This window comes from Cupressus sempervirens, chromosome 4 (assembly GCF_028749045.1).
Source record: "Cupressus sempervirens isolate cs-2001-9-10 chromosome 4, ASM2874904v1, whole genome shotgun sequence".
Lineage (NCBI taxonomy): Eukaryota > Viridiplantae > Streptophyta > Pinopsida > Cupressales > Cupressaceae > Cupressus > Cupressus sempervirens.
Window position 1 is genome coordinate 414,847,905 of NC_143121.1, and position 72,089 is coordinate 414,919,993.

Sequence of the window (72,089 nt, forward strand, 5' to 3'; positions counted from 1 at the left end):
TACATTGTAGCTGCAATGGCTTCTTAGGAAGCATTTTTTCTTAGAAAGTTACTTGTGGGATTAATTGATCAATCCATGAATCTCATTATTATTCACTGTGATAATCAGAGTTTTGTTAAGATTTCTATGAATCCAATTTTTCATGACAGATCCAAGCATATTGAAATTCCTTACCATTATGTAAGAGATATGGTAGATAGGAAAACTGACAAGTTAGAATAAATTTGCACTGCAGATCAAACAACATATATTCTTACCAAATCTCTCTCTCTCTCTCTCTCTCTCTCTCTCTCTCTCTCTCTCTCTCTCTCTCTCTCTCTCTCTCTCTTGTGAAGATAGATCACTTTAGAAAAAGACTTGGTATGGTTGAATTATAATACATTTGTATTCTTTAATTATTAATAAAATAATTTTGTGTTAAAAATTATTATTGTCAAGCTATTGACTATTCTGGTATTCACCATTTGCTTTATTATCTAAGATGTGACATCTCTGAGATAATGAACACTTGTATAAGAGACATTATGAGAGATGAAAATCGCTAAGATAATGTACTAAACAATAGAGAACTACTATTAGAACTAGACGAGTTCAAGATCACATTATGATGTAGAAATTTCTATTCCTATCAGTCACAACTTGGATAAAGGAAGAATTTAATCATTCTCTAGATTTTTATCCCATGTACTAGTAGATGTTAACTCAAGACCCTATTACAATGTAGGCTTGTTAGTACCTACGAGTCACAACTTGGATAAAGGAAGAATTTAATCACTGTCTAGATTTTATCTTGTGTATTGCATTCCATACAATTTTGTTATCACAAGACTAGGTGATAATTCATATTACAAGTTTAGTAATATGACAAAGTATCATGTATACAATGATACCACATGCTTAGAAGATTCAAATAGATATAGAGTATCAATCTATGCTTAGTCATCAATATTGATGGTGCTAGATATGTTATCTCTCATCATGATTATCAAGTTAAGAGGGAGTGTTAATTCTATGAGTAACTATGATAATATAATGATTTGTTTCTTTAGATCAAATAGATCTAGTAATGCATTTGTTGAATTGGCCTTTAGAAGACTTTAATTCATCATGCAGATCAAGATTTCATTTGGGAACATTTTCCTAATATTCCTAATTGCCTAAATGTAGTTAGTTTAACTAACTAATAGACATATATTTAGGGACATCGATCTTGGTAAATTAAGTATGTTTTATGGAGGGATGACCTAGAAAGGTTCATGTCCTTTGGGTTTATTATAAAGGAGAGGCAATGATGTGGATAGAAGACACACATTTAAAAAACAAGTCTACTCTTTCTAGCATTACTACCTTGAGCGATTTTATATTAGGAATAAAAAAAATGATTTCCAAAATTATACACCATTCTTCAAGAACAATTAATATTCTATCTAGAATATTTAAGGACTATTTCGAGTAAGGTTGAAGGTAATATATCAATATTATTACATCAGAATTGGTAGAAAACTTACATATTAGTTGTATGATCTTGGAGATTTATTTGCAAGAGGTACATATACTTGCAGTCTGGAATGTTCTTCTGGCATTTAGAATAGAACCATGTGTTGCCATCATTTTCAACACATTTTTTCTTGCATGCTTTTCCATTCACTTCTATTGCGCAAGATGGATAATAAAAATCATCTTGCCTCATGAATTTGACTATTGTGTTTATTGTAGTGTGCAAGAGCTCCTTCATTACATTGCATTGTTGAAAAGTAGTCACAATTATAAGGGAAGTATTTGTTGTATTGATATTTGTAGAAAATGACAAGAATGAAGGAATGCCAATTTATTTTCCTTCCGTCATGGATCGTAGTGCATTAGCTTTGGGTATGGATGGTTAAATTGTTAATATTGCTGCTACTAGAGTATTGATGACCTTTCCTTTGAATTATGAAACATGCTTATTTCTTATAGTAAGGACAAGATGTTGTTTAGTAGCCTTTAATGTTTTCATGGGATCATCATCTTTGACACAAATGCCCCCCACAGGTTCACATCAATGGATGCTAGTGACAAATTCATTAACTTAATTGTTCTATGGTCAACCTTACTTGCATCCTTTCATTGTACTGTGCATATATCTCCAACATAAACTACAATGCCAATAATATCAATTAGAGTATTGTTGCTAATGTTGGTGATGCCATTTATTGTCTTAAAATTGTATTCAATAGTTCTAGTAGCTAATTCATCATTGCAACATTTCAGTATTGATGAATAGTCAAGAGTTATTTCCATCTTTCTATTCAACTTAATGTATTTATTGTTTTCTTGTTTTACTAAACCTTTTGAAATAGTATACAAGCCACCAATGTGCACTCCATCATAGTGAAATTATGCAATGTCATTGAAGAAAATAATTCGAGTTTCTGTACCTTCATTCTCTAAAATGTCAAAACTGAAGACTTGGCCACTACCTCTTTGGTTGTTAAATTGTCTTTTTTTTTTGTGTGACCCTCCCTTTCATTGTCCATCTTGTTTGATATGGATTTAAATCCTTGATTGGGTAGATACTCTAAGGTAGTGGTAGTTCCTTGTGAGATGTGTGGATGCCAAATTTGATTCTCTTGTTTGGTGAAATAATTATTTTCTCTTCCACCATTTGCTACTCTTGAGACTTGTATAGGTACTTGGGTTTCTCGATGATTTTCCAGTCTCTTTGGATGATTTCAAGGCTGAAGATAATAATGGTCCTATGTGATCAAGTTTAAATGTCATATAATTAGCACTCATTTTTGGATATAAATTAATGTGAATGTGTATAACAGTGAAGTACAAAAATTGAAATGCCTACTTGGAATCTCCTATGGCTTGGGAAACATAATTTTTCATTGCCTCTATACATTGTATTTTGGGCATGTTTGAGAAGAAAAGGTCATCAAATTTCTCTGGTAAAATTTATAATTGCATATGATCACCATCTAATAAGAAAATCTTGTATCGATCCTTTCCTCTTCAAGAACAATGATCCTCTTGAATGATAATATTTGAAGGATTGGATTTGAAACTAGATCTCAAACATTGATGGATTAGATAGCATTGGCGGTCAATATTGCTTCCATTTTAATTTCCTAAAACAGTAATCTCTAGTCTTTTTTTCTAAAGTTTTGACTATTTATATAATTAGCATAATAGGTGTACAACTAAATTGATTGTTACATATGGATTGATATACTTATTTGCATGTATAGTCATATTGATATATATTGAAAAATCATGATAAGAGGGAATACATTTCAAATTGATGCTTAAATATAGGTACGTAGAAATAGGTATATGAGAACTTGAAGAAAATTTATTTAAGTTCTAAATGCAATTTTGAAAAAGTGTGAATGGGAACTCACTGGATTTTTTGTCCCACTTTCGTTTGTAGAAGCAGATCTCACCTCATTTGATACCTCATTTGTCATTGTATCTTGGAAAGTATTTGATATCAAAGACCAAAGACATAAAAACTTAGTGGCATAGACATGCATATAGAAAATAACCTTACATATAAGCATATTAACATTTAAAGGTAACGATTCAATGATATTACAATTGACATGAATATGAAGATTAAAATTTGAAAGGTTGAATGATAACTTATAGTAATTGTGGTTCCTTCATTGCTCAAGTTTATGGTCAGTGCATGGTTGGAATTTGTCGAGGTCGTTGTTGTGGACATAGTAACTTGAATGAATAGGAAAGTAGCATAAAAAAATGTCAATAAATATAATAAAAGCTATTGACTTAAAAATGTATGATTTTGAAATAGTTTCTTAAAATGTCCTACTAGACTTTTTCCATTTTTTTTTTGTCAATTAAGAGATGATTTTTCAATTTTTCTAAATCAAAAAAACTCCAACTCAAAAAATAGAGGGCTGAATCGATATAGAGTAAATTTCATACAAAGAGGAAGGTGCTGAAAATTTGTTTCATTTGTAATCAATTCTAAAAAACATGTGAATTTGAAATAATTTTTAAAAAAAATGTCAATAAATAGAATTAAAGCCAATCGACTTAAAAATGTGTGATTTTTAAATAGTTACTAAACATGTCCTAGCAAACTTTCCAATTTTTTTCTCAATTAAGAGATCATTTTTAGATGTTTTGAAATTAGACAAACTCCAACTTTGATGCTTACAAATGTGTGATTTTGATGATTTTGTATTTGACAACAATTATCTGATACAATGGGTTAAACAAGAGACAACAATTATATTTGACTGCAAATATAAGTTAATAGGAAATCAAATGATGAAATAGGGAGAAAAAGTTATTTTATGCCAAGATCATTTAATATGTATTAGATGCTAGCTGACATAATTCATTCTTGGATCTCATATACCAAATTTAATGTCTTCCAAATTATCATATCTTTTAGCATCGAACACCAAAAATGATGTAAACTATTGATATAAGTGCTCACATGTTTATAAATAAGAGAAAATATACAACACTTAAACACCATATTCGATAAACTTGTTTTAGAAAGAAAAAATCACAATAGAAAGGTATATATTAAGGATATAAAACTCAAAGAACTAATCTGCATTTTAAAAATTCATAATGCAATCTAAAAATAGACAAAACAATAAAACAAATTCCCTTCAAATAATGACTTTGAAGGGAAAATAATTACAAATCCATAGTAAAAATGTTTACATGGTATGCATGCATGTAGGGCATAAATCTTCTTCGTGATAATACAAACATGATTCCATGGTGCAAAGATGCCCATGTTTGATTTAGATGATCTCACTAACCAATCATAGATTGCCAAATCAACATATGAATGACTAATTAGTAACCAAATCTAGCAATAAATTATTAGAAAATGCATGACATGATAAAGGTCAATTAAATCTCTAGAGAAAATTTGGGTCTCTTTAGAAAAGCCTCATCTTGAGCTAAAGATTATGCTCAAGAATCTAACATAATTAGAAATAGGATCCAAATCCTTTGACATCTACTAATAAATCAAATATAGTCTTCTAAAACCTAAAAGTTATCATTGCAAAGGAAAAAAAAAGTTTCTAAAAGTCCTTACTAGGTATCAAAGTAAGGCATAAAATTTTAGTATTTAATTTATCAAACATTTTTTTCTAATGGCAATATGGAATCTTGAAATGACATTTATGTTTCTTATTTTGATGATGGATTAAGAGAATGACTCAAAATATCAACACAAAAAAGAAGCACACAATCATTTTTAGGTATCCAACAAGAGTGTAGGTTAGAGTAGCTAGAATGGTCATCCATGAGTTTTAGAAGAAGCTACTCATTTCATCATTAGAGATAATGTTTGATAGATAGCTTTCACTAGAAAAAAAATGTCTGTTATAAGTAATTGCCTACTTTCAAATTACACAGATAAACTATAGGGCATTTCTCTGAAAAAAATCAGAGGATTCAATATCCTACATTTCGGATACCAATAGCCTTACATGTGTTAATTCTAACATTCAAGTGTATCTTTCAATTCATTTGGCATTGCCAATCAATAATAATAATAGGAAAATTTCAAAGAATAAATAGGGATAACTCAAATCTAAATCAGATGCACATACTTTTCCAATTCGTAGAACATATAATTGTAGGGATAATGGTATTTAATTTATCCAATCTAAGAGTAGTCTAGTCATGCGTGATATTATTTTGTTGTAAACCAAAATGCCCATTTCTGGAATTGGTAAAACCCAATGAAAACCCACGAACAATGACAAAAACATTCATGATGGATGAACTTAATTATAACCTTCAGTCACAATCAAATTATTGCACAACAACGGTTATTTTTATGTACCTATCTCTTTTATAACTTCAATAAGAAGATCATCTAGTTATGGCATAGCCCTTGCAAAGAATCTAGGCCCTTGAACAATACAATCAATATTTAGATAAGCTACCAGTTTTGCGCCTAGGCATAGGCCAAAAACTAAAGGCGATCGGTCTATACAAATGGACGCCAAGATTAGACAGTGATTTGGCTTTAGCATGTAGATTGCAGTCGAGACATTGAAGACCAAATTTTAAGGCTATCGATAAATGTTTATAGAAATTCACAAAAGACATCAGGAATGAGTAAGTTGAAATAAAATTAGAAAGTGAAGAATCAACAACTTAATAGAAAAATAGAAAGTTTATATAAAAAAGGATACTGATTTTAAAGAAAATAATAAAAACTATTGTTTATAGAAAAATTCTAAAAAATTATGTTTATAAGAAAAACTACCATAAAATAGAAAAATGATTGGGCCGACAAATTTTCTATCAAAATTAAGTTTTTTGGGGAGCAAAGCTCCCACATAAAGCCTATTTGCTTAAATATTGGACTTAAATAGAAGTCAAATTAATACTTTAGAATTACAATTGATATTAATATTTGAATCTTATAATATACATTTATGTTATTAATTACTATGTCATTTATGATTTAAGATTATTCAAATTAATAACATTATACTATTGGAAGATATTTTATATGCACGAAGAAATTTTACATTTAAATACTTATTCATTTAAATAAGTATATTAGCTTAATTATTTATGTAAATAGGTATATTCTTATCTTATTTTTCCATACATCCTTATTGCTCAATCTAAATATAGAAAATCATGGAACTAAACTATATGGATGACAACTATGTGATTCTTTATATTTTATTTATGGTATTGTGATGTCTATTTGTGTGATGATTTTATGTGACTTGTATAGTGAGCCAAACTAGGATGTACATTAGAAGCTTTTAAGATTTCCTTTTATGATTATTTGACTGGATTTCATGATGAAATTTATGATTAAAAATTGAGACTTATGTTTATGAGATTTATTTAATGAGCATTTATGATGACTTGGATTTTGAGAACCAACATACATATATATACATATATATACATATATACATATATATACATATATACATATATATACATATATACATATATATACATATATACATATATACATATATATACATATATATACATATACATATATACATATATATACATATACATATATATACATATATACATACACACACACACACACACACACACACACACACACACATTTCTAGGTTGCCTATTATGGAACTAAATTTGATCATTATTATTTTGTGGTATGGGACACAAATGTGATTTGTGAGTTTTTGGAATGGTAGGTTAGTTGCATCCTATGGGAGTGGCTTGCAATGGGGGTCAAGGTCCAAAGTGGCTACCAAGGCAATTCATTGTGAATTGTGTTACAAGTGATAACATAGTAATTAAAATATTTAAAAAGTATAAAAAATGATAAGTTAGAGATTTTGCTTCACCCATGCCTTGAGTGCTTGTATAGGCTAAGGATGAGAATGGGATGATACCTAATGAGAGGTATAGTTAGTTTTCCTCATCTTCATGAGAGGGTATTTTTATTTTGCATGGGTCACATTGAGGGTTTGGGTTCCAGAGTGACTAGTATAGGGTAACTCAACACTTGAGGGTCCAGGGTCTAGTGAGGGATTGGTATAGGGTAACTCAAGTAGTTTGACTATGTGATGAAACTCCCTAGTATGTAGCCTAAGTCTCTTTCATGGTTTTTATATTTGCTTTTGGTGGTGTACTTGTGGATGTTTCTTTTGTTGGTGTAATTATTGTGAGTTGTTCTTATTGTTGGACTTATTATTGGTGATTTACTCTATTGGTTATGGTACTTTTGACATGTGGATTTTCACTTGGATTGAATTTATTTCATTGACTTTATCTCATGATTTTAATACTTGATTTATACTTGGTGTATGTATGTTGATTTGATATATGGTATTGGTATTGGAATGAGTGTCTTTCAATTTTGACTATCTTTTCTTCTTCAATAGTTGTGTACCCTTGAGGTAGTTTTGTCTATTATGATTCCTTTCCTAGGATTGATTTATGATTTATTATTTGTATGTGAATTTTTCATTATCTTCCCTACACAGTGGGAGTGGAAGCCTTACTAGATAACCACATGGTACAGAGGTAGTATCTTCTTACCAGTTGGGTTCCTCTTAGTCTGATAGATGTTGGATGTCTATGGATGCAATTATACTATTATAATTCTTATTATTATCCTAGAGACTTCTATTCACTTGATATATATATATATATATGTTATCATGTATGATCTTGTATTTTAATGTATTTGTATCTATTCTTGCATACCTTGCAACATGTGCAATGGATATTTTTAATTAGATGCATTTCATTGTATGGATTGTATTCATGCACTTTATTATGATATTATGTATCTATTGTTCAATCTTGATTATGGACTTCAAATTAAGATTTAAAATAATTAATATAACTTCTTAAATATGACTCAACATGAAGGAACCCTTAAGGAATGAAATCTGTATTGTATTTGCATATGTGTAAATGATGTGTGTGTGTATTGCTTTCACATTATTATTTGATATTGTTTAACCTTTAAAAGAACATAGTTCAATAAATATTGAAATATGTTAGGTTACTTATTTTGGGATCCTAAGTAGGGCATTATTTCTGGTATTAGTGTCTGAGTTTCAACACTAGAAACTCTGAGCATATTATGCGCCATCAATAAAATAATCAGTTAACCTTGAAACAAGATTAAACAACAAAATTTTATCAATAGAGAACTCAAGAAATATAGTTTGAAAAATGAAACTTAAAACATTATAACTTTTGAAAAAAAAAACTTGAACTCATAACATCTATGTTTTAGATTCTTTCTTTATGTCTATGCATATACCCTTATGTTTCTAATGAATTCTGAGATTTCATTCTTAATTTTTAGTGTTGTAGGAGAGATGGTTTCTAGGTCTAGATCTATTTCATTAATTTCTAAAGAGATGAATGTAGGACCAATATGTTTTTTGGTTTATTCTTAAACCAAAATCATATTACTCTTAGTGATTGGAAGTGTATACATAGTTAACTTATTTCTAATATCTTAGTACATTTTGACTTTTAGTTTCCCTAGTCATAGTAGAAGGGTTCTAGGAGTAAGCCTAATTCCAAGGGGGGTAGGTGTAATTCCCACATGTAGTTCACTTTTTTGTTATAATTGCCAAACTCTTTTATGCCTATTTTATGCATGTTTTTAGTTTTAGAGATATTTGATTTACAATTACATGACATTATTTCATGACTTGGATTACATATATATCATAGATGATTATTTAGTTGATTATATTTCATGTGTTGATTGATGATTATAATTACTTGTATGTTAATGATGCTTTGATGATTCTTAATAAATTTGATTGCTCTTACGATGATTTTATATGATAGGTCTCTAAATGATGATTATTTTATATTCATGATGATGAGTTGTTATATTCAAATATGTGATAATTTTTTCTCATGATTTATTATGGTACTTAACCCATACTTGCATGTGTTTTTTACTTTTTTGTCTATTAATGTGTTTGATATGGTTAAGGGAGAGAGTCGTAGTCACCTGCTAGTTGGGATCTACACAATGTACCACTCCCTTCCATTGTCTATTTAGCTTAGATACATATGCATATGTACATGCTTGCTTTTTAAGCAGGTTACAAGTATCAAGCATCGACTTCCCTAAATTTACAGGATGAGTGTGCCATATCACAATAACTCAATGGTAATAATGGGAAGATAATGATCAAGTCCAATCCTAGCCATAACCTAAATACTTGTCCTGCAAGGATGACTCATATATGATTGTCTACCCTTTTAAACTCGTGAGTCTTTCTTTGCATATATTGTTTGACTTTCACTTTGGTTAGTTTCTCCTTATGCATTTTATGTAGTTTGACTTTGTAATTTGCTTGGTAGAATTCTTATTTACGGTTTTTGGATTAATCATTGGTATTTGTATTATTACATTTTATTTCATTTGTTGGAATTATTAGAATATTTGGCTAAATTAAAAAGATTTAAAGTTTAAAGTCCTAATTTAGAAAATTAAATTAAAAGAATTTAAATATTAAATATTATTTTAGTGTAAATATTTAATTAACATTGATTCAAATCAGAGTTACATTTAAATAATAAACTTTAATTATCTTTATAGATTAAAATAATAGATAATTACTTTAATGTGCTTGAATTAAATAATAAAGTGGGAGAATAAAATGAACAAGTTTAATTAATTGAAAAGCGAGTTAATTTTGCATGAAAAGATTAATTAAATAGGGCTTTTACAAATAGAAACTCTAGAGGGATACAATGCTCTATATTAGAGGTTTTTGGGTTCATTATTTCACATAGGTTTTGGGGGAGCAATTTTTGGATTTTGAGCAAAAAGGAATTTCAAAGGCTTTTTTGTCATTTTAAAGTTAGATGGATTTTAGGAGAGCTACTGCGGAGAGAAAAAGAAATTCATAAAAGCTTAGGAGTATTTTGGATCACATGTTTTGGGTTGTGTTATCTTGAAAATTCTGGTGCCAAATTTGAGAACCTTGCAAATCTTTCCTTCAAAAGATTGTCTTCTTCATGTTTGTTAGGTTGTGTTGTAGTAAATGTTAAAATGTATGCATGGATTTTATTTGTGAATTTAAAAGAGAAATTACTTATGGGTTATATTATTTTTGAGAAATTAGAGAAAATCACTTACTATCTTATGTAGAGAACTTTGGTAAAACTCAAATCTAGAAACCCCTATTTTAAATTAGCAAGAACTATGCTGCATGAAACCTGTCAAAACCCTAGGTTCTCAAAAAACCTTACATGCAAAAAATTTATAAAATATGAATATTCATCCAATTTAGATTTTGATTAAATGCCTTTGCAAATCATTTAAAAAAATATATAATTATTTGAAAGTCAAAGATGAATTAGACATTATTATGCAAGTTAAAAGTCAAATCTAATAAAAAATATGTGAGGAAAAGGTTGAAAAGAAGAGAAAAAATATGTCATTCATTGCCAAGTATTTTTGGCACAAGGAAGTTACCCCTATATCCCTTTAGCTCCATAGGGAGAACTGTCTACACAGTGGGTTCCCAAGTTTAATTATGGCTCGACCAGGGCATCTATTCCTACAAGGAACTCATTTGATGCTTTGGAGAGGGTTTTTCCTACTTCAACATAGGGTCTGGAGGCTAAGATCATGACCAAACACAAAGAACATCCTAATTAGTTCCACTATCCTTCCCGGTGAAGAAGATTTGAGGAAAATGTTAATGGCTCCTATATTTTTGTTCCAACTAAAGATAGGATTCAAGATTTAGGGATTGCTAGAAATAAGAACCCGTGGGTGGTTTTGACCTAAATCCCCTCTTTTGCAATAAGAGCCAATTCAATTCTACTAGGGAAAGGAATAAACAATAAAAATTATGGCTTTATTTTGCAATAAAGGGCCAATGCAAAACCTAACCCTCACATTGGTAATTTCTAGGATCAAAATTTCAATCAAGAAGCCCCCCAGTAATAAATTCTACCCTTGTTGTAAAAAAAGAATTTAAAACCCTAATCTTCACTAATGAAAATATAGAAAATTAGCAGAGCAATGCCAATCCTAGGGTTTATTTGAAAAATAGAGTGGCTCGAGCCCCCTCCCCACAAAATTATTTGTTCAAATGATTTTGGTGTTGGGAGATTAGTTAAGTATAATTAACCTTTCCAATAATACACTTTTCAGTTATGTTAGATCAAAAGAACTCAACTAAATTTCTTTATGATGTCTTGTTCTTTTTGGAAGGCCAAAATGCAAAATTTACTAAATGGATGCCTAACTTTAATACTCAAAATTTCAATAATCTTAAAATTATGAAATGATTTTCTTTCAAAAGTCTTCCTATTGAGCTCCACTAAGAGAACATTTTGTGACAAAATGGGGATTCTCTGGGGTGTTTAGAGGATTATAAGAAAATGTCTTAAATTTTGGGAATGTCAAAATTTTGTGTGGCCCTAATGTTAATGATTCTTCTCTTAAACCTCTTAGAATCACCATGAATCAACCTATATATTATCTTAATCTAAATATTTTCATGGGAACTTGTGAAGACCATCTATTATGGTTATCAGCTAGCCCTGATAAAAATGTTTCTAAAGATACTTTTCACTGGATTAATAAATTTAGAGAAGATTGGATGAAGATTGGATGATCTTCTCCAAGGGGGATCTCTCCTATTACCCCCTTTCTTGTTAATAAGGAGAATTTTGGAGGAGACCTAAATGTGACTCTACCATCTCCTACACATCTTCCCACATTTGAGGGCCATAATATAGAATATTCTATTTATGTAAACCCTTTAGGGGGACTCTCTATTATTAGGGGGTAGAATCCTTCTAAGGATGAAGGACAATTTCTCCATTTTTTGAATGATGATAATAATATGGGAACCCAAAATTAGGATAAAGCCCCAGTTACAACTACTATGAGAGGTCTTGAGCATTCTCTAAATCAACTCGTCAACAAGAGGGATCAAAACAATAATAAGGCTCAGGTAGATGGGTCTCTTATCTCCCCCTCTAAAGAAAGATCCTCCTACTCTAATAATAGAGGATCCTCTCTGAAAAGGTTAAATAGGGAAGAGAAAGATGCCTTCTGTAAGAAATTGTTAAAGGAAATTATTAATATCTCTACAGAAGATGATGTCAAGGAAGGATTATATCATCATAAATAAGAGCTTATTGATCAATTGATCACCCTAGGAGGAGAGGCTATACTATGAATGATCTTTATGCTAAGCTTGTAGAAATGGAAGAACTAGACAAAATAAGGGGCATTGAACAAACGGATGCTCCAACAACCTCTCCTAACTTAGATAGAAGATCCAAAAAGGGGGAAGGAAATCCTTGAATGAACTTAGATATCAGGTGGCCAAAGCTGAAGGGTAGCAAAAATCAACTCATATTTTTGAAGTAGGGAAGGGGAAGTACCTTATCAGGAGGCCATGTTACTCATGTCTTGGAAAGTTAGGGGCCTTAATGCCCCTAACAAACATCACCTTCTTAAGTGTTGTCTTAACACATATAAACTTGATATTTCTATTATACAAGAAACCAAATCAAACATGGAACAAGTGTTTAAATTTAATAAGAACTTGGGATTTAGATGTATTTGGGAAATCTCAACTGAGGGTGCTTCAGGAGGCTTGGCCTTCATTTGGAACCCTCACAACATTAGCATATTCCTTATCAATGTAGAAAATAATTGGATGCTGGCTCAAGTTAAGGATCTTAGTAAAAATTTGGTTGTCCACTTTTTAATGTTTATGGACCCATCTCGACTTATGATAAAAGAAAGGTTTGGTAGGAACTAAGCACTCATCTTCAGGCCCTTAATGAATTTTGTATTCTAGGGGGTAATTTTAATGCTATCACCTTACCTTCTAAAAATAGAGCAGGATTATCAAAACTATCTCAAACATCTATAGATTTTAATCATTAGACCAGCTCTAATTCCTTGATGGAAGTAACCTTAGTAGACAACTCCCTTACTTGGAATAATAGAGACAAGGTTTTATTCAAATAGCATAAAGATTATATATGTTCTTTTCATGGGGTAACTTCCCAGATTAAATCTCTTATCTCAAATATGAAACCTTATCTTTCTCAAGCTCAAATCATTTCCTTGTTCTTCTCAATATGTTTATGTGATAAACCCCAACTAGAAATCCTTTCAAATTTGAACAAATACGATTTCTCGACCCCTACTCTGGTGGAGGGAAGCAAAAGTCTCAATATCCAAAATGTATAAAGTAGTTCAAAAAGTAAAAAATTTTTAAGAACCGTCTTATTTAGTGGAATAAATCCACATTTGTAAACATCTTGGATTAAAAAAAGGAAGTATAAGTAGAACTAGAACAAGTAAACTTGGAAGTCATGGTTATAGGAATGGGAGAAGTCCTTTATAACCATGAAAAATGCCTAAAATTAAAATCGAAAGATATTCTAGCTAAGGAAGAAGTTTATTGGAGGAAAAATGTAATGTCACATTTGGAATGTACCTCAAATTTCTCTTAGTTTCCAATTTAGGGTCTTTATGAATAGCTTCAAATATTCATCCTATTCTTGAAAAGGTATAGAACTTGTATTTATCTTTAATCAATTCCAATTTTGCTCTCTCTCTCTCTCTCTCTCTCTATATATATATATATATATATATATATATATTCTTGAAAAGGTATAGAACTTGTATTTATCTTTAATCAATTCCAATTTCGCTCTCTCTCTCTCTCTATATATATATATTATAATAATAATAATAATAATAATAATTATTATTATAATGATTTTGTACATAAGGTAAAATAGATTTGAAATTAGAATTTACCCTAATAACATATCAACTTGTACTCCTCCTTTACTTATAGTGTTAGTCTTCTTAATATAGTGTTCCTCCAAAGCCGATGCTATGCACTTAATGCCAATGAGATGATGCCTTGGTTCTTCCTTTATTCCAACGAGATGATGTGTATAAGCTGCATGTCTTTAAATGCAGGTAGTTTCCGATATACTCCATAGTCCATGACTTTGTTTTGATCCTCGGTTTCCCTCACTTTTATCCCCACGTGAAACCTGATGATTCGTATTGATGTCAATGTAGGATTGATCTAAATAATTTGGTGATGTTCCACATCTTTCGTTGTAAATGGGGTATTCAATGTTATGCCCTTGTTCCCCACTTGACTTTGATTGGAATTTATCTTCTTCTTCTTCTTGCTTTTATTTGGAATCGGATATTCAATCTTCATATTAGTCCACGTGAAATCAGGAGATGATTTTTAAGTCATACCACCTCCTCAATTCCTCAATTTGATTCGGTCCATGTCATTTGATACCTTCCAAATATAGGCATGTTTGATATGAAAATTATGTTTTGCATCCTTTCTATTAACCACAATAAGGAATTTGATTTGCCTTTTTTTCTTTTTGTACCTCCATTGTTTTAATCTCTTTAAATATTGTGTAGATGAACTTGATAAGACATGACCCTTCACCTATGTCACTCATTTCATGCATTAATACCATCGATTTGATAGTTAGATCGATCTCTATATTTATAAGGTTGTTCACATAATATGTTTGGTAATTTTAATGTTGAATGTTTATAATATCCTATGGGGTTCCCCAATAGCAATGCGCAATTGGTTAGGCATAAGAATAATAGGATTTCATACAAGATCTATATTACTAATAATGTTTATATTTATTATTATTATGAATAATATTAATTTATATTACTATGAATGATATAAATAGTTAAGTAGAATAAATAGACCATAAATATTTATCTATATAGTACATTAATAATATTTATTTTGTGAATAATTGATAATAGCATATGAACTATTATTATATTTTATTCAATTATAATTGTAGGATTCCCTTATAGGAGGGGTCATGACAGTCTCCCCTTCTCAAAATTGTTTGTCCTCAAGCAATATCAATCATACACAAGCTCCTTTATAGACACAAAACATATTTGCATACAAAAGGCCTTAAAGATTTATGAGATATACATCTTTAATGAATGAAAACATGAAGCAAACACAAAGTAGTCACATGAATGCATGAAAATAAGAAGCATAAATGATGTAGACAGATGAAAACATGAAGCAGACATGATGCAGACACATCATATATACATTATTGATTCCTTATAATTTATTTCTCACAATGAAATAGAGAAAAGAGAATTATTTATAAAATATACTTCCCTAGCACATTTTATTGATCATGAATCCTACAAGAACAAGTAATTGTTAGCATGCATATGTATATAATATCTCCAAAGAAAAGACGAGTCATGATAAATTAGTACTAAACCAATATCCTACGAAGCCCAAGAGCAAAACTTTGGCCCCCTTAACCTCAATGGAAGACATCAATCATCCAATGAGGTGGTCTACTTGGCAGATTTTTAATTGAATTAAGTTGACATTATGTCAATTTAACTTGACCAATCTAAGCCCAAGAGCAAAACTTTGGCCCTCTTGGCCCTGATGGAAATTTTCTACCATTCCGTCAAGGTGGTCTACTTAGATGTCCATCTTTAACATTCTTTTCCCAATCTTAGCCCAAGAGAAAAACTTTGGCTCTCTTGGCCTTGATGGCAGTACTTTGGCATCCATCAAGGTGATCTACCTAGATAAAAATTCTTGTCCATCTTAAATATCCGACCTAAGCCCAAGAGTGAAACTTTGGCCCTCTCGGCCTTGATGGTAGCACTTGACATCCATCAAGATGGTTTGCTTAGGAGGTAATTTGATTCACTAATTATATATATATATATATATATATATATATTCATTTCTTTAAAGTTTACTTTTTTTCCATTGAATCACCACTAAAATTGCACCTCATCTAGTTCTTGTCGGTCCTTTGCATCTTCATTACTCTCTTGATTATATTTAGGTCTCTTGTTAATCTTTCCCCTTACTTCCTCATCAAGTGTGGTGTCCATTTTTTGAACTTGGCTTCTCTTTCCACATATGTGTCTTGGCTCCCAACTTTCCTTGCAATGAAAGCATAAATTTTTTCTTTTTAGTTTGTCACAATAGCTTTTGAGCTCTCTTTTGCATTTATGGCCATGTTCCCATGGTTCCTTGAAATGCTAACATAACTCATTTTTTTGGAATTCGTTGGAGTGCTTTCTTTCTTTTTCATAATCCCTGGAATGTGTGCTTGGTGCATGGTTCTTGGACCTATCCTTCGCTAGTTGTGTATCAAATTTTAATGCCTTTTGGATTGCATCTTCTAATTTTTTTGGTTCATGTACTCCCATTACACTCTTGATTGATTCCTTCAACTTGTATATGAATAAATAAGTGAGTCTCCTTTATGATATTTTAGGTACCATGGTTGATAATCTTTCAAATTCCCTAGAGAATTCCATCACTGATCCTTCCTGTCTAACTTGGGTTAATCTTTTGAAGTACCATTCTGAGTCTATTCGATCAAATCATTTTATGAGTTTTTGGGTGAATTCATCATAACTCTTAATTTGTTTATGTCCTTGGTTGTTAAGTCCATGTTGCCACCAATCTTGTTCTACTCCTCTTAAATGAAGGACAACAAATTGAATAGCACCTTTTCTGTCATAGGATTTAAGGAGAGATATGTATCCAACAGTTGTACCCGTGAGTGTGTTGTAGTTCTTTATGATTCGTCAAACTTTGGGAGTCTCACTTTATTTATCTCCTCTCTTAATCCATTTTCTTGGTGTATTTGTCTCTTTCTATTATATAGTGACTTCATTTGAGCATCACAATAATCTTTAAAGGGTATCTCCCTCCTAAGTTCAGGATCAATTTTAGAGTACTAATTTATAATGTAGTTTATATTATTTACTTCATTTATCCTGTTCTCATCTTCTTGGTCTTCTCCAAGTAGGAAGGGGGGTCTTATGGGTCTACACTCTGGTTCTGGCATATGTAATTGATTATTATTATTATCATTCTCAAATTGGTGAGAATTTGTATTCTTCCTATTTTTACTTATATTATGGATAGCTTCTAGGAGAAGTTAATTTGTTTCACTTTGCTCGATTATAGCCCGAGCATTTCTTTTACTTTGTTCCATGAGTGCTTGAGTAGTTCGATTTGTTTTTCCCATGAAAGCTTTAATTTATTGCTTATTTGGTTGTTCATGTTGGTGGACTATTTCCTTCCTTCCCTTTCTAATGCTCTTTGATCTCTTTGGTGTTTTTGCATTAACTACTTTCCCTAGCCTGGCAAAAAAGATGCTCTGATACCACTTGTAATGTCCTATTTGGAATGTACCTCAAATTGCTCTTAGTTTCCAATTTAGAGTCTTTACTAATAGCTTCAAATATTCATCTTATTCTTGAAAAGGTATAGAACTTGTATTTATCTTTAATCAATTCCAATTTTTTAAAAACTCTCTCTCTATATATAATAATGATTTTGTATAAATATATTTCTAATTAGAATTTACCCTAATAACATATCAATTTGTACTCCTTTACTTATAGCGTTAGTCTCCTCAATATATTGGTAATTCAATTTATAAATTAATTATCAATTCCCTCTTACCTACAATTCTCCTTATTACTTTGCCCCCTTCGTCATTAATTTTGTGTCAATAAATACTCCAACTGCATGTTCCTCCAAAGCCGATGCTATGCACTTAATGCCAACGGGATGATGCCTCGGTTCTTCCTTTATTCCAATAAGATGATGTGTGTAAGCTGCACATCTTTAAAATGCGTGTAGTTCCGATGTACTCCATAGTCCATGACTTTGTTTTGATCCTCATTTTTCCTCACTTCTGTCCCCACGTGAAACCCGATGATTCATACTGATGTCAATGTGGGATCGATCTAAATGATTCGGTGATGTTCCACGTCTTTGGTTGTTAATGGGGTATTCGATGCTATGCCCTCATTTCCCACTTGGCTTTTATTGGAATTTATTGTCTTTTTCTTCTCGTTTTTATTTGGAATGGGATATTTGATCTTTGTATTAGTCCACATGAAATCAGGAGATGATTTTTAAGTCATACCACCTTAATTTTTCAATCTGGTTTGGTCCATGTCATTCGATACCTTCCAAACATTGGGACGTTTGATATGAAAATTGTGTTTAGCATCCTTTCTATTAACCATGATAAGGAATCTGATCTGCCTTTTCTTCTTGTTGTACCTTCATTATTTTAATCTCTTTAAATATTGTGTCCATCACGACCCTTCACCTATGACACTCATTTCATGCATTAATGCCATTGATTTGATGGTTAGATCAATCACTATATTTATAAGGTTGTTCATGTAACATGTTTGGTAATTTTAATGTTGAATGTTTATAATATCCTATGGTGTTCCCCAATAGCAATGTGCGATTGATTAGGCATAATAATAATAGGATTTTATACAAGATCTTTATTACTAATTATGTTTATATTTATTATTATTATGAATAATATAAATAGTGAAGTAGAATAAGTAGATCATAAATATTTATCTATATAGTATATCAATAATATTTCTTTTTGTGAAAAATTGATAATAGTATATGAACTATTATTATATTTTATTCAATTATAATTGTAGGATTCTCTTATAAGAGGGGTCATGACAAAAAAACCTAGAGAGTCATGGCTCAAAGAAGGAAATAAGAACACAAAACTTTTTCATAATAGCACAAAAATTTGCAGAGCACATAACAAGGTTATTAGGATCCAAATTAAGACTGTATTGATCTTAGAAAGCCCCTCAGAGGTGGGAGAGGAGGCTTCCTACTTTTTTGAGAATATTCTTAATGAAAAATTTTCCACATTAAATTAGAGAGAATTCTTCTATAACATTCCTAATATTGTATCCCCAGAGTATAATAAATTACTTTTTGAAAAATTTACTAAGAAGAAGTAGAAAAGGTTCTAAAACATATGAAACTAGATAAATCTCCTAGGATAGATGGCTTCCCAACTTTTTATTTTATTTTTAAAGTTGTTATTTCTTAGGAGATGAAGTCATAGAGCCTCCAGAAGAAATCTATAACTCCAGGGGGCTCCTTAGGGAAGTTAATCACACTTTTATGGCTTTAATACCTAAACATGAATCTCCTAAAAGCTTTAAAGACTATGGACCTATAACTCTTTGCAATACATTGTATGAATTGCTAACAAAGACATTTTCTAGTAGACTTAAAAATATTTTACCATCTCTCATTAATGAAGAACAAATAGGTTTTTTTCCTAGTTGATGTATTTACAATGGGGTGGTGATAGCTCAGGAAATTATGCATTCTTTACAAGTGTCAAGAAAACTTGGAATGCTCATAAAATTGGATATTAGTAAAGCCTATGACAAAATGAATTGGCACTTTCTCTGTAAATGTCTCTGAGCATAAAACTTTGCTAAACCATGGTTCGTCTTTATCTATGAATGTATCTCTACTCCAAGATTCTTAGTTCTTGTAAATGGAGCCCAAGAAGGATTGTTCACTCCTTCAAGAGGATTAAGGCAAGGGGACCCTCTATCCCCTTTCTTGTTCATCCTAATATTAGAATCCCTAGGGAGAGCATTCCAAACTAGCTGCTCTAATAACTTTCTTAAAGGCATTCAATGAGTAAGGGAGGATGAACTAATTACTCATTAGGAATTTCTAGATTACACAATGTTGTATGGTGAGGCCTATTGGATACAATTGTTCAATTGTGTGTTGTCTTTGATGTCACACACATGTCATATTAGTCATCAGATAGTGTCTACCGAGCTCAGAAGGTTAGCAAGGCAAAGGACAGTTTCTACCAAGCTCAAAAGGTCAACAAGGTAGAGGACAGTGTCTACTGAGCTCAGAAGGTCAGCAAGGCAAAGGACAGTGTCTACCGAGCTCAGAAGGTCAGCAAGGCAATAGATAGTGTCTACCGAGCCCAAAAGGTTAGTAAAGATAGTTTGCAGTGTCAACCAAGTAGACAGTTGGTTACTGAGCCTTCAAGGTAATCAAAGAAATTTAGTTCTTTCCGAGCTCACTCGTTAATCGAAGAAAATATGACAGAAATAGTTCTTACCGAGTTCACTCGGTCATCAAAGGTAATTTGGTAGAAATCGTTCTTACCAAGTTCACTCGGTCAACAAAGGTAATTTGGTAAAAGCAACCAAAGGATTTTAAGATATTAACCAAGCCAGGAAGGTTAACTCTGGAAATTCCCAGAAGCAGTATTTACCGAGCAGGGTCGGCCAGTAAAAGACGTTTTATTTGTTTAAGAATAATATTTGTAGCCGACTAATGAATAGTTTATTGGTAAATGTAACATGTAAATAAGCCGACTTGACAATCTGAATGGTATAAGTAAGAAGTCAAGATGCAAATTCAAAGATATGGTGTGGAGATATGAGAAGTTGATATGATATGAGGACTGATTATTGTGGAAGCGAATTTGAAGAATGATCAAAGATCATTAAGGAGCAGCAGAGTCATATTTGATCAAGGAGGATCTAATGATGCTGAACAGACACCTGTATCCAGTAAATTCAGTTGCATCTTGTTCAGGTCAATTCATTATTTTTGATTAGGTAAAACAGGTTTTACAGGGATCCTGAAACCCAAAGTTTTACAACAAAAAGAGCGAGATGAAATAGACTAAATAAACAAAAAACTGCCACAAAAGGTCGGAGACAAAAGAAGGCTCAAAGCCAAAGAACAAAGGCCAGACACAGAAAAGAAAAGCCAGGCGAATAGGCTAGTGGCCATCTGTGTCCATGGCTTGCAAGGTTTTTGCAACATCATTATCCTTCTGACTGGCCATGCCTTCCTGAATCCTGGTAGGAGTGTTCATCTGGTTCCCCTAATTCACCTGGTCACTGGCCTCTTTCTGAAATTCATCCCGGTTGAATCCTTGCTCTGTGTTTTGCTCCGCATCCCTATCAAGGCCAGTTGTAGTCAGATAGTCCCCCAGATTGATAATATTCTCATTCAAGGTGTGAAGGGTGTCCACTATCTATTTGGTGATTATCTGGTGGACAGAATCCAACCTTTGGACCTTCTGCTCAAGTTGGGTGAGTCTGTCATCTTGATGGTCTCTGGAGACCTGACCCCTATCTTTCTCCTGGCTACCCACCTGGTCATTGCTTCCTCTGGCTTCCTGGTCCTTGTCAATACCCTGGTTGTTGGGCTGGTTGTTCCTGTCCTTTAGAGCCTCAATTTCCTGAAAAAGCCACTTGATGGAATGGAAGTTGTCAATCAGACTGTTCTTTGCATTGTTCAAGAAGTTGAAGCCAGTTTCATGCACATTGTCAGAGATAGCCAAAAGAGCTGGGTCAATGAGCTCGTCGTAGTGGGTACTTCTATCAAGGTCCTCCAACACCTGGATTTTAGCAAGTTCTCTAACAATACCCAAACTGACCTTGTCCCCATAGAAGTTCTTCCAGGCCCTCCTCTTGTTCTTTTTGATTACCTCCCCCCCTTTTTCAACCATGATTTCAATCATCTCCTCCGGGGGTGAAATGGGAACCTCTTGAGGTGAATTGGGCAAGGTAGGGCTGGGGGGCACATCAACATGGTCGCTGGGATGTTCCTGGGGTAGGGCTTGGTTCACTTTCCTTTTCTTGGGGTTAACCTTGGGGTCCATAGGGGTCACCACCTCCTTGTCATTTTCTCTCCCCTTATCTTCTTCCATCTCACTTACCTTCCCCGTGTCGGAGTCCTCCTCCTCTAACTCCATATTAGACTCCACATCATCATCACTAGCCTCTTTCACCTCCTTAGGATGAGGAGAGGGGGGGATAGGGGGAAGGCATCTGGGGCTCTTCCTGCTAGGGATGCGGGGATCACAGGTAACTGGGATAGCTTTTCTTGGGGTGTCAATTTTCTCTGATTTCACTACAAGCTCATCCCCAGAATCAGAACTGGCAGTGTCCTCTGAGGCACTACCCGAATTCCCAATGGTTTTACCTCTAGTATGGGTTTTCAAGAACTCATAAATCAAAAGCAAGAGACCCTCATGGAGGGCATGATTTTTGACAGGGCATTTCTTAAACCCCTCTATATTCTTGGCCATGGAGGTGAAAATGTAAAAAGGAAAAGAAATTTTGACTTTGTGTCTAAAGTGATTTAACAGAACAAAATGATGAGTCTTGATTCTATCAAACCTAGGGTCAAGAGTGACATATTCAATGATAATCCTGAGAAGATACCTCTAGAACTTTTTGATGGAATCAATGTCGTAGTAGGTGTCAATCTTGACCAGTTTTCTTTTCTCCTTATCATCCTTGACAAAGTTGTTGACATCGTTGGCATACATCTTCTTGTCCTTGTAGAAGTTCAAGCCATCCTAAGAAAAGCTAGTCACCTCCGCAATAAGACCCTCAGTGATTTGGTGGCAAACACCATCAATTTTGACCCTGCCATTTTGCCAGGAATCAACCATAGCTTTAGTAACCCCCACATCAAATCCATGAATCTTCTCCATGAATCTGGTTACATTTCCCTTCTGGAGCTTTTTCCAGACTTTCCTCTTCTCTTTCCATCTCTCCACTTTGCCCCATGGCTCTCTTCTGATCCTTTCTCCCACCATTGTAGTTTTCGGCTCAACTAACCCTAAACCACTAGTAGTATTGCCAAGTTCAGAGTAGCAAAAGGTGTTGAGAGCAAAAATAATATTGTGCGTGTTTATGGGTTTATTTCTGGCTTCCTTCAGCTTGTGTCTTCCATACACATGATTATGGAGTGGAGGGGGTTCTGCATAACTCCAAATAATTCCCTTTTTGAAGTACGATTTTGCAAATCCTATCATTATTAAAAAGATGTTATGTTGGTGCTGTGGATTTGCTCCTTTTGGATTAGCTCATTCGCCGCCTCTAAAAAATCATTGTTGCTTCCCCACGTCATCATCGAGTTGCTAGCAACCGCTTTGTTGGCGAACCAGTCAGCGACCGTGTTTGCTTCACGATAAACTTGGCTGATGCGATAGTTTTTAAATTTCCTTAAGTTTGATTTTAGGTCCTCAATAATGCTTTCAATGGTCCAGGAGGCTTTAGTGACTCCTAAAATACAATTTATTATATTTAAGGAGTCACCTTCAAGCCACAACTGCTCAATCCCTAAGGCCAGGGCCAACTTAACAATGAACCTAGCAGCACTGGCTTCAGCTAGATGATTGGTTTGGTGGCTAATAGGGGAAGAGATAGCAGCAATGCCACCTTTCAAACTATTTCTTATGCTACCTCTGCATCCAGCTGGACTAGGATTCCCCTTGGCCGCCCCATCAAAATTGGCTTGATGCTAGTTCTCAAGGGGAAAAGACCAAATAGCCTCCTATCTTCTTTTGATCCTGTCTTCTTTCCTAGCTTTATTGTTCCCTCCAACCTTTATGTCTCCTTCTCTAGTTATGGCATAGTTCTCTATCATAAGGCTTTCAATTTTCTCAGCTATTATGACCTCAGAAGCTTCTTTGTCTCTGAATATCTTGTTGTTGCACTCCTTCCAAATTCCCCAACAAAAGTGTGGGAGGATCTAGGAGCTCAATAACTGAGATTTCAATCCTTGTTGGTGGCTTCTCTCTGACTAAAGAAATCCTGGATGCAAGCTGGAGGGCACTAGTTGAAGTCTAGGTTAGTAGTCAGATGGCTCCACACCCTGGAGGAGAAGGGGCAGTGGATGAACATATGATTAACCATTTCCAGATCTTGCTTATAGAGGCAACATCTATTAGGTAAGATTTGGCCTCTCTTAACTAAATTATCCTGGGTGAGGATTTTATCTTGTAAGAGGAGCTAGAAGAAAATGTTTATCTTAGGCGTAAGCCCAGGGATCCAGGCTTTGGCCCAGCTAGGTTTTTCCTCTTTACTCACAAGGGATAGATAGCCAGAGGCCACAGAGTAAAGCCCCCCTAAAGAATCTCCCCAAACTAAAGAGTCACCATTCTGGTTTATGAAGATGGCATTCAGAGAGGACATTAAAGGCTTGAGGTCCTCCGAAAGTTCAGCCAGATTGTGCCATTCATTACCATATTTGTAGTTCCTTACCATCAAATCATATTTGCCAATACACTGATCAGCCCACCTACCAAATATAGGGTGATTAATGAGGGGTTCCTGACACAGCTAGCTATCTTGCCAAAAAAAGATTTTGTCTCCCATTCCAACTTTCCATTTAGCCCTAGATTTAGCAAGGGGGAGGGCCTTCAAGATCCCATTCCAAATGTAGGATCCCGTTGGCAACTCAGCCCCTTGAAATATGGAGTTAAGAGACAGTCTACCCAGGTATTTCTTAGCTAGAATATCCCTCCAAACACCTGTGTTTTGGAAGATGCGCCAAGGATGTTTAGCTAAAAGGTATTGATTGAGGTGAGAAATTTTTCTATTACCAAGACCTCCCTGACTTTTGGGCTGACAGACTAGGTCCTAGGCAACCAAGTGGTATCTCTTGTGGTCATCAGTCCCTGTCCAGAGAAAATCCCTCTGAATCCTCTCCATTCTTTCTGCAAACTTAATCGGAATCCCAAAAAAACCAGGTCAATTCATTGTTACTTTCTAACCATTGTAGCAGTGATTTCAAATCTCTTAATGGAGTTGGTTTAACAACCATTTGTAAATCCTCTAACAAGGTGATAGTTCAGTTGAATTGTTCTAAAGACCTCTAGTAAGGCCACTCCTAATAGGGTGATTAAATCCTCTAACAAGGTCACACCTAATAGTGTGTATTGTAACCTTTAACAGGGTTGGCTCCTAACAGGGCTCACTTCAGAAGAGTGAAAATTGGTGACTAGTTACTTGGTGGTTTTTCTCATATTGGGTTTCCACGTTAAATTTGGTGTCTCTTGTGTTCATTTTGTTTTCAGTTACATGTATGAATGCTTAAAGATAAGTAATAGCTTAATTTACCAAGTTGCAACATTTGTTTACCAAGTATCAGCAGTAACTAGTTCATTAAGACATCTAAGGGATTTGTGGATTAATTTTTGTGAGTAACTGGTTCACCCCCCCTCTCAGTTACTCTATCTTTAATTCCAACAAGGCCAACATCTTAGAAGCCTACAAATATAAAAAATATTCTTTAATTATATGGCGGTACCAAGTCAAGAGACCAACCCAAAAAATTCAATTATTTTTTAAAAAACTAGTCCTTCTTTACAAGAGAGTACATGGAAAGTTTTCAACATCAAAGTAGGTAATTTTCCTTGTAAACATTTTGGGTTCTAGTAGGAAAAAGGGAGGAAACAATCAACTAGCTAAGATAATCTAATAGGTAAGGTCAAAGAAAGAATTCAATCATGGAAAGGAAAATGGTTATCTCTAGCAAAAAGACTCACTATGCTAAAATGAGTGCTAACTAGCATACCTATATACCACCTCTCAATATCCAATATTTTTTTGTTCAGAATACAGATTCATTAAATAATATTTTCAGAGACTTCCTTTGGTAAGGTTTTGACAACAAAAATAAAATACCATTATTGGCTTGGGATAAGGTATGGAGGCCAAAGTCCAATGGAGGTTTTGGGATAAGGAATATTAAAGATTATGCCTTAGTTCTCATGACAAAATTGATATGGAGAATGTTTAGAAACCCTCTTTTAAAATGGGCCAGAATTCTTTGCAAAAATTATCTTGATCTAGTAAATCCCCATAGTATTTTTAGAATAAAAAATCCTCTAATGGGAAAGCATATTTGGAATTTCATGTCAAATGTAGATCTACCATCTTAGACAGAGTCACTTGGAAAGTAGGAAAATATGATAAGGGAATATTCTTGACAGATTATTGGGAAGGATACCTTATTATAAATAAGTTAGGAAAAATTCTTATAATTAGAGAAGCCCCGGAAGAAGTATGGGGTCCTTTCCTATGCAATTGTGTGGTCTTAGACAAATCATCTTAGGAGGGTTGGTATTGGAAATCCTTCCATAATCTTAGGGCTCCATAGTCTGACAAGAATCTTCTTTTGTCCATCCTTAAAAATAAAACCTTTTCCTTATCTAATAGAGAAGATAAATTAATTGTGAAGGTTCCAAATCAGGGGAATTTTTAGTAAAAGAAGGTTACAACTGCTTGATTGAAAAAATAAATCTTCCTAAGGAGGAGTTACCTTGGATCTTATGTTGGGATGCCCTTTGGATCCCTATGGTAGGGACCTTTTCCTAGCTTTCTCTTTAAGAAAAAATCTGAAATGCCAACAAATTCAAAAGAATGGGTTTTCAAGGCACCCTTCATTGTCCACTCTATGAATATGAAGAGGAGTATCCTAACCATTTATTAGTTAACTGTCACTATGCTAGCGTGTGTTGGAACAAGTTCTTCAAAAAGATGCCTTGGAAAACAACTCTTCCTAACTCCATTTGATCTCTCTTCGTATCTTGGCCCATGAATAAAGAAATCATCTTCAAAGGTTTATGGATAATATCTCCCTACATGATTCTATGGGAATTATGAAATTAAATGAACATGAGGATCTTTAGAGATCTAAAGATGGATTACCAATAACTTATTGTTAAAATAGAAACTCTGATCATTAAAGTTATTAGCAATAAAGTGTGCAATAATGGAGGATCCCATAAGCCATGAATCAATGGGATGATTCTATGCAGCACAAATGGTTAGGTCTTAAACATTCTTCTTTCATAGGGAAAGGGAAAGGGAAGGATAAAAGTGAAAGGAAAAAAATGTGTACGATGCCCTCCCCATGAGGGTTGGGTAAAAATTAATTGTGATGGAGCTTCTTGAGGGAATCCATGTGTTGTTGATATTAGGTGTTGCAAAGAGATACATAGGGAGGCATTCTGATCAGATGTTTAAACACATTGGTTTTTCTTCTAACAATGAGGCAGAGTTAAAAGCCCTTATGAGAGACCTCTAGATTTGTTCAATTTTCAAATTCCAACACATTGAAATTGAAGGTGACTCAACCATTATAATTAATACCCTATAGAAGGGATCCATGCCTAATTGGAAATTAGAACCTTTGCTGGCAAAAGAATCAGATCTCCTCCAAACATTTAAGAAAATTACAATGAGCCACATCTAAAGAGAAGGGGATACTCTAGCTAATCACCTAGAAAATGAAGGAGTTGATGGCTTGAATAAGACTAGTGTCTCTCAAAGAATTTGGTCAGAGGGCCTACTAAGTAGTAGTGACTTCATGAGGGATCTTCAAATACTCCCCTCTTTATTACTACCCCATCTTCATTTGATTTGTTATATTAAGAATATGTAAATCTAACAAGATATTTGGAGATTCATAGATAGTTTGATATTAAGTGGTGTTATCTTAATCCTAGTATCTTAACCCTCACTCTTATCATCCTTGTCCCTTTTAAACTCTTTTCTACTCCTTTTATCATTATTGTAATTTTTAACTTTTCTTTTGAGCTTGTTGTTTCCACCCTTATTGGCTTTATTTTTTGAGGTATCATTATACCTAGTTAATTTAACTTTGATTTGACATAACTTTTATTAAGCTCAGTACTTAAGGTATTTTTAGTAGATTTTAATGAGGTTAATTTTTTAATTCCTTCTTGGTAACCCCATTTAACCTTATTTCTTATATCATTCCTCACTTATAGTCTTTTATATGCAATTTTAATCTTGGATGTACTTTCAGTGTATGATCATTTAATGCTTATACAAGATGGAAAGCACCTTGTTTGTATACATTGATTCATCCCTTATGTGATCCTTAAATGCACTTATTTACCTGAGAAAGGTGGCAAGTTGGGTATCATTTCTCCTCTGTTGTTTATTAAGGAATACTAGTCTCTTTTTTGTATTCTAGAATTATGGATACTCCGATTAAGTTCACCTCTCCTTCTAGGCTCATGGATTTTGATAAGCCCATTAAGATTGAGAGAATTATGTAGTTTGTATCTATTAAAAATAAGATAATTTGGAGGGATTTTCTACAGTGCTTAGGTACCCAATATATCAATTGTCCTAATAGGTTACTCTCTAATGCAAACATCATTGCTATGTTCATAGCACTAGTCTATCATTTCTACGTGGATAATGAACTTATAGCTAGTCTCTGTCATGAATTATTTGACAACCATATGTTGGGAGATCTTGACAATGTCCTTATTAACATTAGAGGGGATCTCACCATTCCTCTTGCAGCCAACTACAATCTGCTTTATATTAGGGTAAAACATGTCCCTACTCATCTAATTATCTTTACCTAAGATTTGACAGGATTCTAGGAAGATAGGGAGGTCTATCTAAGAAAAATTAGGTTTTATCTTTATTTTTTTCCTTCTTGGACCCCATATATCTAGACTAGATGGAGAACTACTTTGAGGTAGACGAGATTCTACACGAGCGTGCAACATGAATTGCCATTGAAGACCTTCAAGAAGCCTTCAAGGAATGAGTGTCTCTTAGGTTATTTTTTAGACTAATTTTATTTTCAAAATGTTCCTTAGAATGAAATTTATGGAATAAAATTAAAAATGTGTCATGGCCATGGATTTTATTTTTATCTTTAAAAAAACTCTTTGACTAACATTTACAATTTCCTTATACTATGTTAATGTTTTGGATAGTTGTTTAATTTTTGAATGGTGCCAACCTTCATGAGTAGGATATACATGTTTATGGAGGAATATTAATTTTGGTTTTAATCTTTAAAGTTTTAAAAATTAGTAATTTTTTCTCAAGTAGTAAGGTATTTTTAATTATCTAATAAAGATCTTTAAGGGCTCTCTTAAAATAGTCAATAATGGAAGGGTTATCAGGCCCTAGCAAGTTTTAATCTCACTAAACTAGGTAGGGTATGGCCTCCAAGTTTTTGTGGCTTAACACCAACATGGATGACTCTTTGTATGCCAGAGTCTCTTATTTTAGTAGGTAGGCAGGTCTCGTATTGCTATATTGCAATATGTATGCTCCCTGTCTCCTTTTAGAAGAATGATTTTGTTTAAGAATTCTAGATTAAGAAGGACTTGTGGATAATATTTCTTATGTAATATGAAGAAAGGATATTTTAAATTTTAAATTTTAGTTTCTTATTGATCTCATATGAGTTGAGATTGTGTTGGAAAGCAATTATATAAGTCCCTTGTAAGGTCTTTATTTCAGCTTGTCTGGGTATGAGAATTTTATGGCAGCCTTCCATTATCTATAATATGAAATATTTAGGGATGAAAATGACCCTTATTCTCTCTATGAGATATGTTTTTATGTTGGTATGTTCAATTCCTTATAGGAGGCTTTATGGGCAGACAACATTTTGCATGAATGGAGCTCTCTTCATCCAATTTCTAGGAATAACATTCCATCTTTATCTGTTATTTAACAAATAGTGTAAATGTATCACTAAATTATGTAAAAAAACATTAAATTCTTTATGATAAGGGGTATGCCCTCTAAAAAAATTCTAAAAGACAGAATGCCCTCTTCAAGTCCCAAGTTAGGCAATTGTACATACACAAAACTTTAGTCCTAGGCTAAACCGAGGGTTTTCTTAACCCAGTTCTTTTTCCTCCAGTTCTTGCACTTGAATGAGGTTTTGTAAATATTTATGAAAATTAATAAAATGGGCACTTGCATCTTATTTATAAAAAAAAAGTCAAATTTAATATTTGAAAAAAAGAGTAAAATAAGATTGAGAAAATTATATGACAAATTTTTTTATTTATTTAAAATAGAATATCTTTTGTTGGAAATCTGATTAAAAAGATCATTGATGAAGAAGATTGATTGAAAGAGGGAGATTGTTGTTAAAAAATGTTTTCAGTCATTGTTTTGTCATTGATGTCAAACTTGCTATTTGTAGGAATGCAAATTGCTTATAAGATCCAAGTACTATCACTTAGTTGAATGATGAAGAGGATTTGATCAACAAGATGTAACAAGAGCACCTAAGGGAAAGGTTGAGTTATGGTTTTGTAATGAAGTGCAAGGATCAACTAAGACAGTGGTTAAATGATGTATTGATAACATACTCAAAGATACAAAGGTTGGCCACAGTAAGAAACATTAGAAGTATAAGTTGTAACAAGGTTGACTGCAAAGCTTAAATTAAGTTCATTAGTGAGTGTCGAGCAAGCTGGTTTAAGCCAAGCAAACTTTCAGTTGGAGCCGAGCAGATAGAAAATCTAGTGTGTACCGAATGAACTTCAAGTGTCGAGTGAAGTTCAAGTGTTGAGAAAAGTAATAGTTGTCGAGCATCAGTAAAAAAAAGTTGATGCTGAGTAAACTTTAGGTGCCAAGCATCAGTAAAACATAGTTGATGCCAAGTAACGCAGTATGTGCTAAGCACCAAAATTTCAATTGTGCCGAGCTACTGCTTTATTGGAAATGAAAAATATTCATCAAATTTGAGCCAACAAAGTTATTGCCTTGAATTTTGTGAACTAGTTGGATGATAAGGATGATGAGCTAGTGGCACAGAATTCTATGTAAACTATTTTTGAGGGAATTTAAGAGGATTCTTCATGATGTTTTTGTAAGAAACAAAATATGGGTTAGATTCAATGAATCCTACCTAATCCATATGAATTAAAATTAAAGGAAGGAAGAATCAAGCAGGAAAAGAAACTCCAAGACTTCTATTTAAGGAGTCATAGACCAAGAAGCAAGAGCTATTGGTGTGCCAGATTTCAAAGTGATTGAAAGGGTGTCAAGGAGAAGGCATCTAAGAGAAGGAAGAACATAGCACATAGACTCTGCTTCGACAAGTGGCCAGAAAGAGAGGAATGCACTAGTACATTGAGCATGGAGAATCAAGGAGACTAAGCTTGAAAGGAGGGCAAGCTATTAGAGTTGCAGAGACTAAAAGCTAGGCAAAGATATGAGCTGAGAAGTGATCTAAAATTTGCAAGTCAAGTTGTATTTTGTAATCGGGTCAAAAGTCCTTATTGTTGCTCTCTAGAAATTATATCAGTTAGGGTAAAAGGAAATTCCTATGGACTTAGGTTGGTCTAACAACCATTTGTAAATCCTTTAACAGGGTGACATTCCAAGTGAATGTTCTATAGTTCTTAACCAGGCCCACTTCTAATAGGGTGGTTAAATCCTTTAACCAGGTCACATTTAATAGTGTGTTGTAAGCCTTTAACAAGGAAAACCTTTCACAAGGCATCACTTCAAAAGAGTGAGAATTGAGTAGCATGTTACTGGCGGTTTTTTCCAAATTGGGTTTCCATGTAAATCACTATGTTATGTGTTGATCTTTTATGTGTTATGCTTGCATGTTGATTTGCAGTAACTTGCTAAATAGGAAAGTTAAAGCTTGGATAAACTAATAGTTAAATGGGCACACTTTACTTGATGAAAAGTTTGAATTGGACATGTTGGACCTTGAATAACTAATTCACCCCCCCTCTCAGTTATTCCAAAGCATTTCTAACAATTGATATCAGAGCCATCTGCTGATTTAGTTTCAATATACTAGAAGCAGGAAGATCAAGATGTTCAAGAGAGAAGTTCCCAAACTCAACAAAGACAACTTCATTGCATGGAAAAGTTTGATGAAATTGCACCTTGGATCAATAGGTGATTATGCAAAAACCTCAATTGGAACATAACATGTAGACCCAGCTGGACCTCTTACTGTAGATGATTTGAACAAAAGGAAGGAGCACAATTAGACAATGCTGGAGATTGCCTCTGCACTCAGTTATGCTGAATTTGATTACATCAAAGGATGTGACACTGCATTCAAAATGTGGAAATCCCTAACAAATATCTATGGAGGAGATCAAAATGTTCAAAGAGCAAAGAGAGAAAGCCTCAAAGAAAAGTTTGATGACATGAAAATGGAGGAAGGTGAAAATGTTGCTCAATATGCTGCTAGAATGAAAGAAGTGGTTAGTGCAATAATAAGTTTGGGTGGTCAATTGGAAGAAGAGACTGCCAACAACAAATACTTGAGAACCCTACTCCCCATCTATGCCATTAGAGTTTTAGCCCTCCAAGAGCTAAGATGTGTACAAGGAAACACACTAACCTTTGAAGGAATAGTAGGAAGACTTACTACATTTGAACTATCCAACTTTAACAACTACAAACCTGAGAACCTTGAATTTTCTTTCAAGGCCAAGCTGACATTGAAAGACACTGAGGAGGCAACATCAAAGAAGAAGAGTAGAAAAGGAAAACATGCATCCAGTGATAGTAGCACAAATGAGGAAGATGTGGAACAATTGGAAGCACTACTGGCTAGAAGATTCCATAGAGGCAAAGGTAAATTCAAAGGTAAGTTGTCTATCATTTGTTTTAATTGTAATGAAATAGGTCATATTGTTGCAAGGTGTACATAGAAGAAGAACTACAAAGAAGGAAACAAGTACAAGAATAAGAGAGAAGATGATAGCAGAGATTACAAGGACAAAGGCAAAAAATGCTACATTGTTGAAGAAGATTCTGATGAGAATGATGATGAAGTAGTCTATGTGGCCATGTAGGATGAATCAGATGAAGATGAAACAAAAACACCGGTAACCTGTGTAGATAAGAATGACAAGTGGATCATAGACAGTGGTTGCTCACATCACATGATAGGAGACAAAAGTAAGTTTATTAAATTTACTCAATATGATGGAAATAGTGTTAGATTTGGCAATGATGCTCCATGCCAAATCAAAGGAAAAGGTTCCATTAAACTTATAGAGAAAATTTCATGTGATAATGCATACTATGTCGAAGGATTGAACTATAATTTGTTGAGTGTATCACAATTAGGCAATGTAGGTTGCAAAGTAAAATTTGGAAACAAAACTGCCAAGATCTATGACACTGATGGAAATATGATAGAAAAAGATGAACAAACTAGAAGTAATTTGGTTTACCTAGATATGGAAGATGCAACTTCTCTTGTTGTTAGACTTGATGATGTATGGTTATGGCATAAAAGGTTGTGTCATGCTAACTTTGATAGTTTGATTAGCATCAGCAAAAAGAAGAAAGTTAGAGGTTTGCCTAAACTGAAGAAGCCTAAAAATACAATGTGCAAACAATGTCAACTAGGGAAGATGACTAAATCTAGTTTCAAAATAAAAACATACACTTCCAAAGAAGTACTAGAGTTAGTCCATACAGACTTATGTGGTCCAATAAAAGTGCAAAGTTACCTAGGAGAAAGATAAATAATGCTATTTGTAGATGACTATTCCAAGATGATGACTGCTATGTTCTCAAAGAAAAAATCTGATGCATTTCAAATGTTCAAGTGGCATTTGGCCAAAGTTGAGAAGGAAATAGGTAAGAGTCTAAAATGCCTAAGATTAGACAGAGGAGGAGAGTTTACATCAAAGGAATTTGAGATATTCTGCAATGAAAAAGGTATCAAAAGGATCAAACATGGAAAGAAGAACAGAACCAAGGTTAGCCAAATATGTAAGAAGACATCACCCTGTAGATCAAATCATTGGTGACAAGGAATAGACTAAAGAATGAATCATGCATACTGAGCAAGGTTGAGCCCAAAATAGTGAAGGATGCACTTCAAGATGATAACTGGTATAAAGCTATGGAAGAAGAGATAGATCAAATTGAGAAGAACAAAACCTAGACCCTAGTTCCTAGACTAGTAGATAAGAATGTAATTGGTACTAAATGGGTGTTTAGGAACAAACTTGATGAGAATGGTGAGATAACTAGAAACAAAGCTAAACTAATTTGAAAAGGCTATGCACAAGAAGAAGGACTAGATTATGGGGAAACATTTACCCCTATTGCAAGAATGGAAGGAGTAAGAACATTGCTTGCATATGTTGCTTACAAAGGTTTCAAAATCTAGCAAATGGATGTGAAGTCTACTTTTCTAAATGGTATACTAGAAGAGGAAGTTTACATAGAACAACCAGAGGGATTTTTTGATGACAACAACATGGATATGGTTTGAAAACTATATAAGGCACTTTATGGTTTGAAGCAAGCACCAAGAGCATGGTATGAAAAACTGCACAAACATCTTGTGAAGATAGGATTTGAGAAAATAGATGAAAAAAACAATTTGTACATCAAGGCAGAGAAAGGTAAAGACATTTTGATATCTGAAATATTTGTTGATGATATAATATTTGGAGGAAAAGATGTTCTATGCAAAGATTTTGTTGATCAAATGAAACATGAGTTTGAAATGTCTATGTTTGGAGAAATCAACTTCTTTGTTGGATTAAAAGTACATCAATTGAAGCATGGCATATTTGTGAGCCAATCAAAATACATCAAGGAGATAATCAAAACCTTTGGATTAGAAGACTCAAAATTAGTTAGCACACCAATGGTGATAAGACATAAATTATCAAAGAATGATGAGTCAACTAAAGTAAATTAGACAATGTATAGATCAATGATTGGAAAGTTGCAGTATGTTGTACATAGTAGACCAGACATTGCATTAGCTATTGGAGTAGTGGCAAGATTTTCTACAAATCCAAGAGAAAATCATCTGATGGAAGTAAAGAGAATATTGAGGTACCTAAAAGGAATTGACAACTTTGGTTTGTACTACAAGAGGAGTGAAAAGTTTGAACTAAGAGCCTACACTAATGTAGATTATGGAGGTAACATTGATGATAGAAAAAGAACTAGTGGAGGAGCACTTTTCTTGGGAAGAAGATTGATTACATGGACCAGCAAAAAGCAAAGTTGTACCTCATAGTCCATTGCAAAAGTTGAATATGTTGCAGCTACTATCAATTGCACCAATATTGTATGGATCAAACATTTCCAACAAGGTATGAAGGAAGAGGTGAATGAGCCTATGATACTTTATTGTGATAACACAAGTGCTATCAACATATCAAAGAATCCTGTAATGCATGCCAAAACCAAGCACATTGCAATCAAGTATCACTATGTAAGAGAATTGGTGGAAGACAAACAAGTGAAGATGGAACATGTTAGCTCAAAGGAAAAAATTGCTAACATCTTCACAAAAGCACTACCTAAAGATTCTTTTGAGTATCTTAGAGGTAAGTTAGGGGTGATAACCCTAGCCAAGGCTACTTAAGATAAAGTGAGATTGCCCTTCATCAAATGAGTTGATTGTTGAAATATTACACATTGATGTAGATGTTGATCAAATAAGGAAGATTAACAAATGAGTGTCAACACACTTAACCATCTTCACTATATATGCCGAGTATACAATGGAAGCCGAGCCAAAATTCTAACACATGCCGAGTTACAAATAGTATCGAGTAGATTAGAAGATAGTATGTGCCGAGTAACACAGGAAGTTAATAGGTGCCGAGTAACATAGGAAGTTAATAGGTGTTGAGTAACATAGGAATTCTATAGGTGCCGAGTGACACAATAATTCTATAGGAGCCAAGTAACCAAGAAACATAGTGGATGCCGAGCAATCCAGAATAGATGGTGCCGAGCATTAGTATTACTTCATGTGCCGAGCAATGCAGGATCAACATGAAAGTTTGTGCAATCGCAAGCCAAGATGTAAAACAATTATGCATGACTCATTACTTAATAAGAAAATAAGATCAAATCCTCTCAACTGCCTATGCAATCTTCATGCAGCCAATCAAAAAATTAGAGACTGCATGTAGCCAATGGGTGAATTTCAAGGGTTTGAGTGGGAACACTTGAATCAAGGATGCATAACGAACCACTAATCCTTATAAGGGAGTCTTGATGCCATTAAAAAGTGAAGAGAGTTGAAAGAAGAAGAAAAAGCAGAGCCTATTGTCAAGGTCGTTGTAGAACATTGGTGTCAAAGATTTAATGGAAAGGATGGAATTTACACATCTAGTTGATCAGAACAGAACAAGGAACACAATCAGCAAATCAGATCTAGCAGAGATCGGTGATAGAAGAGCAGATCAAGTACCTGAGATTAGCATTAGAGATTGCATTAGATCAGGTGTATTATTCTAATACTCTCTCACAATTGTATTAGGAATTTTGGAAATCCTATTGAATTAGGTGTGTTTAATAGCCTTATGTAAATCTTTTAACAGGGTGGCATTCTAAGTTGAATGTTCTTAAGTCCTCTAACAAGGAACACTCCTAATAAGGTGTAGAAATCCTTTAATAAGGTCACATTTAATAGTGTGTAAAGCCTTTAACAGGTCATGACTTTAGTAGAGCAAACCATCATAAGTGGTTGAAATCAATTGCTGCAGTAATTTTGTGGGTATCATCCCCACCCCAATTTTACCTTCTTATTCCTGGAGGGTTTTTGGGTCACCAAAATCTCAAGTGTTATGTGGTGATGCATGTTTTCTTCTCATGATTGTTTAATGTTTATATGCATGCATGTTAATTTCAATTATATGTTATTAAGGATTTAAAACAATTTAAAAGGTTAGTACTTCTGATTCACCCCCCCCCCCCCCCCCCCTCTCAGAAGCACTCTTCCCATTAAGACATTCCAACAATTGGTATCAGAGCCAAGTTCTCTCAAGAAGAAGCCTAACAGCTTGGAGGAAAAGATCTGAAGATGGAAGTCTTCAAAATTGGGAAGATCATTGAAAACCAGGTGATAGATGTGCATCTCGCTCTGCATAAGGTAGAGGAAGCTAGAGAGGAATTAAGAAAATCCTTAAAAAGAAGGAAGGAAATAGCTATAGCCGAAAATGATATTCACTACAAGGAGATTGACACCACACAAGTGTTTGCCAAAGGAGATTCCAAATAGTTTGATGCAGCAATAGCAGAACTGATGGAGAAAAATAGAGTTCAAGCAGAAGAGATAAGATCTCTCAAGATGGAACATGAATCACAAGCTATAATGTTATGTGAAATCACTGAGCAAAAGAAAAGACCAGTTGAGGAAAGAATCATGCTGGAAGATGACAAAAGAAATCTTGCAAACAAACTTGAGGAAAAGGCTACTGAACTAACAAGGATCTCAAATATGCAGATGGATACACTTGCCCAACTGATGAACCTTCATCATGAACTCAATATGAAAGATATTGAGATCTCTACTTTTAGGATGCAGAATGAACAATTGCAAAATGAATTGAAGAAAGAAAAAGAAACAACAAAGAATTTCAACAAGTCAAGTGAAGCTATCAAGTACTTTGAATAGTTGTTGAAATCCCCAAGATCAGCCCATGATACATTAGGACTTGGATACACTAGCACTGAAGTTGGTGAATCATCAAAGAGTGCTGAGCAAAGAAGTGACAAAGGTAAGGATCCTAAATCCACTTGTCATTACTGTAATAAAAAGGGGCATACTGCTAATGTTTGCAGGAGTAGAAGGATCAATTAGCTAAACACACCCAAAAGGAAGGGTTATTGTCACAGGTGTAATAAGCAAGGTCACATGACATAAGATTGCAGGTCTAATGTCATTAGGACACCAAATTTGATGGACACTACCACAATTGCAAGAAGTACGGACACAAAGCCTTTGAATGTAGATCAAAGCCTATGTGGACACCAAATCAACATGTAAGAAGGGACAACTATGTACACCATTACAAATGGGACTACAATACAAGACAACGTTGTCATTATTGTCAAGAGTATGGTCACATACCCCAGAATTGCATTAGAACACATTTCAAGGGGAACTATAAAAGATGGTTGAATCAAACTACTTGCTTCAGTTGCTTGAAAACTGGACATATCAACATGAATTGTCCAATAAGCCAAGGCACCCAAGATTGAAGTAAATTAGGGAAAAGAAAAGATTGATGAGGAACACATCAGACCAGGCATGAAGAAGACATGGAAAAAAAAAAGATAGACCAAGTACATCCAATGGGAGGGTCACTTCACCCAAGAGGTCAAGTGATCATATCTCATCCAACTAATCACAAGATGAGCCTATGGGGTTGATACATATAAGGAAGTATCATACATTAGCCCTAAACAATGAAGAAGCACTGCAAAGTATAAATTTGCATGAGTTAAGATACTGAGATAAAGATTGAAAGATGATACCTAGATGTCTTTGGTTGCCGAGTGAAACTACTTTGGATGTCGAGTCAAGAAGTCTAGTGGAAGCTGAGTAAAAACTACAGTGGTTGCCGAGTTATTAACAAAATTAGTAGATACTGAGTGAGAATGGCTACTAAGTGAAATAGAATGGATTCCAAGTTGAAAACCTTTGGAAGCTAAGTGACAAGTGAAGGTACAAGAATGCATTAAATGGAAGGTTTTTGAGCCACTTAAAGGTGAAAATCAATTCATTTTTAGCCATTCAAACGAAGAGCAATTACTAGGAGTATTACTAAGCAATTTTTGAGTATTCAACCAGTGATTTGAAATGATTCAACATCAACCCAAGCAATTTCAAGCATTTAACCAGGTATTTCCTTTAGGTGTCAAGTTGTACAGTTTGTAAAGTTTATTTTAAACGTAAAACCCTAGTTCAGTCAAAATGACATCTGGTTCAAGATCGACCCAAAAGAAAGAGAGCCATGAAATTTAACTTGCTAGTAATGAGGTTAAACAACTTGAGTTTAGGCCCATACCAGAGGTAGCATACAAAAATGATCCCGCAGGTGCATTGTCTATGATTCTAGAAAAAGTTGTTATGGTTCAGGACATGCGTAAGTGTTACAACTGTAAGATTGGAGCCATAGGAGACATAGAAATCTTCAACACCTATGATAAACTTTGTGATAATGGTATATTGAAGGATGAATTTTCAATTTTTGAGAAGAAGGGTTTAACCAAAGCCCTAGTTTTTCCAATCGTATTCAAAATTGAGTGGATACATAGAGTACTTAGCAGAATCCATGATGGATCATTCTGGTTAGAGCAAGGACTAGTCAAAATTACTAAGAAGATGGTTCATAGGGTCATAGGTTTTCCAAGCCTATATTGGCCCAAGACACTCAGAAGTGACAAGAAGAAAAACATTGAGAAAAACACAGGTGCAAAATGGAATAACAGAGGCTTGACCATAGACACCATTTCTGATCCCCTTCTAGATTTTGCTGTGAGGATCATATCACACAAATTTTATCAGTCCAATAGATTAGATAGTGTGCCTTGTATAGCTGTTGATGTTGCATACAAATAAATAAAGAACGATCATACATATGATCTTGCAGAGCTCATGATGCAACAAATTAATGAAAACCTTGGAGCTATTAGAAAATCCAAGGGAGCACAATGCAAATTTGGGTCAGTGTTAGTTTGTATGTTCTTTTATGTGATGAAGGAATTCCCTTCATTTGGAAAAGTCAACTGAGATCATAACAAAACAATTATTGATCAAATAAATGATTTTATTGCACAAATGGGAGACAACTTTGATGATCAAATGTCTATCTATTTTGATGATTTCAAGAAAGCAATGAAGAAAAGAATGAGGATACCGGTCTCATTGGTGAAAAAACATGTAAATGACATATGCTTTCTTGTTGACATTGATTATACTTACATCTAAGCAGTCCTTCCAAGAGAAAGATGGCTTAGGCCATTGGGGTATGAGCTTGATGTTGACCAAGCTTCAATAGCCATCACAACACTACTTGCAGAGGAGATGGACAAAACTACCAAGGCATTTGGAACCTATGACATTGTCAGATCAAGAGTTGTTATAGAACTCAAAATAGCCACAATAGTGAAAAAGAAGGAGAAGCTGGTGAGGAGGATAAAGAAGAAATTTGGTGTTGAATAAAAAAGTGCACCAGGAGAAGAAGAAGAGATTAGTGATGATAGAGAGGAAGGTAATGATGAGAAAGATGAAGATGAGCTAGAACAAGGTGAAGACAAAGATGAGAGTGTCGAGGAAGAAGAAGCCAAGGAAGCACCCATCAAAGGAAAAGTCATCAAAAGAAAGGCAAAAACACCTCCTACTCCTCAGCCTAAACCAAAGAAAGCTGCCATGCCAACACCCAAGAAGCCAACAACTAGAGCTACAACAAGGGCCTCCGCACAAAAAGCCAAAGAGGAAGCTACAAAGAAGAAGAAACCAACCAAGAAGGCACAGGGAGAGCCAAGGAAAAGGGAAAGATATGTGGCTCACCCTGATACTGATGAGGAAGATCAGACTGAAAAGGTAAGTCATCCTCCTAAGTCTTCAACTGATACTTTATGTGAAAACATTAGGAATGGAGACTTAAGTAACATGAAAAAGATTGATTTCAATAAGTTCACCAAAGAGGAACAAAATAGAATAGAAGAATCTGTCTATGCAATGATGGCACAGTTCAAGTATACACGTCTTGAACTAGATGGAAAATTGCCAAAAGAATTGTCTAAAATTGTAGAAGACAGATGGCATTTTTGCTCGAAAATGGAGAAGGAGATGAGAGAATCAACCCTAGCAAGCATACTACCTGATTTGACAAGGGAATAGATAACTAAAGTAGTCAAAAGGCATGACACTAGGTTTACACCTAAGTATAGGGCATTCTCCATTCTCCAAAACAAAATTGAAGAAGTTGTACAAAGAACCACAAGATTGTGGAAGAATTTATATAAGAAAATTGAAGATGTCTTTGAAGAAGAGTACAAAGAAGAAGCTATTGCTAAAGTAGAAGAGAGAAGAAAAAGGAGAGAAAAGAAGACAGAAGTAGAGAAAAAGGTTGAAGAAGAGGAAGACAAGGGTACTAATGAGTAGCAAAGTGTGCAAGACACACAACTTCCACCTCCTAGTCTTCCTCACTCTACTACTACACCTACATAAATCATAAAGATTAAGGATGTTGTTGACACCTCAAGTCAAAAAATCAACCCATTAATTGTAGAGGATCTCACTAAGATCCTTGACCAAACAACTCTTCAAGAACAATTGTGTACAAGTCCCATATTGGTCAATGTAGATGAGCTCCAAAAGTCAGTAGATAAAATCAAGAAAGGTGAGGTGCCACCACAAGAACCACCTCAGAACATTCAAACTATTGGACTTTCATTTCTACTACCTCCATCACCACAAAGACTAGCCATGCAAGCTCATCAAGAGCTAAGTACAGTAGCAAGGGAAGTCATAGGTACACCAGTATAGATAAAAAGTACACCCCCAACAACAGTGGCACGAGAAGAGGATAGGAAAGAAACACAAGATAAGGAGGAGTCTGAAATACAAACTTTGGCTGAATTGCCAACAACAGGAACTCCTACCAAATCTATTTAGAAGTCGAGCACTGACATCTTGACCTTACAAGTCAGTATACCAAGCTCAAGTTCTACTAGGGTAGCCAGGGCCATTCATTATGGTATTCCTGAGCTTGATGAAGAAATTTAAATACCCTATTATGATTCAAGCACTTTAACTGAGGAAAAGATGAATGAAATACAAAGTGCATTAGACAAGAGGAGGAGGCAAGAGGCATTGAGGAAAGATTTCAAATACAAGTAGGCAATGAATGAGATCAAAGATATATTCATGGATGCCTTCAGCCTACAACCTCCAGATGCAAACAGGCTAATCCTTGAGGAACTATCTGATATAGTTGACCAAGTGAATAATGAAGACCATGATACAAATGTAAAACTCATGGAATGGTTAGAGAAGAAGTTTCTAGGCAAGGTCAACCAAAAGATAGTTAATAACATTATTTTGGGACAGGTTGACCTAGCCAAGAAATTGGATGAGGTAAAGATTGTATTAGGGAATATCCTTTCTCTTTATAGTAAATTGTGTGATTTTTTCAAGTTCACACAAGAAATAAAGCAAAAAATTTTGAACCTTGAGAACAAACTTAAGCTCTCCAATATGCAACTACCCTCAAATCTTGCATAGAGTGAGAAGCATTTTACTCAAACGCTTCACATTCAGAGGGAATTAGTTGCATTATCAGCAGAAGAGGCCACTATTAAAGAAAAGCCGATGCAAATACAAGCCTCTATCACTCCCCATTTTGAAATCTTACACAAGGAGCAAATGTATGCAAAAATAGTCCTCAAGAAGGATCCAAATATTTCTACACATGAAGGACTTGTTGATCTAGTAGCAGAGCTTGCTATCCAACACAAGTCATTGGATATTGCATTGAATAACTGGGATGTAGCTCTCAAAATACTCCTTGAGGTAAACAAGACATTTTTGGCCAAGCATGACATTACCATTTAGAACCCTTTGACATAAGTATAAAAAAGGGGGAGATAATATTCTAAGGGGGAGATAATGTTCTAAGGGGGAGATATATTAAAGGATTTGAAATGTATATAGCAAGAAGATAAGGAGATAACAGGATCAGAATGCAAGAATAGGTTAGAAACAGAGAACATCAAGCACAATGGCACAAGACATCAGAATTCATGACATGATCAAATTAGGGGGAGTCATAAGGTATAGTGATTGTTCACAATATCCTTTTGAAATTTTGTAAGTGAAGAATGTACACATAAGGATTGGATCATGAATGATCAGTTAAGTGTTTTTGACACTCATGTCAAAGGAGGAGATTGTTGATCAAATAAATAAGATTGAAAAATGAGTGTCAACACACTTAACCATCTTCACTATACATGCCGAGTATACAATGGAAGTGGAGCCAAAATTGTAACACATGCCAAGTTACAGATAGTGTCAAGTAGATCAGAAGATAGTATGTACTGAGTAACATAGGAAGTTAATAGGTGCCAAGTAACATAGGAAGTTAATAGGTGCTGAGTAACACAAGAATTCTATAGGTGCCGAGTGACACAGTAATTCTATAGGAGTCGAGTAACCAAGAAACACAGTGGATGCCAAGCACTCTAAAACAGATGGTGCTGACCATCAGTATTACTTCATGTGCCAAGCAATGCAGGATTAGCATGAAAGTTTGTGCAATCACAAGCCAAGATGTAAAACGATTATGCATGACTCATTACTTAATAAGGAGATAAGATCAAATCCTCTCAACCACCTATGCAATCTTCATGCAACCAATCAAAAAATTAGAGACTACATGCAACCAATGGGTGAATTTCAAGGGTATGAGTGGGAACACTTGAATCAAGGATGCATAATGAACCACTAATCCTTATAAGGAAGTCTTGATGCCATTAAAAAGTGAAGAGAGTTGAAAGAAGAAGAAAAAACAGAGCCTATTGTCAAGGTCATTGTAGAACACTGGTGTCAAAGATTTAGTGGAAAGGATGAAATTTACACATCTAGTTGATCAAAACAGAATAAGGAACACAATCAGTAAATTAGATCTAGTAGAGATCAGTGATAGAAGAGCAGATCAAGTACCTGAGATCAGCATTAGAGATTGCATTAGATCAGGTGTATTATTCTAATACTCTCTCACAATTGTATTAGGAATTTTGGAAATCCTATTGAGTTAGGTGGGTTTAACAGCCTTATGTAAATCCTTTAACATGGTGACATTCTAAGTTGAATGTTCTTAAGTCCTCTAACAAGGCACACTCCTAATAGGGTGTAGAAATCCTTTAACAGGGTCACATTTAATAGTGTGTAAAGCCTTTAACAGGGCAGGCCTTTAATAGGGAAAACCATCAGAAGTGGTTGAAATCAATTGTTGTAGTAATTTTGTGGGTATCATCCCCACCCCAATTTTACCTTCTTATTCCTGGAGGGTTTCTGGCTCACCAAAATCTCAAGTGTTATGTGGTGATGCATGTTTGCTTCTCATGATTGTTTAATGTTTATATGCATGCATGTTAATTTCAGTTATATGTTATTAAGGATTTAAAACAATTTAAAAGGTCAGTAATTCTGATTCACCCCACCCCCCCCCATCTTAGAAGCACTCTTCCCATTAAGACATTCCAACAGTAGAGGATATTTACTTTAGGACTCATGCCTAAAGTAATTAAAATGATGAAGTTCCAAATCAATCACAAGCAAGGTGATAGAGGGAGAAATCGAATGAACCTACAAATGATACACTTGCATGATAAGATGCTGAAATAATATGTCTTTGGCATTGTTGTCAAAGAGGGAGAAATGTCAAGAAACTGAACAACAACATTTGATCAATAGTATGAGGGAGAAGTAGACATAAATGATCAATAGTTGAGGGAGAAGATGAAGAAGCTGATCAGAATAGAGAATAGTACAAGATGATCAATGCATACAGAGGGAGAAAATGTAAGAAGGAAGAAAGGAAAGAAAAAGGATACAACAGCTAAGAGGGAGAAATAGAAGTAAAGCAATCAGGAGAGTAGATCAAGAGAAGGAGAACAAGAGAGGAAGAAATTGTGTAATCCAATCAAATTTTCTTTTTGGCATTTGAGTTATTGTTCTAACCTTGTTAGTACTTTAATAACATGGTTGAATAGTTTGGTCTGATGGTTGATCAGCTTGGTTTTTCCATCAATGCCAAAGAGGGAGATTGTTGGAAATTTGATTGAAAAGATCATTGATGAAGAAGATTAATTGAAAGAGGGAGATTGTTGTTAAAAGAATGTTTTCAATCATTTTTTTATTATTGATGTCAAACCTACTATTTTTAGGAATGACAATTGCTTATAAAATCCAAGTACTATCACTTAGTTGATTAATGAAGAGGATTTGATCAACAAGATTTAACAAGAGCACCTAAGAGAAATGGTTGAGTTATGGTTTTGTAATGAAGTGCAAGGATCAACTAAGTCAATGGTTAAATGATGTATTGATAACATACTCAAAGATATAGAGGTTGGCCACACTAAGAAATATTAGAAGTATAAGTTGTAACAAGGTTGACTACAAAGCTTAAACTAAGTTCATCAGTGGGTGCCGAGCAAGCTAGTTTAAGTTAAGCAAACTTTCAGTTGGAGCCGAGCAGATAGAAAATCTAGTGTGTGCTAAGTGAACTTTAGGTGCTGAGTGAAGTTCAAGTACCAAGAAAAGTAACAAGTGCCGAGCATCAGTAAAATATAGTTGATGCTAAGTAAACTTTTGGTGCTAAGCATTAGTAAAACATAGTTGATGCCAAGTAACACAGTATGTTCGAAGCACCAATTTTTCAATAGTGTCAAGCTACTACATTATTAGAAATGACAAAGATTCACTAAATCATAGCTGAAAAACTTGTTGCCTTGAATTTTGTGAACCAGTTGGAGGATAAGGATGATGAGCTAGTGGTATAGAATTCTATGTAAACCATTTTTGAGGGAATCCAAGAGGATTCTTCATGATGTTTCTAGAAGAAAAAAAAAATGGGTTAGATTCAATGAATCCTACCTAACCCATACGAATTGAAATTAAAGGAGGGAAGAATCAAGCAGGAAAAAAAACTTCAAGATTTCTATTTAAGGAGTCATAGACCAAGAAGCAAGAGCTGTTGGTGTGCTAAATTATGAAGTGGTTGAAAGGGTGTCAAGGAAAAGGCATCTAGGAGAAGGAAGAATAGAGCACATAGAATCTGCTTTGACAAGTGGTTAGAAAGAGAGGATTGCACTAGTACATTAAGCATGAAGACTCAAGGAGACTAAGCTTGAAAGGAGGGCAAACTGTCAGTGTTGCAGATACTGAAAGCTAGAAAAAGATATGAGCTGAGAAGTGATCTAAAATTTGCAAGTTAAGTTGTATTCTATAATCAATTCAAAACCCCTTATTGTTACTCTCTAGCAATTGTATCAGTTAGGATAAAAGGAAAATCCTATGAACTTAGGTTGGTCTAACAACCATTTGTAAATCCTTTAACAGGGTGACATTCCAAGTGAATGTTCTAGAGTCCTCTAACCAGGCCCACTTCTAATAGGGTGGTCAAATCCTTTAACCAGGTCACATTTAATAGTGTGATGTAAGCCTTTAACGATGTAGGCCTTTCACAAGTCATCACTTCAGAAGAGTGAGAATTGAGTAGCATGTTACTGGTGGTTTTTCCCAAATTGGGTTTTCACATAAATCATTGTGTTATGTGTTGATCTTTTATGTGTTATGCTTGCATGTTGATTTATAGTAACTTGCTGAATAGGAAAGTTAAAGCTTGGATAAACAAATAGTTAAATGGGCACACTTTACTTGATAAATTTTTTGAATTGGACATGTTGGACCTTGAATAACTGATTCACCCCCCCTCTCAGTTATTCTAAAGCATTTCTAACATCTTTATTGTGAAAAGAATTATGTTTAAAAAAATTATATATGGATAAAAATATGCATGTAAATGAATAAATATAAATTTATTTATTGATGCATGTGGAAAATAATAAATGTATGTTAAAAAAAATTATATAATAATCTTGCATGTTTAAGAGTAAATAGTCATGAAAAAAAATTGAAGCTTATTTTTATTTTTAAAAAAATGTATGTAATAATTAATTTATTTTTAAACTTTTGAACTATTTTTTTAATAAGAGGTCGAGGCCATATATAGATCTAAAAATATATACAACCCAACTCTAGAGGCACTGAAAGGATGGAGTTGGGTGATAATCCTTCAGTATTAGCCTTTTGTACATGAGTCTTAATATTATAAGTATTAATTTTCCATGCAGTCCATGTGAGAATACTTGTGATACCTAAAAATCACTAAAAAAACTATAGACAAGTCATCTCATATGTTTTTTATTGGTTAGCGCATGAATAACATATCATAGTTGTCACTAATTAAATCTGATAAACTTTACTTATCAAGATATCCACATCAAATTGGAAAATGATAAACAACCCATAAAGTGAAATACAAAGATAAAACTAAACCTATTGCTTTGAAATTTTTTACCTAAGACTTCCATACATTCATCCAAAGATATTTTCCAATGTTAGTTGTGATTGAAATTTAACTTTTCAAACTAAGACCACAAAATACTCTATAGAAAACCTAGATAATTAGTTTTCTAGGATGTGAGGGGGAGAGGGGGGATTCTCAATTTTAGATAAATCATCTTCTTTAGGAAGTGGGAGTTCCAAGAATTCCACACAGACTTCATTATCATTCTCCCAAGCTCCAATTAGATCTTCAACAACATATTTTTCCAACCAATTGTTAAACTCTAATTCTCCTAACATGTAGAAACAAAGAATAAAACATACATTCCTTTGCAAAATGGGAAACCACTCAATCATCCTATCTAGATCATAAGAAGTAATAGTGGAGAAGAGAGGGATCAGTTGTCTCCCATGTAAGGGGATATCATAATGTCATTTTTGACACATTAAAATATCTTCTCCCAAGTTAGCTATAACTTTTTCTAGATTACCCAAGTATTCAGACTTGAAGAAATGCCTCACTAAAGTGTTCATGGTCCCTTTATCAAAACTTTCTAGGCTATCCATGACTATGAACATAGTCGGGATATCACTGAGAATGTGATACCAATCAAAATTCATAATGAGTTCCTTACCCAATGTTCTAAATGCATCCCTTAAACTAGAAAATGTGTATTAAGGAGGAATTATTTGAGACAGGTACCATTACTTGGTACATCAAAGGAAATTTGGTCTAGGGGGCTTCTGAGTTTGATGATGGTATCCATCTTAGAATTTTTCCTAGCAATCCTCCCCAATATGATTTTTGAGGCCCTGTCCAACACTTTAGATTCTACTGGACTATAAAGCAAGCCTATCTAGCACTTTAGATTCTACCATACTATACCTCTTTCCCAAGGCCCTTGATATTACTAGTATGCTAAGGAAGGGGAAATACCATAAGGTTGGGGACATCTCTCATGGAAAAAACCCTAGTTAATACTTTTTTTCTGCTCTAGGGTTTTATATGCAAGAATAAGCCTTGCATTGTCAAGATATTGATCATTCCAACTAGGTTTAAGGATAGGAGAGGCAAGTTGCATATCCTTCCTTCTTCTTATGCTTAAAAATTAAAGATTCACTAGACATGGAAATGAATAGATAATAAATGCAATATCAAATTATACATAGATCTCTCAAGAGGAGAGTACTCATCACATAAGAAGAGAATTTGGCTAAGGGAAAGAAGAAACTACAAATGAAGCCCATAACACTAATATAATAACAATTCAAGGCCAATTGTAACTGATTTAAAACTAAAAAATGATAATGACAAAAAACCATTAGTCTTGATTCAACTATGGAAGGAGTACCTTTCATACTAAGAAGAAGTATTATCACATTATTAAAGTTATTAAACAAAGACACTTATACCCAACAACTAAAAAGTCTGTGACTGATTTCAATTCTAAAAAGTGTTGAATACATATCTAGGATTCATGAGTATTATCCCTATATATTGTTCAAATGAAATACTATCTCGTAATCAAAATTTCATAGAACATAGCATGTCCCTATCTATCACAAAATTTTCAAAAAAGCACCTAACCTCATTTTAAGCTATCGTTGGGCCTTTTCCTTTGTCTTCCCTTCCTTCTCGCTTGGCCACTGATGTACCTTTGCAATAATTTTTAAATTTTACTTTTCCTAGAGATAAATCCTCCTCAAAGTCATCCACTTCATCCTTAGAGTCCATAATTGTCACATTCGCACAATTTAGAATGTCCTTGTATCCTTCTATGCCCTCTTCCTTCAGATACTTGATGAACTAGTTCACTTCATCCATCCTTTTAACATGAAAGAGAGGCATCAAGAAATTGAGGTGTCTCATTTACATCTCTATTTTTTTCTCAAAAGATTTCCTAGCTATCTAGGGTTAGAATGGACAACTTCAGGATTGGTTTTTCATCACTTCCCCTTGTCATAGTTTTTTCCTTAGGAGCCATCAATTTTGAGTCAATGTTCCTTAAGACTTTGCCCATATCAACCAAAAAATTCTCATGGAACAAATTGCTACATAGATTCTTAGTTATTACCCTATCTCTCTCAAATAACATGGTGATGGCTAGAAACATGTATGTGATATCTGAGTCCACTTTTCTTCTATTGGTATTTTCCAAAAATCTTCATTATACCATCCATTACCAAAGAATGAGGGAAACATAGAATACCTCTTAGACATTCCTTTGATACAATATCTTTGACCACTGTTTGGTGTTTCTTACCTCTCTTCCTCAGGATGGTATCCATAATCTTCCAAGGCATTCAAGCAACTTCTGTTGATGAAAATCATAGACTTGAATTCTAAAAAAGAGAGGGTGATGGTCCTAAAGTAGACCATTGATCTTTGCATCTTACTCCAAATGATGGAAGGGTATTGTATCATAATTAGGAGAGATGCATTAAAAATAATAATTATAGCCTTACTTATTGTCTATCACTTAATTTACTAAAATTTCATGTGTGCTAATGAGATCATGAAATATGGAGGTGAGGCACTTACCTGTGAATCTATCATTAACTTGGCTAGGTATGTAGGAATCACTTAATAAAAATAGAAAAGTGATAGAAGTAAGACTTATATCTTATAAAGATAACAAATTATTAATACCCAAATTGGCTAGCTCATCATCCCATTTAATTCCTTCTTGGTATATGTGGCTAAAGGTGATTTTTTTAGAAGTATTACAAAGCTCCAATGCCTCAGCCAATATTATATCTAGTTTCCAATTTGAAATAGATCCTTTTCAAAGTGTGTTTATGATCATTTTTGAATCTCCCACCACTTGCAACTTTTCAATGTTAAAGGACTTACATAATGATAAGCCTTCTATCAATGCACTTAACTCTGCCCTATTATTGGTAACTTCTCCCAAATATTTAGAGATTCTTGCTATTTCTATTCCTTGATCATTATATATACTACAAACAATGCTTGTTAAAATAGGGTTCCCCCTAGAAGCTCTATCAAAGTTAAGCTTGAAACATCCTACCTTTGGTGGCATCTAGACACATTCTCTTCTTTTTTGAATACTAAGTAGTTCTCCCATTCCTATATAATCTAGAATTTTTAAATCGATCCATCTTCCTCACATTTTTTCATCCCAACTTGTCATTCTAGCTTTTTTTTTTGAGATTTAAGCAACTTATTATTGGTCAATTCAATGATTGATGATTCTATCTTGTTCAGTAATTGATCATGGGGCATTATTTTCTCTTGAAATATTCTCCTATTCCTCTCCTTCCATAGTTCCCAAAGAACTATGGAAGGGGAGGAAACCCTAAGGAAATGATAAATATTGTTAGATCAAAGAAAAGGCCAAGCATAGAGCATATTTCAGATAGAGCTAGGAAAAGCTAAACTTACCCCCAATTGTTGACAAAGTCAATGCCAACAAGTACTAGCATAAGAATAATGAAGGAAGAGACAATTTGTCTATTCCTTTGCTGATTCACAAAAAGGACATCTAGCTGGTCCTAAAAAAAACTAGTTTCTTAAGTCTTTCTCCTGTAAGAGCTTGTTGATGGAGAACAATCCATGTCAAAAAACTAGCCTTAGGGAGACAAAATTTATCCCAACATAATTTTAATGGGAGTGTGGATTTAGGGATCCCTTGAAGAGATTCCAAGTATATGTAGCCCAAATTTGTGTTGTATTCCCCATCCTTGCTACCATCCCAAATTAAAAGGTCCTTACCTCCTTTAAAGGATACATTTATTGAGTGCATAATAGATTTTAGAAGGAGATTTTCTACCTTGGGGAGATCCTTAGAATCAAAGTCCTTCCAATTCTAGTTAAGTCCACTATCATCAAAATTGGCATAGTCATGGACCCTTGAACCCATAGTTCTTTAAGATGAGATTTAATAAGACACAAGGGCACATTATTTGATAAGGCTTTATAACCATCCCATGATTCCTCTCAACATAAGGCTTCCTTACCATCTCCAAGATGCCAAGATATTTTATCTTGGATGAAAAATCTATATTTTAATAAGATATTCCAAAATCTAGATACTTTAGGAGGATTGGGTTCTCTAAAATTATTAATAGGATATGAGGAGTAAAGATATTTTATCACTAAGATCTTAAACCATTTGATATGAGGAAACCTAAGCATCTTCCATAGAAACCTTGATCTCAATGCAAGGATTTGGAGCTTAATGTTCTTGATGCCAGTCCCACCCATGTCTCTAGAGTAACATACCTGATCACCTAAAAGTAGAGGGATCTTTTATTGCTTGCAATGCCTTGCCAGAAAAAAAGGTTCTAGTGAGTTTAATAATTTCATTTAACCTATTATTGGCAGGTCCATACATGCTAGCTAATATATGGGCTAGGTTGACAACACTGAAGATACCATTATTTTCCTACCTGTAGAAGACAACCATTTTCCTTTCGGACCACACATTTTTTACTTTATTTTATCCACTAATGGTTCCCAAAGCCTAGAAATCTTCTAACCATAATTCAAAGGGCGCCCTAAGTATCTATAGGGAAAGGATCCTTTGTTAAAACCTAGAATATTACATATTGTAGACTCCATTTTAGGGGTTATGTTAAGGAAAAAAAATAGATTATTCTTTGTTAACTTCTTGGCCCGACACCGAAGTGTAAGAGTTTAAAGTTTTTTTCAATATCAGTGCTTCCTTTATTGATCTTTCCCCAAACAATATTGTATCATCTACAAAATTTTGATGGGTGGATGGATCTATATTACTAGTAGTGGAGATACCTTTAATCTCCTTTGATAATCTCTTTTGTGATATAGATCTTCCTAATGCTTCTACCATTAAGATAAAGAAAAAAGGGGAAATAGGATCTCCTTGCCTTAGTACTTGGGATATATTAAAAAAACATACAGGAGTACTAGTAATAAGGACTAGCATCTTTGGGATACAGATATGTTCAAAGATTAATATGACCCATTGCTTCAAAAATCCCATTGCTTCTAGATATTTTCATGAGAAATGCCAATCAACTTTGTCATATACTTTTTTGATATCTAGCTTGATGACCATACTAGGGACAAAACCCATTTTTTCTTTGCTAATTAGACTACTAAGGATCTTCTGGAGCCTACAAGCTAGAGTTTTAGTAAAAATATTATAAAGGGTGTTACATAAGCAATAGGCCTGTACAATAATTAAAAGATTCCACTATCTTTTTTAGGGATTAGAGAAATAAATATATTATTAACTTCACGTAGAAGTTTATTGGAGTTTCTCACACCTTTTAGTGCTCTAGCAATATCATCTCCCATAAAGTGCCACCTTGTTTTGAAAGAAACCAGTAGGGAAGCCATCTGGCCTAGGGGACTTGTCTAGATGCATTAGCTTACGTGTTGTTTCTACCTTATTTTTAGTAATTTTTCAAACTAAAAACATATTTTGTTCCTCCAAAATAAGCTCAAGGATATTGGCTAGAATTTTTCATTGTGAAGGCAAGTTAGAGCTAACTCCATTATTATAAATATCTTCAAAGTACGAAACTGCTTTTGAGTTTGTTTCCTTTAGTGATTTTTTATATAGCCATCAGATCCTCTTATGGAGCATATCTAATTCACAACTTTCCATTGTTTAGAGTTGTTATGGAAAAAAATCATGTTATTGTTTGTTGCTTCTAACCAAATCTCTCTTGATTTATGTCTCTAGAAGAGCTCTTATTTTGCTAGGACTTCCTCATATTTTAGCATCAACTATTTTTCTTCCAGAAATTGTTCCTACCTCATACCATTTTTGATGACTTCCTCATTGAGGGTTGCAAGTTTATCTTCCAAAGTTAATTTATCCTCAAATATATTTACAAAAAAAGTTGAATTCCACTCCTTCAACTTTCTCTTAATGATTTTTACTTTTACTCACCACTTGAAATAGATTTGAACCTAACACCTTTGTTTCCCTCCACCATTGTTCAATAAGCTTTAGATATTTCTCATCCTTGAGCCACATTTTCTAAAACTTAAAAGAATAATTGCTAGGTCTTTTAACTTACATAATTTGTAGCTCCACAGCGAAGTGGTATGACCCTAAGACCAGTTTGACTACAATTTGAAGTGAAAAAGGGGCTATAGTTAGATCCCCATGGATCAAGAACCTATCTAATTTCTTTGCAATATTACTAAAGTGCTTTTGTCTATTATTCCATGTAAAGGTCTTATCATGAGATGCTACTTCCAAGAGACCTACTCTATTAAACCAGTTGAAAAATTCCTTTGAGGCATGATGTAGAGAAGTAGAGCCACCTCTTATTTTTTATTATTTTAGGATAGAATTAAAATCTCCCCCCAAAATGGAAAGGTCATCATGTCTTTCAGCTAATCTAGTTTCCAGCTTAGTCAATACTTGGATTTTTTAGTGTTGTTGATAGGGCCTTATATGTTGAATATACTATAACTAAAGATAGGTTGAATGCCCCTAACTAAATGGATACATTTTTGGGGTCCCAAATTAGAGCCAAGCCCCCTGATGCTCCTATAGCTGGGGAACCACTAACCTCCCTCCAACCTAGGGATCTACTTAATTTTTCCAATTCCTGGTTGTTGAGTTTGGTTTCCTGGAGAAGAAAGATGTCAACTTTAGTATTAGAAATGTAGCTCTTAAGGATTTGTTTCTTGTTAGGGGCATTGAGGCCTATAGAATTCCATGTAATGACATTCATGGCCCCTTTAGAAGGCTCTCCCCCTTTCTAGCTTGTATAATGCCAGTTAGCTTGATTTGGCCTCTTGCGATTTCATCTATCTAACGAAGCTCCTACATTGATTTTGAAAATTAAATAAATATTACTCTTCTTTTTTGTAAAGTGGATGTTAGTAATAATGATATCTTAACTCTAGTTAAAGTATTAGTTGCATATAAGTGATTTTATATATATATATATATATTAATGCAAGTGGGAAGTTAATAAATAAATATTTATAATTTTAATTATATTTTTAAGAGGAGTTACAATGGAGTTAACTATATAATCATCTAGTTATGAATATTTAATATTATCAGAGGAATTATAAATAATTTAATTATAATCATAATTTAATGTTTGAGTCATTTGTATTTTCATTATGAATTAAAGGAAAATTAAATATTAATATTGGACTTAAATAGAAGTCAAATTAATATTTAAGAAATGAAATTGATATTAATATTTAAATCTTATCATATACATTTATGTTATTAATTATTCAGTCATTTATGGTTTAAGATTATGCAAATTAATAACATGATATTATTGCATGACATTTTATATGCACAAAGAGATTTGAAATTTAAATGAGTATATTAATTTGATAATTTATGTAAACATGTATATTCTTACCTTATTATTCCATACATCCTTATGGCTCAATCTAAATTAAAAAAATCGTGGAACTAAACTATATGGCTGAAAACTATGTGTTTCTTTATGTTTTATTTATGGTCTTGTGATGTTTTATTTTGTGATGATTTTATGTGACTTGTATAGTTAGCCAAATTAGGATGTACACCATAGACTTTTGAGATTTCCTTTTATGATTATTTGACTCGATGTCATGATAAAATTTATGATTATGTTTATTGATTTATTTGATGAGCATTTATGATGACTTAGATTTTGAGAACCAATTATTTTTATTTTAAAAAAAAAAAAATTATTTTTTTTGTTTTGAGTTGCCTGTTATGAAACTAAATTCAATCATTATTATTTTGTGGTACAAGACACATTTGTGATTTGTGAGTTTTTGGGAAGGTAGTTGCATCCTATAGGAGTGGCTTGCAATGGGGGTCAGGGGCCAAAGTGGCAGCCACAGTAACTCATTGTAAGTTGTGTAATAAGGATTAACATAGTAATTAAATTATTTAGAAAACACAAAAAATATAAGTTAGAGATTTTGCCTCGCCCTTGCCTTGAGCACTTGTATAGGCTAAGGATGGGAATAAGATGATACTATAATTACTAAAAAATTTAACAATATAACATATACCCTAATCTAAAAAATAAACCAAAAATCATCAAAAGTCCTAACACAAAAGACAATCTATTTCTATCACCTAGTCTAATAGGTGTATCAAATTGCATAAAATCCTTAAAATATAATAATCCTCAGAAAATCAATTAATTCCTAAATATATAATATTAATTGGCCATAAATTATCATAGGTTATCTAATTGAATTCAATGTCCTAGAACATTAATTAAATTGAACCTATTTGTCAATTACACATAAAAAAAAAGAATTTAAATTTATCAAATTGAATTAAAACTCATAAAATATCAATTGTTGAATTAAATATTCAATTAATTGAGATAAATATTCAATTAAATTCAGTTATCTTCTCCAAAATTGAAAAATTGATGAAAATAAGGATTGGTTGAAAGAGTTGAGTTGAGTTCTAATTTCATAACAAGGAATTCAAATATTAAATGTAACAGTTAGCCTGGCCATGCAAAATCCACAAAGCAAGTTAAGGGAATTATGCCACCATTTTAGGTACTTAAACTGAGCAATCTAACTCAGTCAAACTAGTCAACTCCCCTATTACTACCAATCAAGGTTAGTGAACTAGGCTTCCACCTCCTACAAAGACTTTGTCTAACAGAAGATATGTGGAGTTGAGTTAAACTCTACCTTATCCTAGAAATTTATATTAAAAAGACCTTCTAACCTTCATTTCTCATGTGCAATTGAAGAGTAAGATTATAATGTTGGATTTTATTTGGAGATATTGTGCATCAAACTTTGTCGAGATTATTTCTTTGTTTAATCATATAGATTTCATTGGCATTCATCTTTCATCCATCTATTTTCATACATACTTGCATACAAAATAAATAAATAAATAGCTTAGATTTGTCTTCATACTAAATCCTCCATCTCAATAGCATCTAGTCATTGATATAGCTTCAAATCTGAGAGCTACAAAATCCTACTAATTAGAAGGCAATAAGTCACTTTCACATGATGTTTTTCATATATGTATGATTTCTGATCTAGCTAACCATGGATGTAATGAATTATTAAATTATGGTATTTATAGAAATAGGTACCATCTTTTGTACACATTTTTGGCACCCATCATGAGGTGGGAAATCAAAATTTTGGCTCCATTTTGCTCTTTTTATTGTCTTGTTTTCTATAGATATCGTATGAAGGTTCTTTTCTCGCACGACAAAACTTGAAGCTTCATGCGAAAATCCACATTACATATTTTCTTTCTTATTGTCTCATCCTGACTTGTGTGAGACATCAACTTATTCAAACTTTTTCATGTATTTTATGTTATTCTAACATGGGGTTGTTGTTTTGTCACACAGAAGTTGGTACTTTCTCACATAATTTTAGACACCATTTTTTCTATTTTCTTTAATAGAAATCAAACAATTTCAACAGTTTTTGGTTTTGAATGGATTTTTACTAATGCTAGCCCTAGAATGTTCATTTTGTTGACTTAGATCTTATTTGAGACAACTTAACACATGTTTGCAGGACATATTATCGAAGATGCTTTTGAAGCTCAAAATATTAACATGTGTTTGTAGGACATATTGTTGAATATTATCACAAAACAAGACTACTGATGGATTGTTGTTGCAATTTTTTTTGAGAAATTAAAGAATTAAAAAAAAAAAAAATTCTTTATCATTTCTAGGAATCTTAAAACCTTGTAAGAACACTCAAAACATTGGCCTAGGGGATTATGCTCTTGATCCTTTTCGTCTAATCAAAAACCTAGAAATGTCATTTGAGAGTGCTATGGAGGGTGTTAAATAACAAGCTACTAGATTTTTCTAGTGTATTTGGGAATTATTCTAAGGATAGGAGAGTACACTCTTGACCATTCATGGGTGAATCAAAAATCTTGACTCCTGAAAAATGATTCTAAGTCTTGTGAGACACTTTTAGAAGGCATGTTACTGATTAAAAAAGTATCATGGGAATTACCTAAGTGGAAACAAGCAAACCTTGCTAATCCAACCCACTATAATAAAAAATCATTTGGGAACAAAAGCCCAAGTGGCAAAATTATCATATCATATTTTACTTTGGTGAATGTGTGGGCCCCTCGGGCTGTAACCTCAACTATGAGGCCACCATCATCCTTGTACTCATAGAAATACTACAAAATACACTCATACATGTGTGTGGGCTATAACTCATAATCACATTTATGATACCATCTTATACATGAGTGCTTGAGAAGGGTGTGAAAACTCTTAATCCTGCTTGTGAAAACTTAGGAGGTAATTATGAATGAAATCCTTATTAAGAACTTTAAGAATATAAGCTTCCAGGTTCACTTCTGAAAGGGGACAAAATCTTTGTGTAGGGAGGGGGGAAGCATCTCTCCTTTATATCCTCACCATAGGTATACACCTGGATGCTTGAAGGTGGTATATGACACTTGTCAGACTTCTTCAAGGGTGTCCTTTGAACATATATTATTGAGTCCTTTCAAATGCCAAAAATATGGGCACCCTTTTGGGGGTGACATAATTGTGTGAGGTGAATGTATGCATTCAAGTTGTGAGACAAAGGTCTTTATTTCTCTATCAACTTGTCCTTAAGGTTACCTTTGTACTTGAAGTGTCTTTGTTGTTGTATACCTATGAGAATGTTCTTGTAAGTGAAAACATGTCATGTTTGAATAATTGATTTAGACTCCCCATTGATGTCATTCCATGAGATTTCTTTGTCTCTTGTGGAATTTCTTGTGTGACTACTATCTTCTCACATAATTGCTAGTAAACTTGGTATTGTTGCACTTGAAACAAAAAAATACATTGTTATACTATCCAAATTGTCAAAATCTAGGAGTGTCATCTTGTTGGATACAATTGTTCAATTATGTGTTGTCTTTGACATTACACAAATGTCATATCAATCAGCAGACAAAGTTTACCAAGCTCAGTTGGTCAGCAAAGAAAATTTCAAAGTCTACCAAGCATTCCTGAAAGTTACTCTATGGAAATAGTTTCTACCAAGCTTACTCAGGCATTGAAGGATTTTGTAGCAAAAGTTAGTGGTAATCGATCTCACAAGGTTAGCAAAGGAAAGACAGTTTTTATTGAGTTCACTCGATCTCCAAAGGATTTTGTAGAGTTGACTATGTTAAACAAGCTTCAATTGGTTAACACTGGAAATTAGTTCTGGAATAGTGTTTATCGAGCAGGTCGACCAATGAAGGATTTCATTGTTTTGGGAAATAAATCTTAATTGTTTTATGTAAAAATTGTAGCCGAATAAGGTAATGATTATTGATAAATGTAACTTGTAAATGAGCTAACTTGACAATTTGTAAGGTATAAATACAAGGTCAAGTTGTGAATTCTAACGTGGAATGAGTGAGCATGAAAGTGTATTGTTCGTGTGAAGAGGAAAGTGTGAGTGAATTTTGAAGAAGGATCAGATATCCTTGAGGAGCAGCAAAGTTGTATTTGATCAGAGAGGATCTAGTGAAGTAGAACTGAGATATGTATCAACAATTCAGTTGCATCTCATTCAGGTCAAGTCATTGTTACTTTCTCACCATTGCAGAAGTAATTTCTAGATCTCTTAACAGAGTTGGTTTAACAACCATTTTGTAAATCTTCTAACAAAGTGATAGTTCTATTGAATTGTTCTAAAGACCTCTAGCAAGGCCACTCCTAACAGGGTGATTAAATCCTTTAACAGGGTCACATCTAATAGTGTGTTTTTGTAACCTTTAACAGGGTTGGCTCCTAACAGGGGTCACTTTAGAAGAGTGAAAATTAGTAGCTAGTCACTTGGTGGTTTTTCCCATATTGGGTTTCCACATTAAATTTGGTGTCTCTTGTGTTCATGTTATTTCTTTTATGCATGCATGTTAATCACTATGAATGTTTAACTTCTATTAAAGATAACATACACTACATCTACTGAGTGATAGTAGTTACTAGTTTTATAAGACATCTAAGGGATCTGTGGACTTGTTTTTGTGGTAATTGATTCAACCCCCCCTCTCAGTTACTCCATCTCTATTTCCAACACATCTATCATTCCAGGAGTTGACATATGTGAAATTCATACTTTGAGTTGTTACATTTCCAAAATATGTTTATGATATAATCATACTTGTCCAAGTCTAAGAGAGTCAATTATCACCTAAGAATTTGATGTACTTGAGATTCAAATTTGTGTCATTACACTGCCAAATATAACTATAATATCTCCATACTTGTCAAATTTGGTCCTATACTAGCTTAGGATCATCATAGGACCATTATTTTGTCTATATATGTCTCAAAATTTGGTCAAAACTATCAAAAATAGTCAATCTAGCTCCCTACTCACTTATATTACTGAGAAATCTCATGTGAGAAAAGACTTTAAAGTTTGTTGTTATATTTACTTGCACAGAGTCTAATTTTTAGTTTCCTAATAACCCTATGTCTCTCGTATGATCTTTTGCTCCACAACTGTCAAAATTAATGGTAAAACTATCAACCTTTGCATACTCTCACATGTAACTATCATAATCTTGTATGACACAATCATTTACTCACATGAAACTTCATTTACTCATGCCACTCTAAACAAATTATCAAAATAGAGCACATTATTTCCCCAGTAAGGTCCAAAATTTGATCTAGTTTTTTCTTTGTACTATGTTTGGTCCATGTTGGATCTTCAACTAACACATCTAAAACTAAAAACTATCTATAAAATTGGGTCAAACATCTTGTTCTATTATAAAAAAGATAGTCTCAAACATTCATTCTTATAACCCCTACTATATTGTCACACCTTTTACTATAAGAGTAATTTACTCAAATACTTATCCATTACTACTTTGATGGCTTGTACCGTGGTATATATCACCCACTTCTACTTACACACAAAACAAAGATGATCTTTGAAACATAAACTTGATCAATGCCTCTCAAACTACTATTGTTATACACTTTGATGCCTATTGAAACTAGAAGTTCTAGGAGAAATGAGAGTCTTCCTCAAGCACTATCATTTTTTGGTGATTTAGATGAATCTTCATCACCTCCCAAGCACTCTTACATAAAATGTGTGACTACCAAAAAAAATAACCCTTTGTTCTAAGAAAAATCATCTAATAAGATCTTTGACAATTCATCTCATGAACTTGAGTATATCACTAGGAGTATAACATAAACATGGATTGAACCTAACATTGAGATACCAATTAAACAACCATCTGTAACTATGAATGAACAAAATGATGATAATGAAAAGAGATAAAGAAATAACACCAATCAAAATAATAACAATGATGGAGATGAAATTCCAGATGAAGGAGAACCGTCCATTCAACAAGTGGAGAGATGTAAAAAGAGTAAAAACTTTCATACAATGGTGGAACTATTACTGAAGCAAGAGAAAGAGAAATACTTTCTTGAAATCACTTTTGAAGGATCAAAATTACCTAAACACTATGATGTTGAGACACTTGTCAAAGAGGAGGAGGAACCAATTGTATCTCTTTTGACTAAACAATTGCAAACTATGCAAACACAACTAGAGAAAATGAAGAAAGAAAAAGATAAGTCTACCACAAATTTCTCATTAGACATTATCTGCTTGTTCCCTTTTGACAAAGGTATGCATATGCCTCATTTTCATAAAGGAGTTGAGAAACCTAAATTTGACAAATACTCGGGTACAAAAAATCCACAAGATCATTTGAGAGACTTTAGAGCTTTAACCATGCAATTCATGCATGACTAGATATATCTGATGCACTTGTTCCCACAAAGCTTGGGAGGGAAAGCTATGGCATGGTTTTCAAAGCTATCTATTGGGATTAAAACTTTTGAATAACTTGTAGACATGTTTGTACAATAGTATGCATACAACATACAACATCCAGTCACTATACAAGATCTATGCAACATAAAACAAAGGACATGAGAATATTTCTTGAGTTTCCTCTAGAGATGGAGACACTTATACTACAAATACTCATGCAAGATTCCCAAAGAGAAGAGACTAAACATATTCCTAGATAACCTTGTGGTTGAGTTTGGGTATAAGTTACAATTACAAGGAAAATATTCATTTTATAGAATGATCAAAACTGTTGTACGCATAGAAGACTTTATGATCAAGAACAAAGAACTCACACTTCACAAAGAAAGTAAACTAGGATATAGAAAACACAAAGGCAAATATATGAATGAAAATCAAGATGTTGTTGATGATAGATTTGTAGATGCAATGAATCCCAAAATTACTAAGAATGCTTTCAATTTGATGAGTACCATACAAGTAACCAAAGACACTAAAAAGAATCCATCTAACTGCAAATCTATTAGAGGTACATCAAACAATAAACCCTAGATTGCTAAACCCATGCATACTTTTACACCCATGGGGTTACCTCTTGAAGTGATTTTAAAAATATTATTAGAAAATAATGTCATAATCTACTAGATAACTCAAGACCCTATGATCTAGAAGAGAAACCACATTGATGGAAATAGAATGATTACTATGATTTCTACTAAAATAAAGGGCACATGATTGGAAATTGCGTAAAAATCAAACATCTAATTTAGGTCTCCTAGAATCTAAAGATGTGGTAGTTGATGGACACAATGTGAACACTAATCATAAATATTTCAAAGAACCTTTTCGTAAGTATAAGATAGGGGAAGGATTTAAATTCAAGAATAATTCAAAGGTCAACTACATGCACTCTAAAGATGATAATGTGATTCGCATGATAGAGCCTGTTGAAATGGAGTACTATAATGTAATTATTGTTAAAAGGACCAAAACAAGAATTCAAAAATAGAAAATTTTATAACCAGATCATGAGAAAAGATTATTCTCAAAGGGGTTGGTTCCTCATCAATTGATCAAACTACAAAGATAAACTGGCTACTATAACTACAACTATAGCTTTGAAAGAAGCATTGTCCTCTAGAGGAAACACTTGCAACATCCTTGAGGAACTAAAATGTACCAATGCACAAATCACTATCTTTGAAATATTAAAAATCTCTCCTAAACATAGGGAAATCTTGGACAAATCTCTCGCAAAAGAAAATATGCCTAAAGACTTAGACTTGGATTGGTTTTAATCTGTGGTGGAACACTTAACTTCACCATATTATATTTCCTTCTCTAAAGAAGATGATAACTCATGGAGTCATCCACATAACCAAGCATTTCATATTGAAGTCATGATCTACAAGTATTGTGTCAAGTGTGTGATAATTTATGGAGGAGAAGGTCTTAACATATGTTCTTACAATCCAATCTAACAACTTGAATTCTCTAAACATGCTATAGATCCCTAAAGAAAGAAAATAATCAAAGCCTATGATGAAGAAGATAAGACTTCTAAAGGACTTGTAATACTTCCTATCAGGGAAGGACCAACAAAAAGATATAACTTCTCAAGTTCTGGATACACAATTATCCTACAACATCTTGTTGGGATGTCCTTGGATACATGAAATGCAAGTTGTACCTTCAACATATCATTAGTTCATTAAGTTTCCCTACAATGGAGTAGAGGCATCTATACCTATTTTCATGAGCATTGCATACAATAAATTGTGACAACATGGTGACACTTTAGTACCACACAATAGAGAACAAACTAGAATTATGAGGCTAAGTTGAAAGATATGGAAAAGTCTTTGGAATCAGAGGATATCAGAATGGGGAATTATTTACTACTAGTGTTGTCTATAACATTACTACCTCCATCTCCTTCAAATTATGGAAAGCTTTATGAAATTACCAAGCCTTCAAAGGAAAAAGCTAAAACTATTCATGATGGTACCTTCATACAAGAAACGATACCCCCAGAAGATGAAGAAGAACGAGTTGTTCTAGCTTGGCTATACACGGGATAAAATGATGACAAAGATATAACACACTATGACATGTTTTCAAAAAAATATGCTAGGGGATAAAAGATAATGAAAAGAATGGGATTTTATCATGAATGGTGATGATACTACATTGTGTGAGTATCCCAAGCATTGGAAAGTATTGATATGTTGCATTAATGACTGTGTTTGTCATTGATACAAACATAGAATTGTTTCTATAAAGAATGGCATAGTAGACAAAGATCTTGATGGTATAGACAATGACTTGATTTTCTAGAGATGCACAGGTATGGATATGTTTGGCATAGTGTCCTAATGACATGGTTAAGTGTGCAGAGTCTAAGTCAAAGATGTATGAAAGATGTACCTAGTTTACAAAGAGAAGTTTATAGATAGAGTATTGGGAAAGTAGTTCCTGATGTTTTTTGGTTATCTTTCATCTAAGATGGAATGAAGAGATGTGCAATCAAGTAGTAACAAAAGAAAATAAGATGATGATGCCAATGAGTGTGCAAGTCCTAGTATTGCATGTGTAAATTTTTGTATTTATGATGAGCTGACAGTGCTATTGTAATTGCAATTAAGTAATTATCTTATTATAACTGATTGGTAAAGCCTCAAGGCCAAATCAAGGAATTATTATGAAGATATGGTATAAAGGAAAGATATTTTCCTTGATTATATTATGTGTTCAAGTATTATGATCATTATTGAAGTGCAAAGTGTGAAAAGTAGCAGAGTGTTTATTGGATGTGTGTAAGTGATCTAAGGGATTATTAGATGCAAGATTTGTGATCTAGTTACAAGATCAGAAGGAGAAGACGTCTGGTTGATAGGAAAGAGATAAAGGAAGGAAGTATAATTTAGTTCTATTATTTTGCAAGGAATAATACAAAGATCATTTGGAAAGTAGGTTCATTGGTCTTGCCCTTGAAGCTGTTTGGGCAGTGGGTCCAACTATCTTCTACAACTCCTAACAAGGTTGGAATCTCCTAACATGGATTAAAAATATTTTAATAGGGACTCATATGTACTGAATGTTGTAACAGACTCCTAACAGGGTCTATTCTCTAACAAGGAATATTTATATTAGTACATCATCTCGTGGGTACCATCCCCACCGAGGTTTTCCCTCTGATCAAGAGTTTCCCTAGTTAACATATCTGATGTTATTATGTAAGAGTATATTATTTTGGTTTCTTTTTATATTACACATATTTTTAAGATTGTTTAAGGTTGATAATTGTGATAATACTTGTATAATTTATTCACCCCCCCTCTCAATTATATCAGTGGACTATATATTCTAACAATTGGTATCAAAGCTTTAGATCCTTGAAGGATAAGCTTAACAACTTTGGGAGATTGATGGAGAATATTTTTAGAAAGGACAGTCCTAGATTTTATGGGGCTAACTATGATAGTTGGAAGGAAAAGATGAAGACTCATCTATTATGCATGGGTCCAAGATACTGGATCTTGACAAAGAGTAAGAAGGCAATTTTTGAAGAAGCAAAGCTAGAAGATTGCAGTGAAGAAGAGAGAGATCTATTCATGTGTAACATGAGAGTAAGAGATGATCTACTATCATCTCTTCTAGAGAATGAATACAATCAGGTAAAGTCACTTGAAACATCTGATGAAATTTGGAAAGCTTTAAAATCTACTTTTAAAGGTGATGATCATACTAAGAGAATGAGATTACAAAATTGGATATGTGTATTTCAAGATGCTAGAATGATAGAAGATGAATCTATAAGAATTTATATTGGTGGAATATTAGAATTGGTTGTAGGAATTTAGTCTCATGGTAGAACCAAGGAAGATTATGAAGTCATATGGAAGATCTTGCAAAGTTTGACACCACCTTTCAAGCTGACAGCTCAGATGATACATCTAGTAATGCCTTGCAGTAAGGATTTCACAAAGAAATCATTGCTTGGATGATTAGAATTAGCATAATCAAATCTAAGGTAGTCTAGAGAACTTATAAGAGTCAAAACAACTTTTAGTGCCCAAAACATTCGACCTAATTTTACAAGGAGTACAAACACCTGTGAAGATTCTACTACCAGTAGTAAAGATGATGAAGACAAGAAGATTGATGAAAGAATAGCCCTTTTCTAGAAATAGATATATGATAGGCTATGTTACTGAGAGGGGAGGGGTGAATCATTAACCAATAAAACTTAATCCTTATTTTCCAATTAATCCTTCATGTGTATTCTAATCTAATTGCATGCATGAATAATTAAAAGCATTAAAACATTCATAAAATTTTGACACACAATATGGTGACCCAGAAACCTTCCAAATAGAAAGTAAAACTAGGGTAGGGATGATACCTACAAGCTTTAGTACTGTAGTATAAAGTTGGCCTGCTAAGGCTTACAATGATCACTTCTGATGATCTGCCCTGTTAGGAGCAAAAATGACTACTAGGTCCACCTTGCAAAAGGATTTACAAACATACAATGAAGTATGCACTTTGTAAAGAGAGTTAAAAAAGACTGTTAAGTCTACCTTGTGAAAGGATTTAATTGATCCACCTATTAGGATGAAACCGTGATTGATCTTTGATCTACAACTTGGTTTGTTGAGTGAGATTCCTTTGAGTATAAAGATCACCTTACTGTGATAGATAAATCTTTGTTTCTTCTTATACTACTATAGCCTTTGAATTTCACACTTCAATTAATTTTTTCTTGTTACATTACTTTCATATACTATATTGGATGTGATACAATACATTATATATACCAATCTAAATTACAATTCAACAAAGTCAGCTACAATACAAGTTTACACAAAATACACAAAGTTAGCCAAACTACAGGAACTTGGGAATGAAGACTAGCTCAATGAGGTTCTAATACTCAGTATCCACTGTAAATGCTTAACATCGTTATGCATTCGGTAGACATATAAGCTCAATCCATATTGATCACTTCTAAGTAGTTTGAACTCGGTCTGCACTGGTGACTTGGTGAATACTATGAAACTCAGCATATAAACTGAATCACTTGATTCACACTGCATAGCTTAGTCAATGTTATCACAATGAGCTCAGTGTAACTAAATCACTTGGTTAACACTAAGTGCCTTGGTCAACACTAGATTCACATCACTGTAACTACAAACTTGGTAAGTACTACACAACTTGGTTTGTACTAAGAAACTTGGCATACACTAATATGTTCAGTTTACACTACTAATCACCAACTTGGTAGAAATTGCTCGGCGCAAACTAAATAATGTTCCTTGAACTTAGTAAAGCTTGAAATTATTGGTTAACACTATTCACTATGCAATATGCTCAGTAGATACTATTTTTTTGAATAAGTGTGTCTCACTAATAACAAACATGGTTGTAATGTCAACAATCTCCCCCTTTGGCATTAGTAACAAAAGCACTTATCAGTCAAAATTGGAAAAGTCCAAGAACACCTTTTATTCTTCGCCTTGTTTCTTCAACTCAGTAGCATATTCTATTTTTGAGATTTTTCAAAATTGCTTTTATAAGAGATGTATCTCTGAGTATCTATACATATATAATATGATAATGCTCCCCCATACATATATACACAATATACTTTACATCTTTTCACATCTTCTCATCTTCACATATGATTTATACATTTTCTCTCCCTTTATGTATACTACATCTTATATTATATCTTCTCCCATTTATAATATACATCTTCTCCCCCTTTTTGATATTAATGCCAAAGATATATGCTATATACTATATAGTAATGCCAAAAATGTGACAAGAAATCTGAATGTACCTTGAGAATAAATGCCATTGTCTTGTCCCAATTTTCTTACAACACCTTGCATGTGTGCAATGCAACTTGAACTTTTACTAATAGTTCTATCATGTGATCTACAATTGAGAAGTTCTTATCATAGATAAGGGTTTTAGCGTGTGAAATATGTTTCTATAATGCATCCATATTTGGGAGAATCATGCCCTATATGTTTGCTAGTGTAGCTCTTATCCTGGCTTCTTCTCTTAGCAATTCTTCGTGCATATTAGTTAAGAATCTGATCTTTGTGCAGTGGGCAGAGTTATAACTCAAGTCAAGTTGCAACTATTGTGCTCTTGCCTTCAAATCTCCATCAATTTTAGAAAGTTTTTCTTTAATTTCTTTGGTGAAAATTGAATTATCACAATTTTTTCCAAATAATGAAGTCGCATTATTGCAAGAGGTCTCCAATGAGCCTAGAATAGTAGACAAGTCTACTTGATGAATAGCAATCTGCTATGCTACTAGTTCCAAAACTTTATTCTCAAACTTCTTCTCAGCTCTTATCAACAATTTCTCCTATCCATTCAAATCTTCATTGAATTTCTAGACTATCTTTGCTAATTGAATGAAAATTGGTTGAGAAGTGTCAACCTTAGTGCTAAGTTCTTTTGCTAGAATATTCTTTGCATCTTTAAGCACTTGAAATTCCTTATTTCTTTCATCTCTAAGCCTTTACTGCTTAGCTTTCTTCTAAAGAAGTTCTCCAAATATATGCATATGATCAGGATTAAGATTGGAGATATCCCAATTCAGAATAACAATCTCCTCATCAAGATCAATTTGTTCTTCTTTCTCTTTGCCTTTACTCAAAAATTCTATATTCAGTTGAGGCTTGTCTCAACTATCCTTGTACTTATTATTTGCATGCTAGGAATAGAAACAATAGTAGAAAAGGTAGGGCTGGTGGAAAAAATAGATACTACACTTATTAAAGGAATACCTTGTGTAACCAAAATTGATGGAGTAGGAAGTGATATCTGTTCAGTAGATGAAGTGTTTGTCACTTTTTTCAGTGAAGTATTGAGCTAAACAGGTGCAAAAATTGATTGGGTGCTAGTACTTGCAGTGTTTGACATAATCAATTATGTAATGGCTTTCTGTGAGCTTGATATCTTCAATGCTTTTCTTAGAGAATGAGGAAGTGAGGCTGTGACTGCTACTACAATTTTCTCTAGGTCTGTCTCCTCAATGTTCTAAACCTCAGGTAAATCTTCTTTGTTAGCTTCCTATTCCTGTTCCTGTTCCTCATCGTCTATGTTATCATAATTTGTTACTTCTTCATCATCAATTTCCCCATCTTTTTCATGTTCACCATCATCTTCATCCTTGTCACTGACATTAACAACAAAATCACTATATTTGTGAAGAACATAAATTTTCTTCCATGTGTTGGTGGCATTCCTTTGTTGGAAATATAAATGGAGTAACTGAGAGGAGGGAGGGGGTGAATCAATTACCACAAAAAAAAATCCACAGATCCCTTGGATGTCTTAAATAACTAGTTACTACTATCACTCAGTAGCCACACAGAAAAAATTTTGTAACTCAGTAGATGAACTGTGTATTAACTTATTACTAATCTTTAAGCATTCACAATTATTAACATGCATGCAAAAGGGAATAAAATGAACACAAGAGACACCAAATTTAACGTGGAAACCCAATATGGGAAAAACCACCAAGTAACTAGCTACCAATTTTCACTCTTCTGAAGTGAGCCCTGTTTGGAGCCAATCTTGTTAAAGGTTACAAAACACACTGTTAGGTGTGACCTTGTTAGAGGATTTAATCACCTTGCTAGGAATGGCCTTGCTAGAGGACTTTAGAATAATTTAGTACAACTATCCACCTTGTTAGAGGATTTACAAAATGGATGTTAAACCAACTCTATTAAGAGATTTACAAATCACTGCTACAATGATGAAAAAGTAATAATAAGTGACCTGAATGAGATGCAATTGAATTTTGCTATAACAGATCTATGTTTTGATTCACTAGACCCTCTTTGATCAAATACAACTTTGCTACTCCTCAAGGATATTTTATCCTTCTTCAAAATTCACTTACACTTCCTCTTCACACAATCAACTCACTTGCAAGCTTGCTCATTCATTCATCCATGCATACCTTTGAATTCACAACTTGACCTTTTATTTATACATTACAAATTGTCAAGTTGGCTCATTTACAAGTTACATTTACCAATAAACAATACATCAGTCAGCTACAAACATTACATGAAACAATTAAACTTTATCTCCCAAAATAATGAAATTCTTCATTGGCTAACCCTACTTGGTAAACATTGCTCCAGAAATGATTTCTAGTGTTAACCAAGTGAAGCTCGATAAACATTGCGAACTCTGCAAAATCTTTTGGAGACTTAGTGAACTCGATAGATTTTAACTTTCCTTTTTTAACCTTGTGATCTTGATAGAAACTATCTTCTGGCACAAAATCCTTCAGTGCTCGAGTGAGCTCAGTAGATACTGTCTCCATAGTGTAACTTCCAGAAATGTTTGGTAGACTCTGTAATTCACTTTGCTAATCATATGAGCTTGGTAGACTCTATCTTTTGCTTTGCCCACCAACTAAGCTTGATAAACTTTGTCTGATAAATGATATGACGTTTGTGTAACATCAAAGAAAATACACAATTGAACAATTGTATCCAACAATCTCTCTCTTTGGCATTGATGGCAACACAACATGTCATTGTAGAATGAAATTTGAGAACAAGTCTTTTTCTGACAGAATGTTTGTCCCTCTTAGATTTTATTCCACAAACTTCTCAAATACAGTAATCTCCCTCTGTAAAGGAATTACATAGCTTCTTTTCAAATATCAAACTTTTCACAAACAATTTCAAATTTCAGAAAGATATGATAGTATACTCTCCCTCTTTGACAACACATGCCAAAGACAACACAAAACAAATGAGTAGCAATGTACATTATGTACTGATTCAAATGCAATATTTCCATAACTAAACTGCATCAACTAAAAGATCTTCAACTTGGTACCTGTTGATGCATCAATAAAACTTCATTTTAGTGAGCTTCGGATAGGGGAATGCCCCCTAACTTACCTCTTAGATACAAGAATGCATCCTTAGGTAAAGGTTTGGTGAATATGTCAGCAATTTGTTCTTTTGTATGGACATATTGCAATTTGATCTCCTTGTCTTGCAACAAGTCTCTGACAAAGTGATACTTTATTCCAATGTGCTTGGTTTTTTAATGCATCAATGGATTTTTAGATATGTTAATTACACTTGTATTGTCACAAAACATAACCACAGGTTCTTTGATTTCCACCTTCATGCCTTCCAATAATTGTTTGAACCAAACAATATTATAATAGTTTACTGTTGCTGCAACATACTCTTCTTTTATTGTAGATTGGGATGTACAATTTTTCTTTCTACTAGTCCAAGAAACCAACCTCTTTCCAAGAAAGAAAGCTCCTCCACTTGTGCTCTTTCTGTCATCAATGTTTCTTGCCCAATCTACATCAGTAAACACTTTTAAATCCAGATTATCTCTAAATTTCTACCACAATCCATAATCTTTAGTGCCTTTCAAATATCTCATGATCTTTTTGATTTCGATCATGTGATTTTCTCTTGGTTTTGCTGAAAATCTTGCTACAATACCAACTGCAAGAGCAATATCTAGCCTTGTATGAACTACATACTGCAACTTTCTAATCATAGATCTATACAATGTTTGATCTACCTCCTTTGATTCATCATCCTTAGTAACCTTTAGTCCTATGCACATAGGAGTTCCAACTAGTTTATAGTCTTCCATACCAAAATTTTTTATTATCTCCTTGATGTATTTAGATTGAGTGATGTAGATGCCATTCTTACTTTGCTGAATTTGAAGACCAACAAAGAATTTAATCTCTCCAAACATTGACATCTCAAATTCCTTGTTCATTTTCTCTAAAAATTCTTTGTATAGATCATCATTTCCTATAAACAAAGTATCATTCACAAATATTTCTACCTAAACAATCTTATTATTTGGTGCTTCCTTGATATACAAGCTACTATTATCATTATTTCTTTGAAAACCAATCTGAATAAGATAGTTATACAATATTTCATACCATGCTCTAGGTGCTTGTTTCATACCATACAATGCTTTGTGTAATTTTTAGACCATATCCTTCTTGTCTGGATCAATAAAACCTTTAGGCTACTCAATGTAGACTTCTTCATCCAGTATACCATTGGGAAATGCTAACTTGACATCCATCTGATAAACCTTAAATCCTTTGTATACATCATATGCAAGTAGGGTCCTGACACTTTCCAATCTTGCAAAATGAGAAAAAGTCTCTCTACAGTCTATTCCTTCTTTTTGAGAGTATCCTTTGCATACCAGTCTAGCTTTGTTCACTTACACCTTACCATCTTCATTCAACTTATTTCTAAATACCCACTTAGTTTCAATCACATTTTTATCTTTAGGCCTGGGTGCAAGAGTCCATATTTTATTTTTCTCTATCTACTCTATCTCTTCATTCATAGCCTCAATCCAACTTTCATTTTCTAATGCATCTTTGACACTTCTAGGTTCAAAATCAACAAGTAAACAAGTACCTTCCAACTTACTTCTTGTCATAGTACCTTCAAATTTGTCTCCAATGATCTGATTTGGTGCATGATGTCTCCTGACATACTTGGCTAATACAGGTTCCTTTCCTTTTGAGTGAGTTGTACTATCACCCTCTTGCATTTTAACTTCAATTTTTGGCTATTCTATCTATTTTTTGAGTCCTTCAAACTTGATAGCATTAGAATCTGACTTGGGTTCCTGTAGCTCGGTTTGAACTTCTTGCAACTCAGTTACTGAAGACTCAGGAGTAGAAGATTCCTAATTGATAGATGTATCTGGCACTGTATCAGGTTCAATGATAACAAATCTCCTGTAGTCCTCTGATTCCTTTTTGCTTTCTTCTTCAGTCTTTTCTACAAACTCATCAACTTTGACATGCACACTTTCTATGACTTTGTGAGTAGACAAATTCAAACATCTATATGCTTTACTCTTGCAAGAAGATCCCAAAAATATTCCTTCATCACCTTTCACATCAAATTTACCTTTTCTAGATTCTTTCAAAATGTAACATTTTCTTCCAAATACTTTTAAGTAATTTGCATTAGGTTTAAAGCCATACCATAACTCATAGGGAGTTTTGAATGAGTCCTTCTTTAGCTATACTTAGTTCAAGGTATGAACTGTAGTGCTAATAGCTTCCTTCTAGTATTTTATGGCAATGCTCTTTTCAATCATTAAGGTTCTTGCATAGTCCATGATAGATCTATTCCTCCTTTCAACTATTTCATTTTTCTCGAGAGTTCCAGGGGATGATACCTATCTTTTGATTCCTATTTCAATGCAAAAGTTATTGAACTCATGGGAGATGAATTCACCACCTTTGTCTGACCTCAAACATTTCAGTCTTTTCCTTGTTTCCTTCTCTACTCTAGCCAAAGAACACTTAAACTTTGCAAATGCTTCTGATT